We start from the raw sequence: 60,948 nt of genomic DNA, 5'->3' as shown, positions 1-60,948 counted from the left end.
GTATGCATTTTAAAAAAATCAAAATTGGTGAATTTTTGTGTAGGCGTGCGCGTGTCTTTTCATTCACACTTCTGTTTGGACATACATGCCCAGGAGTGGGGTTGCCGGCTCGTGTATTAATAGCAGCTGCGCTTTTAGTTTTCTCAGGAACTCCCATACTGGTGTCCACAGCGGCTGCACCCATTCACACTTAGCTCGAGTCCCTTTTGAGTCTATTTTTGTATACGTCGTTAGGGAAGGTTCCGATTTCTGGTGTTTGCACACAGCTGTGAGCTTTCCGAGTCCCGTTTCTTGAAGAGGCTGTTTCCCTCCACTGTGTATCCCCCCTCCCTTTGTCTAGAGTGGCTGAGCACAGGGCTGCGGGTTTATTTCTGCGCTCTCTATACTGTCCCATCTTTGTCTATTTCTGTTCTGTGCTAGGACCACTACTGTTCTGATGACGGCAGTGTTGCTCTGGGTTGGCCAAAATGTTCGTTTATTTCTGTAACATGGCTCTGGTAGCGCTCACTCGTCTTCATTTGGAACAGTTTTGTGCCGTTGTATGGTGACAGCTGTCTCATCAGTATGCATTTTAAAAAAATCAAAATTGGTGAATTTTTGTGTAGCCATTTTGCCGGGAGCCAGCGTGAGGAACTCCGCCCATGGCAAAGGTCATGAGGAGGGAGGCTTGGCATACGCAAAGCCGTGATCAAGCCTCAGGAAACCCCCTGTTCCTGAGCATCTACCCCAAAACCAGAGTCTGTGTTATGCTCTCACCTACACCTCTGACTTTACGGGGGGTTCTCCCCCATAACCGTTTCTCTACGAGGAGGAGTAAACGTGCAGCTCCAAGGCAATAAAAATTCCTGGGCGTGACAAGAGTGTTTCAGCTTACGGACTCCTCTGAAGGTTATCTAGCCCACCTGTATAGGTACAGCCTCCCAACCTGAGAGGCACGAGATGTTTTAGACTTACTAAAGGCAAATTCTTTTGGGGAGTTAGAAATTATTAGTATAGTGGGTTGGTTAGGAATTATATTGGTGAAGGGTTTTCATTTGTTGTGTCAATAATTGCTGCTAATTCCCTGCTCTGGGTGGGACAAGGATGTCTCAGGTCAAACCTCTCTGCTGACAGACTAGCTTGTGTGACAGGATTATCCATACGCCTGCCACATGATTGTTTACTACCCCTCAACCATAAACAGCACAGAGAGTTTTGGAGTATTTTGAGAGTCTTAATTAGCATAAGGCTTTTTCTTGTTGAGTCAATGATTGCCGCCAGGCCTCCATATCCTTAGGCACCTGGGAATATATTAATCAATGTATTTGGAATATAGAAAAGGAAATATAGTAGTTTTTGATGTTAGCCATACTAGACTTTTTGAGTTAATGGATTTTCTCTTTTGTAATAGATCACTGTACTGTTTTAAATCACTGTGTCCTTGCTACGTAAAAATGTAACTTTATCACTATCTTAAGACTAAATAGATCTTAAGGGGAGCATTGGTGAAAGGATTTTCACTTGTTGGGCTGATGTTTGCTGCTAAATCTCCATATTCCCTGCCCTTATAATGAATATAACTAGCATATAGGAGAAATAAGTATTAACCTTTAAGACTAATCATGTTAACCTTGGGTTAAATACATTCCTTTCTTGATTGTAACTCACTACACCCTCACCCTATAGGAATGTAACTTTATTTGGAGGGTGGTGTCTGGTTGAAGAAAAAAATACCCTTGGAAGAAATAAGTTTTTTGGTTATCAGAAAGAAAGGATCATAAAATGTCAGCAGGTCTCACTCATGGCCAGAAGATGATGTACCTTTTTTATACATTTATGTGAAGCACCTGATTTTGATAAAGGTCAGGACTGCTGACCCCCGCGTGACTGTGTATTCATCCCTATGTGTAACAAAAGGTATATAAGCTAACCCAAAAATAAAGAAATCGGATCAGTTTCCGGAAAGACTGATTCCCCCATGTCGCTTCTTTCTTGCCCTCGTTTTTCTGGCTGAATTCCCATCTGGAGCATGGATGCTCTTCCACGTAATCCAAGTTATTCAGCCTCTTTTTCTCCACTAATCTTCCTACTGCACTTTCCATTTCTAATCTCTCTATATCTGTGATTAAATATGTATTTTTCCAAAGACGCCGACTCCATCCCCTCACCTTCGAATCACCCTGGATCCACCGGGGCTGGACCCCGGCACCATTTCAGTATTGAAGACAGGAGGGGAAGTAAGCCACATTTTCAGCATCTTGAAAGTGAAGTGAAAGTGAAGGTAAAAATACAGCTGAAGCTCACGGAGAGCTTTGTGCAGTATACGGACAAAGTGCTGTGACTGAAGGTGTCAGAGGCGGTTTGTGAAGCTTCCTGCTGGAGATTTCTCGCTGCATGATGCTCCAGGGTTGGGAAGATCAGATGAAGTTGACAGCAATCAGATCGAGACATTGAGAACAATCGGTTTATGCCATGTGGGAGATAGCAGATATACTCCAAGTGTCCTAATCAAGTGTCTTGAATATTCATTGGAAGGACTGAAGCTGAAGCTGAAACTCCAATACTTTGGCCGCCTGATGCGAAGAACTGACTCACTGGAAAAGACCCTGATGCTGGGAAAGATGGAAAGTGGGAGGAGAAGGGGACGACAGAGGATGAGATGGTTGGATGGCATCATTGACTCAATGGACATGAGTTTGAGTAAACTCCGGGAGGTGGTGACGGACAGGGGGGCCTGGCGTGCTGCAGTCCATGGGGTCAACAAAGAGTTGGACACGACTGAGCGATTGAGCTGAACTGATCCTAATCAAGCCTTGAAAAGCATCTGCACAAGCTTGGTCATCTTCATCACTTTGATGTTTGGGTTCCACATAAGTTAAGCGAGAAAAAAACAAACCAACCTTTTTGACCGTATTTCTGCACGCGATTTTCTACTGAAACTCGATGAAGTGGGGAGTGAGAGAGTGATGGGAACGGTCTAGAGTTAGTGGCTGCACAACGCTGGGAGGACCCTAAAACTGCTGAGCTGTGCACTTTTTAGGGGGGTGTGTACTATCTTACTCATGTTTAAATTGCACCTTCAGACACTGAACTTAAATACTCGCTGGCCGTATGTTCAGATTGTTGAAATAAAGATGGACAGGCAGCTTCAAGGGGGCAGGGTATTGCACTGGGCCCAGTGTAGTAAACAGAGCCTCACCAGGGCTGGAACAGCTGCACGCCTCATACATCCACTGGCGGTGAGTGCAAGGACAAGCCGAGCACCTGAAGGAAAAGCCTGCTCAGGACTGAACAGAGCCCTTGGCTGCTGTCAGACCTTCAGACTTGGACAAACCGTGGCGTCTGTCCATGTACAAAAAGCCCCGGATTCAGGGCAGGTGGGAGCTCAGCATAGATATGACGAGCTCGGCTCTGGCCGGTTAGGACTGGGGGGCAGGTCTGCAGCGAGCGCGGCTGGCTGGAGGTGGGGCGCGTGCAACTCCAGTCTGGGGTCCGTGGCCACAAGAGCGTCCAGTCTAGAGATGGAACGCTGAATGCTTCCTGCAGAGTCCCCCACCCCCCTAGTTCCCAGACAAGTTCCTGGGACGCTCTTCTCAAACGCGAATTGAGTTCACCCCCTTCAAACGGGTAAACCCCCTGGTGTGTGGGAAAGAATGTGGCCTTGCCCGAGGGAGGCGCCCCACATCGTCCGTGGCAGGCGCGCCTGGTGGGGAAAGTCCGGCAATGTGAGCCGGGGCCGGGTCGAGGGTCGCGCCGTGTCCCGTGTCAGTTTTATGAGGGTGCACCTGTCAGCTCCCCTGGGTGGACGAGCAGGCGTGAGGGGGCCTCCCCTGGCCCCTCACCCCATGCTCACGGCCATCAGCTCATCAGCACGGGCCCCATCCTGACACGGAGGCCGAGACGCCCCATGGGCCGCCGTCAGCCATTACGGAGCCCCAGGGAACACTCTGGACGCCAGGGCTTCTGGGAGCTGCTCTCTGTAGTCGGTCTTTCATCCCCTTAAACAGCTTTTCCAGAGAAAAAGCTTTGAATTTTGATGGAGTCCGATTTATTGATTTTTTCCTTTTATAGAATATGCTCTTGGAGCCACGTTTAAGAGGTTCTTCACCAAGCCTTAGCTCTTGAGTATTTTTCCTGTGTTTTTCCCAAGTGTCCCAGTCTTACAGTTTCAGAGCTTTACAGGCTGTGATTCATCTGGAGTTCAGTTTTGCATCCCGTGCAAGGTTTAGCTGGTTTTCCCCACGGGTGACGTGCTGTGAGCTTCGGACCATCATGACTCGGCGTTGTCCATGCTGTGAAACGATCACCACCCCCCGTCACGTGCGCTGACGTTTTTGTGACGAGAATGTTAAGGTCTGCTCTCCCGGTGGCTCCACACATGCAGGTTTCTGAACCAGGCACCGGGCCGTGCGTGACCTCCCCAGGACTGACTTCGTAAAGGCCTTCCTGGCCTCCCGGCCCTCCACCCACGCTGCTCGCCACACATGCTGGCCCTGGTTCCCAGTGTGCTCTCCGCATCTGCGGACTTGGGTTTTCACTGTTTGTTCTCGATTCCACACGTTCAGGTCATGGGCAAAATCAGGGCAAGTCAGGTGGAACGCACGCTCCCTCACAGGGTGAGAGATGGGTCAGGGTCAGGCTCAAGGCCAGTTTCAAGGTAAAGACCTGGTCTGAGGTTAAGGATGAAGTCAACCTAAATTTAGGACAAGACGTGGGCACAGTGAGTGAGTGACAGTCATTTCAAGGCCGAGGGTGTCAGGGTCAGCATCGGCGCAACAGATCTTGGCTGTTTCTCAAAGGAACCGCCTCTTTGTTGGAACTGAGATGAACGTAGACACACCACTGTCAGGAGCCGCCTTAGGCATTACTGACAAAATAGAGGCATGGCCCTAAACCCCCTCCCTTTGTTCCATAGGCATGGACCCAGAATGGAGTTAGGCTTTGTGATTCTGACTTGTGTTTTCCTTTCCTCAGCTGAGTTGACTGAAGAGAATATTAAGGTGCTTATTGTTTTTGAGAGGAGCAGGAGAAGGCATAAAGCCTTCTGCAGCTGTGCTCAGAGAATAATTCATAAAGTTAATCACTGACATCTGTTCAAGGACTTTTACAAAAAAGTGTTCCAGGGTGAGCACGCAGGCTGCAGCTTGAGGCCATGGGAGGGATTCTATCTGAAGCTTATTTGTGAGAAAAGTGTTTATGGGAAAGGAGTTTGCTGAATTTAGGGCCTAGGAATAATTAAAATAGTTAGAAACTAAAGATTTAAGGATTGCTGTAATGTTACAATATTCTACTATAGCTTATAGAAATTAGGGACTTTAGAGATATTATTAGCTAGAAGCCCTTTCTAAGAAATAGTGAGCTTAGGATACTAGGGGCAAACAGGACTTAGAAAGATAAGAAAGAAACTGAGGAATGTGGTACGCAGCCCAGACATTAGCATGAGTTACAGTGTATTCACAAGGACACATGAGAAAAAGTAGATAAGAGAATCGCTGAGGCAGAAACTCTTTTTGAGGGGCAACAATGATCTTTGGAGAAAAATAAATCGGGGTCAATGGGAACTAAAAATGTCAAACCTCTGACCTAATGCCTTTGTAAAAGTATAAAAGAGAATCATAAGCTTGAAATAAACAGGCAGTCCAAGAAAAATGAGAGGCTGCCTGAGTTTCTCGCCGACACCGCTCAGCCCGTCAGGTTGAATCCCCGGCTGCCGGAGGTGGACTCCGGCACACCCCCACACACGCGTCTCAGTTCACATTCTTCCTGGAAACAGAGCAAATTCAAAGGATCTAAGGAGGAGGACGGTAAGAATTTGCATCAGTGCAAACCCTGCAAACCCCATTCTCTTCAAAAGCACATCTTACGCCTTGTTGGAGCAAACTTGGTGTCTCAAGAGCACGTGCAGTCTTGGTAGGAATATGGGGAAGACACTGCGCCAGTGGAGTTGAGTCTCCACCCGCTTCTTACTGAGGAGAAACCAAGTCTAGGCAAGCGCAGCTGTGTGTACAGGACACAGGAAGACGATGCTGGGCGAACGTTGAGATGGATTAGCCCCAGGTTGGAGAGTTGTCACAGTGGGTAGGGGCTCAGTGTGATTTAAAGTCGGAATATAACAGGGTCAGATTCAAGGTCATTTCAAGGGGCCCATGCTTAGATGATTTGTCAGTAAGGAAATGAAACTGAGATGTGAGTCAGGGTCAAAGTCAAATCTGACTTAAAATTGGCTGGCTGCGATTAGGTTCAGGGCCACGAAGTTACATCTGAGCTCATTCCAGAGTACGGCTGGCCTGTGTAGGAGCGTGCGGAGTGAGCCGTACTGTAAGCGCAGCCTACCGCCAAACGTCATCTGAGTAAAGAGACTTTCTCTATGGTTCTTCAAAGTTAGTTTCCAAAGATAATTTTAACAACTTCATTGAAGAGACTTTGCACCCAATACATTTTAGTTATTTAAAGTAAGTTGGTAGGTTTATAGAGCTATGCCGTCACCGTGGCCCAGTCTGACAATGCCTTCATCACTCCAGACATCTCCCCTGAGCCTGTCTGAAGCCAGGCCCCCGCCCCACCCCATGCAGCGCCAGGTCACAGCAGGTCTGACTTCTGTTTGGACGTTTCTGAACACTGTGCGTGCAGTCGCACGGCGTGTCACTCTGCGCCGGCCTCTGCTGAGGCTGCGGTCTGTCTGCGCTGCCCGCCCGCCTCTTGGCTCTGTGGCCACTGCACGGGCTCACCAGACCCGTGTGTCCATCTGCCAGCCGAGTTGCTCCTATCAGGTCAGTCGCTCAGTTGCATCCAACTCTTTGCTTCCATATTGCAGCTGTTATGAACGACGCTGCCAAGAGCGCTGACAGGAGGGTTTGAGCAGGTACGATTTTATTTCTCTTGGATTCACAGGAGTGAAGTTGTTGGGTCATATGCTAAGCTTACGTGTAGCTTCTTAAGAAACTGGCAGGTTTTTCCAGCCGGGATTGTACTATTTTTGTTCCCACCAGCACTGTGGGGAGGTTCCGTTTTCTTGAAGTCCTCGTAAGGCTTGGCATGGTCTTTTTTGCATTATAGTGACTGGTCCACGTGTAGTGAAATTCCTCTGCGTGTTTATTAAATATTTATTGGGCTACATCGGGTCTGCTTGGTGGCGTGCGGGCTCAGCAGCCGCAGCACGTGGGTACTTCCCTGGATGCATGTAGGGTCTCAACTCCCAGAAGAGGCACTGAGCCCGAGTCCCCGATACTGGATGGCAGATTCCTCAACCAGGGAAGTCAGGTCCCCCCATCGTGGTTTCAATTGGCATTTTCCTAGTGACTAACAATTTTGAGAACGTTTCCTTCTAATTCTTAGAAGACAGTTTGAATGTCTCCTTTGATAAACTGTTTAATTCTAGTCTTTTGCCCATTTCAAGTTTGTTTTCTGATTATGTTATTACTTTTCATGTTGTAGACGCAAGGTCTCCGAAAGATACATGATCTGCAAATAGCTTCTCCTACTTTTGGCTTACCTTTGCACTCTGTCTAAAGGTGACTTTAATACTTGCATGGTGATAGCACTATTAAATATTTAAAAAACAAGGTGGGTCACTGTAACGATAGTCACTGGTTTCAGGAGGTGGTTGAGGTCAGAGGTCCAAGTCCATGTCCCCACCTTGTTCACGGTCAGGACCAGAGGGCAACACCCTGGTCTGTGAATCACGCGCCACTCGGGGTCCACTCACCGCCGCCCAGCACCAGGGGAGGCCGCCGGGCCCCCCACGCCCAGCCCACGAGGCAGGGCCGGAGCGCGGGGAGCCATGTGCCCCTGACGGGGGAGCTGTGGTGGTCCTGAGCGTCCAGGGGGTGAGCCCAGAGCGGCCGGAGGAAGCAACCCGCCAGGGACCTGAGGAGTGGGGCGTGTAGAGCCCCAGGCGCAGTCTGCCAGCCTCCGCCCTCCCACCGGCCACCACGTGGCCGTTTCCTAACACTGATCCTCACGGCGCCTGCTGTCCCAGCATGGCTCATCCGTGCGGAATGCGGGCCATGCTGCCAAACCCTCCTGTCAAGAGTCAGAAACCCAGAATCACGCAAGGGCTGCGTGTCAGCGACCACGTGGGTTAAACCACCGCAAACCCAAAGGCCGCTCACGCTCGCTGCTCACGGCCCCGCCTCTGCAGGGACAGCGCTCTCCAGCCGGGGTCCCCTCCTCCCCCCTCAACTGTGATCAGAAACACAGACGGCATACACCAGGGGCCGGTGCTGAGCGGCTGGACAGAGGAGGCCCGTGGACTGTGCCGGCAGCTGCTGCTCGAGAGAAAGCGCTGTGAGGGCGACCAGCTACACAGCTGCCCCTGAGCCCAGGCCTGGAGGAAAAGATGGGGCGAAGACAGACGGTCTTTGTTCTTGGTACATTTTATTGGCATCACGTTCGTCTCTACAGAAGAACTTGGCCCACACCCGGGGACACGGGCCCTCCGAGGGGAGCTCTGTGAAGCAGGCTACAGTGTGTGGGGGGGGCCGCCAGGAAGCGGGGGCTCGGGGGCTACACTGGGGAGTCGGGGCCGGGGAAGGTGTGCTCACCGAGGACGCCACACCCCGAGAGGAGCGCCGTCTAGAGCAAAGGTACCGTCGCTAGCACAGGTCTGGGAGGGCCTCCTCTCCCTCTTGGACGTGGATGCGAATCTAACAGGGGAGTTTTAAAAGTGTGGAGCAGGAAAGAAAAAAAGGGAAAATGAGAGTCTTAATTTGTGAAACAGCTGTTTCTCCATTGCACACACCAAAGTATTACGCAAATCGCCTCTTGGAAAATTTAGATGCAGAGGGAACTGGACAGTCTCCCCTGGAGAGATGCAAAGCTTCTTGGCTCTGAAGTCTTTGATAAAAGGCGCACATGACTCTCGGGTCTACTGTACAGAAGGCTCCTGCTGGACTTCTCACCCCTTGAGATGCTGAACACGCCGCGGTCCAGACCGGGTTCAGCCCTCTGCCTCTAGGCCTGCGTCACAGGACTTAAACACATAACCCGAGAATTTCTTACGCTGATTCATACATTTTAATTGGTTGCATATATTAACATGTACTATAAGATTCTTTTCTACGAAGCATTACATAATAAATGGATACTGTAAAAAGATCTGATTAGTTAAAAGTAACAAGCATTAACAGATACATACAAAACTCAGCCTGATCAGACTGGGTGTGAGCCTGTGATGGAGCGCAGGGCACCAGCCTTCCCACGTGGTGGCCTTCACAGGAGGGGGTGGGTAAAAAGACCACAAGACGGTTAAAAAAATCAGAACTAATTAGACACAGATTAACTGTAAACAGTTCTCTCTCCAGTGGACAAAAGGAAGAAGCTTCCAGCGCAGACTCCACCCAGGCGGGTGTGCGCCTCCGGCCTTGCTGCTGCCGTGGAGCCCACGGGGCGGGCGGTGGGTCTGTGGGGCGTGTGCGGGGGTCGGCGGTGTGCTGGGCTCCCCAGGCAGCTGGGCGAGAGATGACTGTCTGTGGGAGGAGGGGCTCGTGGAAGAAGGCCTGCACGTGTGTTCTCGGTCGCGGAGGACTGTGTGCTCTGCTCTCTGCCTCTTCAGCAGCTGCAGCTCTCGGCCGAGGCCTTGGGGCGGTCGTTCTTGTCCAGTTTGATGGGCTCAGGGAACTCGTTGTACAGCTCCACTTCCGTTTCCTGGGCAGGGAGAGAGGCGGTGACCGCGGGCCCAGGGTGGCTGCACGTCCTGCGGTGTAGGGGGGCGGGCCCCACAGCAGAGGGGCCAGGCGGGCAACGAGGGACGCTGCGGGGCAGGGGCAGGAGGGATAGGCTGACGCCCTCCACCCGCACGTGCCCGCTCGGGGAGCTTCTGCCAGTGCCTGACGAAGACAGGGTCTGGGGCCCCAGCCCTCACAGACCCCGCGAACTCGCCCTGCGTGCCCCTCTCTGGACCCAGGTCTGTTGTCTCTTCCAGGCCTTCAGGAGAGCTTGCCCCCAAGGCTGCACATGCCGGGACCGCCCAGGACAACTCCCTCAGTGTGAGGCCCACAGGACAGGGCCTGGGGTCACTTCATGGGGACTTGGGCTGAATTAGCGTGTTTCCAGCGAGGGGCAGCTCCCTGCTTCCTAGGGAAGAGAAGTCACCTGTGCCTTAGACGCGGAGCACCCGCGGGTCGAGGCCCTCTGGGGAAACCACTCCGGTCACAAGAGCTATGCAAGCAGCCACGCCCAGGACTACCTGTAGTCTAAGGCGGTCTCGCTCCCTGAGGGCTGAGCAGGTGCCCCTGCGGCCTGGTCTGCTCACAGGCCCGAGCCATCAGGCCCTTCCCGGCCCTGGAGGCGAGCCGGCTCAAGCAGCAGCAGCCTGTCCCACCCGCTGCTCCAAGCCCTGACCAGCGCTCATCCGCTTTCTGTCTTAACGGAGGCCTCGGTGAGATCGGACCTGTGGCCCCGAAACCGACAGGAAATAAGTGTGTCCTTGAGCCACGCGGCCTGTGGGCGCTGTCCGGGGCCCGGTGCTGGCTGACACAGTTAGAACCTCAGGAAGGTTTATTTTTTGGGGGGGTAGGTAGTGGGGAGAGGACGGAGGAGGAAAAAGTTGCACCTGGAGTGAAAGTCTTAGTTCAAACGGATAATGAACCAAACAGAGCCAAGAGGAAAGCCACGACTAGCGAGGGGAGCACGCGGGCTGCAGGCGGGGCCCGGCGCAGGGAGAGCGCGACACGGGGGAGCGGGCTCCACAGAGGGAACACACGCCCACCGGCAGGTTCTTCACTGTGGCCAGAGGGGCTGAGAAGGCCCACCACACACAGCTCAGCCCCACCTCTGCGCACGGCCGAGGCCCGGGCGAGGGCTGCGGGGGCCCCTCTGCAGACCATGGGCGCTGCGGCAGGGACACCACCGCGGTGCCGCGACTGAGGGTCACCACTGTCCCCAGGGACAGCCAGGGGCCCCCTTACCAGTCGGACAGTCTTCCTCCCGCGACTCGAGCTCTAGGGGCAGGAGTGTTCAGGGAGGAAAGCACTGCCCTGCCGCTGTGGGGTCAGAGGAGCCCTCACCCAGCACCGGCCAACAGGATGCCGCTGGTATGTGGTAGGGAGGGGGAACATCTGAACAAACACCACAGAGAAAACGCAGGAGAACCTTACCTAAGGAAGCCGACTCCTAGAGCCTTTTGGGCTAACCTCTATGAGGATCGTTTAGGATAATTCCAAAAGTTGGTGCACCTCACTGAATCTTCACAAACGCCCTGAAAGTGGGCAATCTCATTGTACAGCTCAGATAGGATTTAAAAACCAGACCAGATCCCAAGACGGGCAGCAGAGCTGGGCCTCAAACTCAGGTGTATCTTCTAACAGGAGGAGCACGGCGAGCAGGGCAGCCCCACACGAGGCGGCCTCGGTGCGTGCCCCCATGGAGCTGACTTACAGATGGCCGGACAGGGCCGCTCTCAAAGGCCCGCCACCACCTCTGGCTACACAGAAAGCCCGCGGGGAGAGAAGGTGCGGGGAGAGAAGGTGCGGGCCGAGGCGGCCAGGCCAGGGCTCCGTCCCCGGAGGTGCCGATGGCGGCGGACACCCACCTGCTTGAGCGCGTTCCGGGCGATCGTCTGGAAGGCCTGCTCCACGTTGATGGCCTCCTTGGCGCTGGTCTCAAAGTAGGGGATGTTGTTTTTGCTGTAGCACCAGGCCTGAGCCCGCTTGGTGGCCACCTGAAGGGGAGGCAGGGCGCAGGTGCCAGGAAGAGCAGGCATCCCAGCGGAAGAACCCCCGGGACCCCCGCCGGCCACCACCCACCAGCCCCGCACCAGCTAAGCTCAGTACAGTGGGGCTTTCCCCTCTCAGCCCCCGACCCCGAGCTGTATCTGAAGGCAGCTTGTGAAGGGAGGCGGCAGCCAGCTCGGGAGGAAGTGCCTCCCCTCCGGCCCAGGACAGGTCTCCAGCCCCTCCTGTGACCGCTCAGTGCACCTGCCTGGGCCCCTGGCCTGATCACACACCCAGGCCCCAGAGCCCCCAACCCAGCCACGTCCTGTTTCCTGACTCCCCACCCGAGCCTGTTTTCAGGAACAAGAGAAGAACCAATTCACTTAGGAAAGAGCTGACTGGTCAAAAATAAACTCAGCTATGAGTGAGTGAGTGAGTGAGTGAAGTCGGTCAGTCGTGTCTGACTCTGCAACCCCATAGACTGTAGCCCACCAGGCTCCTCCGTCCATGGGATTTTCCAGGCAAGAGTACTGGAGTGGGGTGCCATTTCCTTCTCCAGAGGACCTGCCCGACCCAGGGATTGAACCGGGGTCTCCCGCATTGTAAGCAGACGCTTTACCGCCTGAAGATGGCGCTCCTGTGCACCCCCAGAGCCACGAGGCGCTCAGCACAGACCCTCCATGTGCACAGGGTACCTCAGAACAGGCGGCCCAGGCGAGAGAGCAGGGCGCTAGGCAGGCCCTCTGGGGCCCCACGGCCAGGAGACTGAGGTCCCACGGGGCCCAGAGGTCAATCCCGGACTGGAGCCAGGAGGGCTGGCAGGGGACCACTCCATGGGGCGCTCTGACCCCGCACACCCGCCCTGCTCTGCTCCCAGGGAGCCGGGCCCCACCCAAGGATGGCCAGGCGCCCCCTTGTTAGTTGTACCCTTCCCTTGCAGGGGTCACAGGCAGACAGAAAGATGGGGTGATCCTCGGGGCACACAGTTCTTTACCAGTCAAATCTGAACACTGGCACTGCCCCCTTTGAAAGGCAGCCCCCCACCAAGGACCCCGCCATCACCAGCACACACCTGTCTGTTTTCGAGGTCAATCTTGTTTCCCAGCACGACGAAGGGGAAGTTCTCGGGGTCCCGGGGACTGGCCTGGATGAGAAATTCGTCTCTCCAGCTGTCAAGGGTCTTGAACGTGTTGGGGGCGGTCACGTCGAACACCAGGACACAGCAGTCGGCGCCTCTGTAGAAGGCCACGCCCAGGGACTGGAACCGCTCCTGTCCCGCCGTGTCCCAGATCTGCCCAAGACACACCATCACTCCTGGGGGCGCAGCCCAGGACGGGGGGTGCAAGGGACGCCAGGGCCACCCCGAGACGAGCACCTCAGGACTCGGGGAGTGCGCGGAGCACGCTGACCGACAGCAGCTGGGTGCACACACCCGAAGCCCGGAGACGCTCAAAACTGTGGGTCCTGATCCAGGGGGAGGCCACACAGGGAGGTGTGTACAGAAAAGCTGCTCCGTGAACCTAGGCTCCGCGCTCGGGGGCTCCCCGCAGCAGGCGTCTGCTCAGGGCACGCTTACTTTTGTTTGGCCACACCGTGAGGCTGGCAGGATTGGAGTTCCCCAGCCAGGGACCGAACCTGGGTCCTCAGCAGTGAAAGCACAGATCCTAACTGCCAGGCCAGCCCGGAACTCCCAAACTGTACGTTTGTTTACGTATATGTATCTTACTGTATATAACATTTACTTTTAAAAAAAAACCTTTTTATCATATCTCAAGAAACAAAGCACTGTGTGAAGAGGGGGAGGGGAAGGAGAGGGCGAGAGAAATGAAGGGAAAAGCTGAGGACTCAGCACGGAGGGCAGGTGCTGACCAACAACGCACAGCAGCACTCAGCTCTCAGAGCTTCCCATCATGCTCTGCCCCGCCGGGCAGGGATGCAGAGTGCACCTCCTGGATGCCCCAGACCCCGGCAGGGCCCGGGTCGCCGGGAGGGGCGGCCAGTGTTCCCAGGATAGGCCCCAGGGCCGGGGCAGAAGGCACGCAGTTACCTCCAGCTGACAGCAGTCGCCACCTGCTGGGCCCTCTGTCTGTCTGTCTGTCTGTCTGTCTGTCTGCAGGAAAGCACTCAGCTTCAGGAAGCATGAGACGCTGAACCATCCTCACAACCCAAGTAAAAGCTACATCCACAGCACCGGCCGGGACTCCAGGGCTGGGCTTTAGATCAACATGGAGTGTAGGCTGAGCCACCCGTCTCCTCTAACGAACCAGCCTCTGCAGGAAGCGGCCCAGACTCCATGCAGCCGGCCTGGCCTCCTGAGACCCACAGCGCTTGCGGAACACGCCAACCTACCGGGGCCACACGGACGCCCGGTCAGGGAGGACGGCCTCCTGCACAAACTGGACGAATGTCGGCCCGGAGGGAGTGAGCCCACACGAGGACAGCCCAGTGGCACAGGGCTGCGCTGGGGGGCTCCCGTTTCTGTCACTCCAGCAAGCTGCAATCGCATCGCGGACCTGCGCCACTGCCTACAGTGCGCCTCTGAGGCGCTCTGCACCGAGTCGAGGGAGGCGCGCCCTCCTCCTCACAGCCGGGCGCCTCAGGGGCAGAGCAGGCGGCCCGGACAACAAGCCGCAGCCGCCGGGCCCGCTGCAGCCTCGAGCAGCCTCGCCGCCGCGCTTCCTGGCCATTCTTGCTCCTCTCCCTGGTTCCAAGTTTATCTCGAAAAGGGTTTTCTTTCAAGACGGTTTTTCCAGTCTTCTTAATTTATCCCTCTTGGAATGTGGGCTTCCCTGAATCCGTGGATTGGTACCATATCCACCGTGAAAACTTCCTAGCAAATAAATACGCATCTTGACCTTCCTGCTCTTCTGAGACGATGAAAAGCCTGCTTCCGACTTTCCCATCACCCCGCCTCCTTTCAGCCCGCATCTGCTGTATCCCACCTGCTCAACACTCTCTGACTTGTCATTCTGGGTTACCGTGTTCCGTTTTCAGCAGCCCTACTGACCCACGCCACCTGCTTAGCTTCTCCACAGACAGACGAGATGGCTTGATGTCTTTCAATACAAAAACCACTCTGAACTGCCAGGGAGGTTTCCACTGGTCTTCACCGTGTTGCCTCCTGGGAATCATCTCTCTTTTTTCGGCATGCTGCTGAAGGCCCATAAAAATAGGGACGGATTCCTCAAGACCTGGAATGAGGATGCCTTTGTCCGGAGATGGCGTTTCCATTTACTTCCGTCTTTTCAGCTGGCTGCAGGAGCCTGAGCACCAGCCTTCTGTTCCAGCCCGAGGACCACACACTTTCTCTCGCACAGTTTCCAGACTCTGCTCGGTGCCCTGGGTTCTCGGTGGGTGCACTGACTTCAGGAAACTCTTAAGATCTGAGCTTGTGGGGCTTCATCAGACTGGCACCCAGCCTGCAGGGGCTGGGCCTCCCTTCTGCAAGCCCTTGTGGTTATGAGAACCACCGCTGTCCGTCTGCTCCTGCTCCGGCACGCGGGGGTCTTCAGGCAGCATCTGAGCCCAGGACCTGGATGCAGCGCTCGGCCACAAGGCCGAGAGCTCACCTGTCCACCTGCTGTTCCTGCCCCCGCCTCCTCTCGCCAAGTGCTCTGAGGATCCTGGTCTCTGCATTCCGGTTTTCTCTGAGGTGATCTGCTCAGCTCATCCTGAAGCTCACCGCTCCCTCTGCTGAGCTTAACCTGGGCTTTGCCTGTGCAACCCGTCTCCATTTTCTCGGCTTCCCACACCCCGCCTCCCAGGGGCCCTCTTCGCCACAGTCTCCACCCCTCGTGCAGAAGCCTCCGGTCTCTGTGAGCACTTTCTGTGGCCGCTTCCTCCAGGGCTCACCTTCTGTTCGCAAGTTGTGCGTCTCCTGACAGGTCTCATCTTTGTCCTCGCCGGGAGTGGCAGAGGGTTATGTCAGATCAGACAGAGCTCTCCGTGCTGGGCGCAGCAGAGAGGCACACAGCGGGACGGGGTGTCCCCCACGGGGGCAGGGCAGCAGAGCCCCAGCCTGCACCCCACGGGCCAGCTGCGCGCCTTCCAGGCACTGAGGCCTGGGGTCCCGTTCCCACAACCTCCAAGGCCCCAGGAGCCCTGTGTGTCTGTGTGCCCAACGGGGTCGGTTTTGGAGCCCACCCTGTGCAGGCCGCCTCTCATGCTGATGGCGGGCGGGACGCCAGGCCCTGCTGTGCGTCCCCACACCGCCGCGGCAGGGCCCCAGCTCCCGCCAGCTCCCGCTCCTCCCCGCTGCCGTCCGAGGTCTTTCCTCTCCAGCGGGGCTCATTCAAGCTCTAGTTGTGCGCGGCCTGAGGCCTGCAGCGCCGCGTCTCTTTCGGCTGTGCCGCCTGCAGTTTTATATGTTTACACCCCCCGAGCTCAGCCACCATCCAGTGCTTACAATTCTGCCACCTGGAGAGCACCCCACACCCCACCACCTGTTTACCGTACAACTGGAGGTCTGCACCGTGGAACGTGCCCACCCCCGCCCGCCGCTGTGTCTGACGCGGTGGGGTGGGAGCCACGTTGGCCTCACCTGGACGAGTGCATGGCCCCAGGAGCACGGGACACGCCCCCGCCACAGCCTGAAACGCCCAGAAGTCTCAGCAAGCTGGGTGTCAGCCAGGACCACACAGCATGGTCTCCCCAAGACAGCACTCAGGGCAGAGAACAAGGCTCAACTGCTGTGGAGGCAGGGCTTCTGAACACAACGCCTGGGCTGAAAGCTGGTGCTGCAGGATGCTAGAAGCTGGGGCGGAGGGCCTGGCCAGCAGGGCCCCGAGTGAGCGCACACGAGGCTGGTGGGAGCTCAGTTCCTCCCCAGCGATCAAGCCCAGGCCCCCGCAGTGGACGTGTGGTCGGAACCATTGGACCTCCAGGGAAGCCCCAGAACGTGAAGCCTCTTAAGGAGCCAAGTGAAGGAACCATGTTTTTCCCAAGTGTTGAAAGGGAAGCCCCTGAAATCAGATTAAGCTGCTACATGAAGAAGCCAGACTGGCTAAACAGAAGCACAACTTACAGGGCCGTGAAGCGCACAAGACTAGAAGCCAAGAAGACCACTAGAACGGCTGCCGCGAGAGCCCAGGAGAGAGGCAAGGATTCTTCAGCCTCAGCACAGGCAAGGGTGCTGGGAAAGGGGCGACGTGGACGTTTTGGAGACACAAGACAGGAACCGGAAGCTGCCAACTTTATAGCAAAAAACTGAACAACAGCAAAACCCAGGGAGGCCAGTTAAATTCGAACTTTGGGAAAACAAGGGAAACTGCTGGTGTGCCTCGCGGTGCTGAGGACGCCCCCCGGTGTCCCGTGCTGCGTCCAGCAGGCCGCTGGAGGCGAGCTGCCCGTGAGCACGGCCGTGAGGTCTGACAGGGAGGGCGGCGCCAGCACAGAGGCGGGGCGGGGGCGGGGCTCACCTGCATGGTCACGAGCCTGTCGTCCACCATCACCTCCTTCGTCAGGAAGTCCGCGCCTATCGTGGCTTTGTACTGGTTACTGAACTTCTTGTTCACGTACTGGTTCATGAGCGAGGTCTTCCCGACTCTGAAATGAGAGAAGAACCACCAGTCAGGCCGGTCGGCGTCGCACACCGACTCTGACGCGTGCCGTCTGGAAGGACTGTCTGTCTCGCAGGAGAACAAGGTCCGCCCCTCCCAGTGCGGGGGAAGCCTCCAGTTCACCCAGTGGCGATGCGCGCCCACCAGGGACGGGCGTGGGCTACCGGCGGGGGTCAGGTCCGGAGAAGCACTCCTGAGCACTGGTACAGCTGGTAGAGCCTAGCGTTTCCATTTCTCTCCTTCCAAAAAGGGGGCTGGCAAATGCTCTCCTTCTAAAGGAAGCCCCAGCAGTAAGATCCCTGCACTTGTCCCGAAGCGTCTCTGCCGTCTTGGGTCTCTCCGTTTAGTGGTGGTTATTCGGTCCAACAGAGCAGTGGCCAGAGGCACCCACTGGCTCCCGGCAGACATTCACGCCAGCCAGCCTGCTGATGCTTTAGTCGCTAAGTCGTGCCCGACTCTTGCAACCCCGTGGACTGCAGCCCGACAAGCTCCTCTGTCCGTGGCATTTTCCAGGCAAGAATTACTAGAGTGGATAGCCATTTCCTTCTCCAGGGGATCTTCCCGACCCAGGAACTGAACCCGGGTCTCCTGCATTGCAGGCAGATTCTTTACCGACTGAGCTGTGAAGGAAGCCCAAACCAAGTTTAAAATCTGAAGCAGAAAAAGCACCAATATTCCGCCAAATCGGAATCCACCAAAGCAGGCTCCCCAGAGGGGTGTTTCAGTAAGAGAACTCAGCAAGAGACCGGGGTGACTCTTCGGGTGACGAGGCAGCAGGACAGGCCGGCAGCACCTTCCTTTCCACAAAGGCAAACACTCGCTTCACCCACAGAGGACCTGGGAGGACAGCCCAGGGCAGTGCTCCCCACCCGGCCATCTGGGCCCGGATCTCCAGCGCAAGACGACAGGAAGTCTGTCTTCAGGCAAGTCCAGGAAACGGGCCGAAAAGCAGCACTTTCAATCCTGACAGTGGAGCAGAGGAACCGAGAGGGTGAGCGCGGGAGGCGGGCCAGGGAGAGCAGAGATGGACGGAGCGTGTGTGTGGATGTGCGGATGCGGCCAGCGCGGGCCCGCAGCTTGGGGTGGACGAGCACTAAAAGGCTTCTCAGCGGATTAAGGAAGCCAGCCAGGGTAGGAAAACCACTGCCTTTTAAAAAACCTTTGGACAGGAGGCACACTTGCATTATTACATGATTTTGAAAAGCACGTCGCCTCTGGTCTGAGCTTTCAAGGGTCACTTCAGATGCCAAGTCTGAAAACCTCACCTGCACCCCGAGTCTTCCCAGTGACCACAGAGCTAGTCAGTTACCTGGTCACGGGAGACCCAGGCCCAGCCGGAGGCGGGTGCAGGCGCGCCTCCCTTGCAGGCGCTCCGCAGACTGCCTTCCGCTTTGTTTTCTCTCTCTGCAGACCGCACGTCTGTGGCGGCCCCGTGTCAAGCTAGTCACGGGCGCCACTTTTCCAACGACGTCTGCTCCCTTCACGTCTGTGTCACATCTTGATAATTCTTGCAGTAGTTACAACTCTCCCGTCACCACTCTGCTGTGATCTGCGACCGGTGATCTCTGATGTCACTACTGCAAAAACATGAAGCCTCACCGAAGGGTCAGTGGACGGGTAGCATTTTCCGGCAGTAAATTGTCTTTAAATTGCAGTATGTACGATGCTCTTTAGACAAACGGTTACTGCACACCAAGCGGCGACGGTACGGTGCGAACGTGACTGTCCTGTGCCCACGGAAACCAGAACGCTCCCGCGGCTCACCTCACTGCGATGCTGACGCCGCGGAGGTGGTGTGTAAGCGCCTGCAGCGTCTCGGAGCTCTGCCTGCGCCAAGTGTGCCCCAAACCTCCAGCGTGGGCACGGCATGTTGCCCACAGCAGCAAACCTCCATGAAAACTCTCCTCCCTCCTCTCACCAGGGAGGAAAGAGGAGCCGAATGAAATTATCACTGAGTTCAAACAGCCACCATTTTCTCCAAATTGGGGACAAAGGGCCCCACGCCAGGGAGACCCGGCCCCGCAGCAGGGAGAGCTGGCCCCACGGAGAGCAGCGCTAGAGTGCCACCAGGGTGTCCGCTCACATGCGGGGACACTCACCCAGAGTCTCCCAAGATGATCACCTTCAGCAGCACTTTCTTCCTCGAGGTCATCCTTCAACCTGGAAGGAAGGAGAAGGCATATGGGCGGCACGGAACTGCCGAGGGGAACCCCTCTCTCGGCACACGCACAGACACGGCCCGGGAGCTCCACGCCCCAGCCTTCCGGCCGGCTCCCCGCTGCACCCAGGGCCTGGACGGAGTGCAGGCTCAGCACGGGACCCGGGCCAGGAGCGTGCCAGGGGGCACCGGAGGAGCCTGCAAGAGGCGCGGCCGCCGGGACGCCGGGGCAGCGTGGGCGAGCCTGAGCGCTGCTCACGCAGGCCTCCTCAGCGCAAGCCCTTTGTCCGGCGTGGAGCAGCCCGCCTCTCCCCACCACTGTCTACCCCTGATGCCGCCTGTCCGTCTTCAGAGCACGGACCCTGCACGCAGCTGGAGACGGCGGACAACCTCACAGCTGGCCCTCGGCACCCGCGCTCCTGCCTCTGCGGCTCAACCACGTGGGCTGTGCAGTCTTCGTTCTTTAAAAAACCCTCACAGGCGTCCCTGGTGGGCCGGCGATTAGGAATCCGCCGGCCAATGGTGGGGGCACAGTTTCCATCCCTGGCCCAGGAAGATCCTACGTGTGGTGGAGCAACTGAGCCCTGAGCCACAACCCGGGAGTCGCGACCACCACGCCCAGAGCCGAGCTCCGCCCTGGGGAAGAGCCTGTGCAGCAACGAGGCCTGGCACAGCAGGAGCTCCGCCAGGGGAAGAGCCTGTGCGGCGACGAGGCCCAGCACAGCCAGAAACCCTCCTGCCAGCGGACACGCGGACTTGACATCTTATGTCATCTCTCTTATATCTCATATTATATCTCTCGTTATATTCATCTCTCTCTCCCTTTGCCTAACGATTTCCATCGAGACCATTTTATTCTCTGCCCCTAGTCTCCAGTAGAGAGCTATCAAACATTGGCAGCAACAGCGTTTGACTTTGCAGCTTGAGACCATCTTTCCCCAGAAAGCCCTTCAGGAAGTCTTTTGGAGCCTGGACCAGACAGCATGAAGAGGCCCTGCTGGTGCTCAACCCCCTGCCTCAGCCTGACCCCGGGTCACTTTCCTATGGGCACAGGCCTCGTGGTCCTCACGAGTGCCTCAGAGGCCTTCAGGGGGAGAGCGGTGGCAGGAGGGCAGCAGTCCTGAGCCTGGGCCGGTGTCAGGGCCGCACTTGAGGACCTCGAGGAGCACCCCTCGGCGCTGACCCCACGGGAGGGCTGGGGCTGCCGCCGCCTCCAGAGGCAGCAGCGTCCTCAGCAAGGACCCCACGCCTTCCGGGGACCCCCAGCCCTGGCCCCTCCTCAGGAGGCCGGGTGGAGACGACCAGGAACCAGCAGGGGTGGCGTCCGCCTCCCACAGTCAGCAAAGCGGGGACCTCGGGGCTTACACGGGACCCAGCGGGGAGGGCGTGGGCTCAGGAGAGCCTGGTGTTCTTCCAGTCTGGGCTGAAAGATGCTCCAGGTGGGGCCTGAGAAAAGCTGCCTCGAGCCTCTTCTCCACCTGCCTGGCTTCCTGAAGGCTGAGGCTGACGGCACTGCCGGCCACAGGGCCGTGACTCAAGAAGGGGATTCCTGGCCCACACTCCCCAGCGCTGTGACCTCGGATGCGCCGGCCAAGCCCTCTGCTGGGAGAAGGAGAACAGCTTTTAGGTCGGAAGAAGGGTGTCAGGCCTGGATGAGAAAAACACTCAGGACAGTGAAGAGAGCCCAGGCAGTGGTCAGTGAATGCCGGTGTGCTGGTTCCAAAGTGCGCCGAGTGCAGAGCCGAGCACACAGTGGAGTTTAGAAGGCAGCGGGCACAGCGGAACTCAGAGCTGGCCCCCGCGCGCCCCGTTTCCAGATGCTCGCTGCCAGCTGTTCCTCACGAAAGGCAACGGCAAGGGCTAGAGCAGCTAGTGCGCAGGGCAGGGTCAGAGGGAGGGCCCGTGCCCCTGAAAGCGGGGCTCTCCGCAGCGCTGCTCAGCGTGGGGATGGGAGGCAAACCAGAGGCAGCGAGCAGGCCCCACAGCCGAGCCCAGGGCAGGCTGGCTCAGCCCCCAGTGCCTTCTACGCAGCGCCCACTCGCACTAGTCAGGAGCGGGACCAGACAAGTCACGCCAGGCCTGCTTCCTGTAGCGTTTTCTCTGTCACGTGCAGGGCTGGCGTTGGCTTTTCCTACCTGCAGTGAGAAGTTCAGCCCCAGCATCTCCAATCACCCATGAGACCGCCAGCCCCACCGGCCTCCCGAGGGACTGCCTTAACCAAAGTCGAAGCGTCTCACCTCGAGGTCTGGGGCTGAATAGGGGCCGAGATCAGAGTGTGGTGGCTGGGACACGCTTCAAATGCAAAGGGCAGATTAAGAAAAGAGGTGAAAAGAAGATGACTTTGCAAAGAAATACACCGATTCTCAGAGTTCAGTAAGTTTCACTTTGCACCAAGCGCCCTTTCCTAACATCAGAAAGACGACGTAAGAAGCACGCCCACCCTCGCTGCCCCCACGACAGCTCAGGCTCACCTCCTCTTGGTTCTGCTCAGAGATGGCAGGCGGCCCCGAGTGCCTTCCTCCCTGCACACCCCATCACAGGCCTGGGGACCCACCTGAGGCGCGTCCGGGAGGCCCCTCCGAGCTCGTGTGGCCCTGCACACAGGCGGGAACCGTCTCCCCCGTGGCGCCGGTCAGCCACTGTCTCAGTGTCTGAGATTTTTCTGGCTGCACTAAGCATTTAAACAGCCGCTCACCTTCCGTCTGACATATCGAAACTCTAGGGAAAACAGTGCCCGAGAGGACACCTCTGAGCTTCCACCTGTGGGGTCCTTTTCTGGGACACTGGAATGCTCGCTGGGTAGAGGTCTTGTAGGCGCTCAGACTCCTGAGACCCGTGCCAGCCACACGGAGCTGAGGACCACGGCCAGTCCACACAGCGGGCAGCCCAGGCACAGGGAGGCGGCCTGGCCTCAACACCCCGACTCTGAGAGCCCTCACTCCTGGGGGCTCCCCACAAGAGACACACCCAGCACAGGAGCCGCTGTGCTCCCTGAAGCCCAAGGCTGGGGGCCCATCGGGTGCACCCAGCCCCTCCCCACCCATCAGATGCCATCACGCAGCCGGACACGTGACCGCAAGCAAGCTTCCCACAACAGAGGCGCCTGCATGTGCCTGCAACAGGGTTCCCAGGCAAAGGGGTAGGAAGTCAGTGAGAGGTCGAATTCTCACTCAGGGGAAACGTTTCTGTCCATCTTAACCAAGATGTTTAAGAACGGGATTACTGAGACTAAGAATGGGATTATCTGTTTAAGAATGGGATTATTGAGTCGAAAATATAAAAGCACTTTTATGACTTTTGCTAATTCACTTTCCTGAAGGATTTTCCAAATATAACTGCAGCCACCGTTGCAATAGTTAACAGATACAGGATCTAAATGAAAAAAATTTTACTGAGACAAAGAAAATCAGGATAAATGAAGAGACATCTCCTACAGGAAGCCTTAAAGTAAAGATAAAAAGTTCTTCCCTGTTTAAATAATTGCAAGGATTTGGGGGGAATGGGATGAAGCCATTCTATCTTTCTTAGTAATAAATGAACAAGAATCCCTCGCAATCCTTTCAAAAGAGCAGTGACAGGGAACTGGCCTAACCGTCTTGGAAAGTATGCTACAGAAACAGTATCAGCATGACGGGCTGGAATTCCAGCGTTACAGAGCTCAGCAGTACAAGGCTGACCCCCCACTCAGTGGTGAGAGCCAGGTTAACACCCCTACAGCTCGCCTTCCCAAACAGACTCCCCAGCAGAGCGGAGGTGCAAACTCAAGGAAGAGACAAATCAGGTCTCTCCTGGAGGATAGGTCACAAACGACTTTCTTTCTTCATATTCACTTACTGTCATCTTTCCAGGGCAAACGACCTTCAAACTCAAAGGCTATCTCTATTTTGGAGGAAAACGTTCACTGCTGACTTTCCAGTCAGTTCTCCTTGCAAGAGCATTCCTGTCCTGCAGGACACGCGCCCCCCGCGCGGCGCCTGTCAACAGGCGAGGCGGGGTCGCAGCCTGGGCCGGCCCAGAGGGCGCCACCGGCTTCACACTGGCAACCGCGAAGAGCTACGCGTTTGTACGTCATGTTCTCTGGGATCGGAGCGTGGGACACTTGTTTCTAGAAAAGAGCGAAGGAAAAAACAAAACCAAAGCAACCCTGGAGCACGGCTCTGCCGCAAGGAGCAGCGCCTCCAGAACCCTCACCGCGGCACCTGCTTTCTCTGACCCTCTCCCAGCACCGTCTCCACGGACTTCTGCAGACACAAACTGCTCTGAAAATCCCTACAGGGTCAAATGTCCCCAGGGCCTGGGACCGGGCGCTGAGGGAACACCCACCAGCCCAGGAGTCCCTCCCAGAGCCTTTCTAGAAGGGGTATTCGCAGCACATTCCCTTCCTTCTGTCCTCAAACCCAGCCTGCTCAGCACACATCACCGTTCCACACGCCGCGTGCACTCCTTCCCCCAGGGACACTGCTTCTCAGGTGGGAAATCAAAAGCTAGACTCCCCCCCACACACCTGGAGTCACTGCTCTCCTCATCTTTGAAGCTGAGCAGCCAACTGGCCGTAAAAGCAGAGGCAATAAGGAAGCCGCAAGCAGGCACAACCATCAGGAAAGCATCGTGGCCCAGCCCAGACTGTGGGCTGGGCAGGGCCAGTGAGGACAGCAACGGACTGCTGGAGAAGGTGGGCGGGGGCGCGGGGACACGGGGCCAGGGAGGGGAGGAGCAGGAAGCCGGGCCACCCCCATCTCTGCCGTCAGCCCGAGGGTGGCCCCTCAACCAAGGCACTTCCCCCGTGCCGGCCACGCGGGGGCACAGCCTGCGCTGAGTCCTCGGGGTTTACGCAACCTGAAACCCGGGGGGTCCACTGATCATGCAGCCTGCGTGCTCCACGCAAGCCTTCGGCTGTGATGGTGTCAGCCAACAGGGTGCTGCTCTGTGTCCCATTTACAGCACCCCAGGGGAAGCGCAGCAGGCAAGAGCCCCAGAACTTCGAGAGGATACTGGGAGGCCCGAGAAGACGCAGGAGACACACCAGCGAAACAAGCACATGCCGAGCTGCGCGGCACCCCAAGGGCGGTGGCCTCAGCTGCGGAGCGAGACAAGCTCTGCTCCGGGAGATGGCTGAGCAGGACTGGAGGAGGTAAAGGGCACCGGATGTCCCAGGCAGGACGGCCCGCTGACCCGTCAAGGGCAGTGGCCTCTGCTGCGGAGCGAGACAAGCTCTGCTCCGGGAGATGGCTGAGCAGGACTGGAAGGAGGCAAAGGGCGCCGGATGTCCCAGGCAGGACGGCCTGCTGACCCGCCAACACTGCCCCCAGCACGCCCCGTCCCTCCCAGTGCCCCTTCAAGGGGGTGCCTGCCACTCCACACTGCCCCCCAGGTGCCTTGCGCACGTGAGGACGGGAGACAGTCCCAGATACGGGCCTGGGAGTGCAGGTCCAGGGACGGCCCCAGTGCCTCCTCCTAGGCTTGGCCCACAGCGACGTGCCAAGCTCCCCACACAAGCAAGGTCAGCACTCTCTGAGATGAGGACTTCTAAACCCCCGCCTACCGCTCACCAGGAAAGGCCTGGCTGGCATTCTCACCAGGGCACACTCCCTGGAGCTGCCACAGCATCGACTTACATCATGGGGGAGCTATCGTTGTCAGGCGGGGCCTGTCTGGTGTGGGGCGGAGCCTCTAGCTGTGGTGCACAGACTCTCTAGCAGTGGTGTAGGCTGAGTTTTTGCACCACGTGGGATCTCAGTTGCCCAAGCAGAAGCTGAAGCTGCACCCGCTGCCCTGAAGGACGGATTCTTAGCCACTGGACCACTGGGGAAGTCCCTCTGAGGGGATTTCCAACAGTGTGAAACACGTACCTAGTCAACCAGCATTCCTAGTATTATCACTTCACCTTCCAAATCTCATCACCCCAGCCTCTCACACTAGCTCGCTGACTCACACAAGTGTGTCCAAGGTCCTAGTCAAACATCTAAGACAAATCACAGCTTCATTTACGTGCATGCTGAAGTCACACTGTACAAGCCAGGACTGCGTCGACACCAGCAAACGCTGCGGTGGAGGTGTGGCACTGGAGGAAGACGCCTGCTCAGCGCCAGGGAAGGGAAAGCACAGCTGATGCGTGGGCGCTCGGTGACTACCCACTCCTGCTTTCGCCTCCGTCTACTATTCTGCGGTAACAGTTTAGGCCCATGAGTGCGAGAAGCATGGCTCCCCGCTCTTGAGATCCTAACCCAGGCTGATCAGATGACCTCAGACTAAGGCACCCTACGTCCTGACACCCTCCTCCATGCCTCATACTTAACCACGTCCACCCACGAGTCCCTGTCTCTCTCAGGAACGCTGGTCACTAACCGCGACCTAGGGTAGAAGCACACCCACTTTGGCTCAGACACCTGCTGAGGGTCAAGTAAAGCGTCAGTTACTGGGTTGGACGCTGGGGTTGACCTATTCCCTGGTGGTCCAGTGGTTAAGACTTCATGCTTTCAATGCAGGGGGGCCAGGTTCCATCTCTGGTCAGGGAACCAGATCCCACATGCTGCCACTAACGCCTGCCTGCACAGCCAAAGAAACAAGAAGGCCACCGTGATTGTCTACGCTGAACAAAGCACTCTGTTTTGTAGCTTCCGAGTGGTCACCTGGAAGCCCCAGTGGCCAGATGCAGCTGGCTACTTCACACCTCCTCGCTGGACAAGGGGCTTGGCGTGATCCTATACACGGAGAGGCCACGTGCAGAATGAGCCCAAGCACCTGATACTCATAATGGGCCCTTAGGAGTCACTTCACCCCATCCTGTGCTGGGAGAGGCACCCCGGGGGCACCCACAGCCCGCCCGGCTCCCGCCTGCACCCCCAGAGACCACGAACTACCTCCTGCGCAGGGAACTGCTCTCAGCCTGCAGCAAGACCGGACACGCCCACCCCCCCCAGCACCGGTCAACACCTCCACTCAACTCCTGCCCACGCAGGCTGCCTTCTGGAGCCTCAGCTTCCCGGCTGCCGCCCTCTGCCTGGCTCAGACTCACTGCGCCTCTTACACCACCTGCCTCATACACGCATTGTCCGTTAGTGAAATACGGTGATGCCCTAAGAACGCGGAGAATTTTACAAATGTGTAAGAGCTCCCTCAGCATGGAAGTCCTTAACTGCACAGGACGGTACCACCAGCCTCAGCAGTCATCCCAAATATCCAGGAAGTATACTGCCGCTGGGCTAAGCTTCACGACCATGCCAACCCTCTGCTGGTCCAGGCCACGCATTCCCCGTGCGGGCGTTACTAACCATGGTCTGCGGCCCTCCAGAAGCTGAGCATAAGGACACAGTACATCCACAGTATTAAAATTTCACTGAGGCAGGGGAGACAGTTGGGGAGGCGAGGCTGGATCTGCAAAGGCCTGGGGGGGCAGAAGGGAGATGTGATAATGAAAAGTGGCGGGGGAAGGCGGGTCTAAACCGGGCGGTCCTCTACAGCACCCAGCTGCTCAGCCACACCGGCCGCAGGCTCGCACCTGCCCCGCTGGCCTGTGCAGGCAGCGAACACTTGCGTCTCCACAGCCGGTGAGTTCTGCGGTGTGCGGCCGGTCTCAACAACCCTGGAGGATCTAACCAGCACTGGCCGGTGGTCCTCACACACCTCCAGTCTCAGTGGGTGGCCATTCATTGCTATCTAGCCCATCGTCTTTCCCTCTTGAAAACACAGTAAACGCTAGCTCTTCAACAGCAACTTTAGGCACCAGCGCACACGTGGGCTCCTCATCAGACTATCACAGGAGCATGCTGGCTGCACCCTAACCACTTCAAAATACTTGCAGCCACTGGTCCTGGCTGGCCAGGAGTGTCCACACAGCACCCCAGGTCCCCTGTACCCCCGAGCTGCCTGTCTGAAAGCCAACAGCACTGTGGACGACACCAGCAGCACGAAGGACCCGACAGACCGCACTGGCCCGGAGCAGGCGGCCCGGGGAAGGTCAGACTAGGGAGCGTCGCCCAGATCTCAGAGCCTCCCAGGACGAGGGGTGGACGTCCGCTCCTGACAGAGCCGCGTGTCCCAGCAGACCCTCTGCGTGCGCGTGCCTGTGTGAGGCGCTCACAGGTACTTTTTCCTCAAGGGCTCTTGCAGGAACCACGGTGACTGAGGCGTGCCCCAAGGCTAGACCGACTCCTAAGCAGTCCTTCCCGACCACTTCCGAGTCAAGACGCCAACATTTAAAAACAGTCCAGTCAGCTAAGTGACAGTCTGTCCCCACACGTGCCGATCTTTAAGGGCCCAGAGCGCCCAGAGCACAGAACGCAGGACATCACGCGTGTGGCCAGGCTACACGCTGGCAAGCTGCCACCACCGGCCACGGGCCGGCGACCCGGAGCTCCCACAGGGAGGCCCAGGGCACGCGGCGCCCCACCTCCACCAGGACAGCGTCCAGAGAGGAAGGGCACGGTCCACCGGCCAAGAGGAAGAGTAGGGACCGGGGCAGACAGACCCCGCCAGCACCCACGGGGGCGCCGAGCCGGGAGAGCGCCCCTCCTCAGGGGAGGGCTCTCGGTGGCTGCTGGGACCCTGGAAGGCTCCGAGGGCCCCTCCGTCCTGACGCGGCTCCAGCTCAGGACTGGCTTGTCTCTCCCACACCGTGAACTTCAGTTCCCCGTGCCCACTGTCACACCACCCCGACCCCGCCACCGCTTCAGGGAGCAAGACCACAGGACTACACGCCTGCGGGCACACGGGGTTTACCGCTGTGGCGTGAAGGGGGCCACTACCTCCTGGGAAAAACAGGTTAGGGCAGCAACTCTCGCCCAACGTCTGGGGTCACAGGCTCCGAACCTCGAGCACTGCCTGCGTGCAAGTCAGATACCAGGGATACGGGAGTCCCGGGAGCCCCACGCTTGGTCCCAGGGCCACTGTCCTCAGAAAAGACCTCTGGGGCAAAGACCACGTTTCCTATCAAGTCATCAAAGTACATTAAACCAAATACGTAACCACCGGGGCTTTAATTCACAAAGCCTCCTCACCAAAACATTTTTAAACAAGTGTTCAAAAATTTCAGTATTAAACGAAAAAGTAACCCAATTTAGCATTATGAACTCACATCCTGTAAGGAGACTTACAGCTAAAAGGGCGTGGGATGCCTCCTGTGCGGAACAGTGCCCAGATCCCGGAGCACCCTGGGGCTCGCACTCCAGGCCGTCACTGTCCCTGACCAGCTGAACGTGCAGAAACGATGGCAGAACAAATGACTCTCAGACACACAAATGGATTCGAGCAGGACAAGCCCCTCGCATGGAAAGGCCAGGTTTGTGACCAGCTGCAGGGTCCTTACAACACTGTTGACCTCCATGTATATCTGCTCTTTGTTCATTTCATAAGACAGTCATGATAGTACCTTCCCTTGAAACTGCCTTTAACTATGCCCATCACCTAGGGACTTCCCTAGTGGTCCACTGGATAAGACTCCAAGCTTCCACTGCAAGGGGCACAGGTTCAATCCCTGGTCAGAGAACTAAGACCTCCCACAAGCCACACGACCAAAAACAACAAAAAACCCCCCAATGTCCACCCCCAACAAGGCTACTCTGATGCCTGTCTCTGAAGAGTAATTCTATTAAAGTACTAACCACAGTTGTCCTCTGGCTGCTAAGCCATATCTCACTCTCTGTGAACCCACAGACTGCGGCATGCCAGGCCTCCCTGCCCTTCACCATCTCCCAAAGTTCGCTCAGACTCATGTCCATTGAGTCGGTGATGCCATCCAACCATCTCATCCTCTGTCGTCCCCTTCTCCTCCCGCCTCCAACCTTTCCCAGCATCAGGGTCTTTTCCAATGAGTTGGCTCTTTGCATCAGGTGGCCAAAGTACTGGAGCTTCAGCTTCAGCATCAGTCCTTCTAAAGAATATTCAGGGTTGATCTCCTTTGGGATTGACTGGTTTGATCTCCTTGCTGTCCAAGGGACTCTCAAGAGTCTCCTCCAGCACAATTCAAACACATCAATTCTTCAGCACTCAGCCTTCTTCATGGTCCAACTCTCACATCCATACATGACTGCTGGAAAAACCATAGTTCTGACTAGACGGACCTTTGTTGGCAAAGTGATGTCTTGGCTTTCTAACATGCTCTCCGGCTTTGTCGTCTTTCCTTCCAAGGAGTCAGCATCCTTCAGCCTCACGACTGTGTCTCCGTCTGCAGCGATACTGGAGCCCAGAAGGAAAGTCTCTCGCTCCTTCCACCTCCTTGCCTTCTATTTGCCATCGAGTGACAGGACTCGATGCCATGGTCTTAGTACTTTGAATGCTGAGTTCCAAGCCAGCCTTTGGCTTTCATCAAGAGGCTCTCTAGTTCCTCTTCACTTTCTGCCATTAGAATGGTGTCCCCTGCATATCTGAGGTTGGTATTTCTCCTGGCAGTCTTGATTCCACCACGTGAAATATCCAGCCTGGCATTTCACATGATTACTCTGCAAAGGTGACAATATACAGTCTTGACATATTTCTTTTTCAATTTGGAACCAGACCGTTGTTTCATGTCCGGTTCTAACAGTTGCTTCTTGACCCACATACAGGAGTCTCAGGAGACAGGTGAGGTGATCTGGTATTCCTCTCTCTCTAAGAATCTTCCACAGTTTGTTGTGATCGGCACAGTCAAAGGCTTTACCATAGGCTTTCTCTATGATCCAACGAATGTTTGCAATTTGATCTCTGGTTCCTCTGCCTTTTCTAAATCCTGCTTGTACATCTGGAAGTTCCTGGTTCCCCTACTGCTGAAGGCTAGCTTAAAGGATCTTGAGCACTACCGCGCTAGCATGTGAAGTTAGTGCAACTGTACAACAGTTTCAACGTCCTTCGGCACTGTCATCCTTCGGCACTGTCATTCTTTGGGATTGAAATGAAAACTGACGTTTTGCAGTTCCATGGCCACTGCTGAGTTTTCCAAATTTGTAACATTTTTATGTTGAGTGCAACACTTTAACAGCATCATCTGTAAGGATTTTAAACAGTTCAGCTGGAATTCCATCACCTCCACTAGCTTTGTTGGTAGTGATGCTCCCTAAAGCTCACCTGACTTGACCCTCCAGGATGTCTGGCTCGAGGTGAGGGGCCACACCACGGCAGTTATCCTGCAGAGGCTTCTGTGTGTTCCTGCCGCCTCTTCCTTACCTCTCCTGCTTCTGCCAGGCCCACACCGTCTCGGCCCTTTACTGTGCTTCTTCTTCCATGGAACACTCCCTCGCTGGCTCCAGTCTCCCTGAAGAGGCGTCCAGCCTCCCTCGTCTGCTGTTATCCTCTCCTTCTCCACACTGCTCACTGAAGAAGGCTCTCCTTGCTATTCTCTGGACTCTGCACTCAGTTACGTATGCCCCAGTTAGGACTCTCCAGAGAAACAGAACCACGGATCCAAGGATAAAGGAACAGAGCCTACTGCTTCTGCTGGCGCCGTGTAAGAGCCTGTGTTTTCCCAATTAAAGTGAGATTTCAAAAGTGTTGTTAAAAATAAACTTCACATACATGAGATTCACGTTTCTATAAGGATGTATAAGACCATAGAATGCACACGTGTGAGATGTAGCATTTAGACTAGTGAGGAAGTTCTCACAAGATCACGGAGGCCGAGATGCCCCGCGATCGGCAGTCTGAAGGCCTGGGAACCAGGCAAGCTGGTGTCAGATCTCAGCTGAGCAGGCGACTGGGAGTCCCCCTCGGCGTCCCCCAGGCCCGGACGAGAGCAGCCTGCCCTGCTCAGCCCTCACGCCCAGCTGTGCGCCCCACCCAGAGACACAGCACAGACACCCTGGAAGCAAGCGTTAGCTAACCCTTGGGGGCCGCTGCCAGCCAGGCTGACACACAGCACTCACCAGCACACCAGGCAGGCGTGAAAGCCCCGCAGAGCTCAGGGCTCAGGCGAGAGTTCAGCTCCTCTGGCTGAGGAGGAAGTCCTCCATTACAAAGGTTACCATCCGAAGGTTATTACTCAAGTGCAGCTCTACAGGGATTCAGACACAGTGCGTGCAAGACCTGGCAAACCACAGACCCACCTGCCTCACAAGATCACTGACGGCCAGCTTGCTGCAGGTAGCATTTAGGAAAACCACTGCTAAATACTAACTCAAGGTGGAAACGTACCAGTGACCCACTAGAAGGGAGAAGAGCCGAATGTCCCGTCGCCAGGTCAGGTGTGGGCGCTTCGCCGCAGGTCCATGCAGCACTGCGTGGCACACGCCACGTGCAGACCACGGTTCTCCTCAGGCGGGAGCGCCGCTCCAGAGCAGAGCTCGCAGCTTCCCCGGCCGGCGCCGTGACCACCCGGGATGGAAACACGAAATCACATCTCGAGGTCAGAGATCTGCCAGCCCAGATGCCATCTGGCTCTTATTTGGGAGGAAGAGCGTGTCTGGAGCGAGGACACCCGCCTCAGTGTGCGCGCCTGTCAGAGCTTCACGCGCGGAGCGGCCGCCGGGACTGTTTCCGGGACCTTTCCCCCAGGGCCGACAGGAACCCTGCGCGGATCACGCAGCAGCCCCTGCTCGCCTGCCCCGGCCCTGGGCTCCGTCTTGGAACTGGCCTCCTGCAAACAGCGCTCGTGCACCAGGTCCTACAGAATCTGTCCTTTCCTGCCTGGCTTATCTCACTTGGCATGTTTTCAAGGCCCGTCCACCTCGCAGCCCACTGGAACTTCATTCCTGTACATGGTGAATAATACACCCCCGTATCTATTCACCAACGGATGGGCACACAGGGTCTTTCTCCCCGTTGACTGCTGTGAGTAATTCTGCCATAGCCCATAGTGTCTGACTATCTGCTGGAGATGCTGATTTCAAATCTGACGGGTAGATGCACCTCGGTGCCAGGACACACGGTAATTTTCTGTAATCTGCACACTGCTCTCCATGCAAGTCCAGCATTTCACACTCCTACCAGCAATACACAAGGGTCCCAATTTCCGTAATTCTCACCAACACGTATTTTTTTTTTAAATACAGAGCCAGGCTTCTGTGGTGGCTCAGTGGTGAAAATCCACCTGCCAATGCAAGAGCCACAGGCTTGATCCCTGGTCCAGAAGATCCCGCATGCTTTGCAGCAACTAAGCCCCCGCGCCACAACCGCAGAGCCTGTACCTTAGAGCACGCAGACCGCAGCTGCTGCAGCTCGAGCGCCCCAAAGCCCAGCTCTGCAACCAGAGAGGCCACTGCAGTGAGCCCACACGCGGCAACCAGCGAGGTGCCCCCGCCCGCCACAGCGAGAGGAGCCCTTGCTCACCACAACTAGAGACAGCCTGAGCAGCAACGAAGACCCAGCACAGCCGTAAATAAACAGATAATAAGGTTACTTCAGGCAAGGGAAAAAAAGAGCCACCGTAATCCAAGTAAAGCATGTATCACCATTCTGAATTCCCCTAATAACTAGTGGTGCTGAGTATTTATTTTCTGTGTGGATCAGCCACTTCCACATCTTTTTTGGAGAAATGTCTACTCTGATCCTGAACCATCTATAATCAAATTGCTTGTTTGCTATTGAGTTGTTCAAACTTTAAATATGTCTTCTGAATATCAGCCTTACCAAATGTACAATTGGTTGGTATCTTCCCCATTCTGCAGGTTGTCTTTTTGCTCCCCTGACACTACGCTCGGAAACACAAACGGTCTAGTTTGGATGAAGCCGAGTCTACCTGTCTCCTCTGCTGCTGCAGGCGCTCTTGGTATCACAGCCGTGGCCTCGCCGGGTCCAGCACCAGGGGCCTCGCCCTGTCTGCTTCTCCGAGCCCCACAGCTCTAAGCCTCCCTCTTTTCTGCAGCTCTGAGCAGCATGTGGGGTCTTGGTTCCCTGAGCAGGGGTCCAATCCTCGTCTCCCGCAGTGGAAGCATGGAGTCTGACACCCCGGGACCACCAGGGAAGTCCCTCACTTTTTTCCTTTAACCTCTTCAGATTGAGGTCTTTGAGACTGCAATACAGGACACACCACCATAAAACTCCCAGGAGAGAATGCAGACAAAACGTTCTCTGACATCAGTCATTCCAGTGCTTTCTTATCTCAGGCCAGTCTCCCACAGCAGCAGAAGTAACAACTGAACTAAGGAAACGGGAACTAAGCAAACGTACAAGCTTTTGCACAGAAAAGGAAAACATAAACAAAGGGGGGAAATCTACAGAATGGGAGAAAATATTTGCAAATGGTATGACTGACAAGGGTCTAACTTCCAAAATACACAAGCAGCTCACACGTCTCAGTAGCAACAACACAACACAACACACAAACGGCCGCAGAGCAGCCAAGCCCACATGCCCTACTGAGCGCGCGCCTCACAACGAAAAGGCCCGGCGCGACGAAAGCAACACCCCACGCCACAAGTAAGATCTGACACAGCCAAATAGACTTAAAAAAAAAAACCACACGGGCAAAACCTAAATAGACATTTCTCCAAAGAAATACAGGTAGCCAACAGGCACATAAAAATATGCTCAATATCGCTAAGTTTTCAAGAAACGCAACTCAAAACTACAATGAGGTACCACCTCACACTGGTCAGAATGGCCATCATTAACAAGTCTGCAAATAATAAATGTTGGAGAGGGTGTGGAGAAAAGGGAGCCCTCCACATGCTTGGTAGGAGTTTATCAACAAGCCGCTGCAGCCACTAGGAAAGCTCCTCAAAAACTAAAACTCGAGTTGTCACATGATCCAGCAGTCCCGCTCCCGGGCGGATATCCGCACAGACTCTAATTCAGAAAGACACGCAGCCCAGGGCCCACGGCCGCGCCGCCCCGGCAGGCCGCCGCGGGGAGCACGCAGACGGCCCGCGGCGCGGGGCCCGCAGCAGCCGCGGCGCACATGCGCACTGGAGCACGACAGCGGCGCGGGAGACAGCGCCCCCGTGCGGCCACGCGGGCGACGCCGAGCGAGCCGCCGCGAGACGCCCCGGCTGCCGCGCACACGGGGAACCCGGAACAGGAGACCCGCAAACCGGGGTAGCAGAGACTCGCGGACAGAGGACACTGAGGCGTCTCTGCGGCCCCGAGAGGAAGGGAGGCGGGCGGTGGACTGGGAGGGTAGGGTGAGCAGAGGCCAACCGGTGCCCAAGGCACGGGCGACAAGGCCCGACTGCGCATACAGCGAGCGCCCATTCAACGCCCCACGGCGGACCGCCCCGGCAAGAGCAGGAAAAAGGAGGCAACGTGCCGCGGAGTCACCTGCTCCGCGGAAGTCAGAACAACACGGGGAATCAACGATTCGCCAATGAAAAGAAGCGTCAGGTCTCCCATTTAACCTTGCGTATGACGACAGGTCCAGGTCCAAATCCGTCTGCAGGCAGGCATTTCCCAGCACCGCCATCAGTCACGGAAGGCACGGCTTTCACCGCCGAACGCGCTCGGCCTCTTTGCCAAAGGTCAGTTCACCTTGCATGTGAAGGTTAACGTCTGGGCTTTCCAGTCTGTTCCGCTGGTTTACCCGTGTTTCCTATTCTAGTATCACACTGTTCTGATTACCACAGAGCTTTGCAGTTTAAAAATCTCAAAGTGGGAGACCTCCAACTTACGAGCTCTCAAAATTACTTTGACTATTGAGGGTCCCATGGCTTTCAGGACAGGTTTTTCTATTTCCGCAAAAAAAAAAAAAAAAGTCATTGGGAAGTTTGACAAGGATTGCATTGAATCTGTACATGGTTTCCCAACAATATTAATTTTTCTAATTCATAAATGAGCTGTCTTTCCACTTACATCTTTAACCTCTCTCAGCAACGTTTATGGTCTTTCGTTTAGAAGGCTTTTTCATTTACCAACTTAAAATAGATTCCTAGGTATTTCATTCCTTTTGGTGCTACTGTGCACGGAACTGTTTCCTAAATTTCTTTTTCAGATGGTATCCTGAAATTTGTTGACTTAGTTTATTAGCTTTAAGAGATTTTAGTCTTTTAATTTCGGGGTATGAACTCTGTAAGGTACTCCACGTATAAGATCACGTATCTCTTTCCTGTCCAGTTTGGATGTCTTTTCTTTTTCTTGCTGAACTGCTCTGGCTGGAACTTCCAAGACTGTTTTGAAGAGAAGTGGTAAAGTGGGCACCCCTGCCTTGTTCCTGATCCTGAAAGACAAAGCGTGTCCTTCGCCTCTGTGCATGACGTTCTCTGTGCGCGTGCCATATGCGACCCTCGTTATGTGGAAACAATTTCCTCCTGTTCCCAGGATTTCTAGTGTTTTCATCCTGAAAGGCTGCTGTCTTCTGCATCAGTTGAGATTATGTTTTCCCCTCTCATTCTGTTAACGTGGTCTATTAACGATCGCTATTTGGCTGTGGAACCAACCTAACATTCCAAGGAATAAATCCAACCAAGGAATAAATCCCACTTGGGGCATGGTACATAAACCCTTTTAACAGACTGCCGAATTAAAGTTTTACAGGTATTTGTTAAGGACTTTTGCACCACTGTTCATAAGAGATACTGACTGATACTTACCTTTCTTTTTGTAGTGTTTGTCTGACTTTAGTATAAGAGCCATGCTGGCCTCCTTGGTGGCTCAGAAGGTAAACAATCTGCCTGCAATACAGGAGACCCGGATTCAAGTTCTGGGTCAGGAAGATCCCCTGGAGAAGACAATAGCTACCACTCCAGTATCCTCGCCTAGAGAATCCCATGGGCAGAGGAGCCTGAAGGGCAACAGTCCACGGGGTCGCAAAGAGCTGGCCACGACCGAGCCCCTAACACTCTCACTTCACTGTCAGTCCTGGCCTCATGGAATGGGCTCAGCACTGTTTTCCCCTCGAGACTACAGATTCGGGATGGACATGTGCACAGGGCTAGATTCACAACGGACAACCGACAGGATCTACAGCAGAACACAGGGGGCCTGCTCAGCGTCACGCGGCAGCCCGGCCGGGGGCGTTTGAAGGGATGCATGAATACGTGTGGCTGAGGCCCTTCGCCGTTCACCTGAAACCATCTCAACCTTGTTAACAGGCTGTACCCCAGTACAAAATAAAAAGTTGGAAGAAAAAGCAGCAACGTTCTCCCCTCTTCAATATCTGGGAAGAATTTGCGAACTGGTGTTAGTCCTTTACCCGTCAGAACTCACCAGTGAGGCCGTTAGACCCCGGGCTCCTCTCTGTCTGGAAGCTTTCGGTAACCGACTCCATGGCCTAGCTTGACGACAGTACGAGCCCTACTCTCTATCTCGTCTGGCGGTCTGTGCATTTCCAGGAATCTGTTTCACCCAGGCTATGCAATTCATTCCCGTACAAGTGTTCCGAGTTAGAATCCTTTTATTCGTAAAAATGGTTAGTTACATCTCCACTTTCTTTTCTGACTTTAGTGATATGAACCTTTAAAAAATTCTCAGTTAATCTAAAGGGTTTTCTGCTCTAACCTGGACGATTTCCTTCCCTTTTAAGCTTTGAGTTTAAACTGTTCTTTTTCTAGTTCCTCAGGAAGTGAAGTTAGGTTGTTGATCTGAGATCTTTTTACTGCCAGCACTTACGGCTGTACTTTGCCCCTCAGTACTTCTGTGCCGAGTCCTGTGCGCTCTACTATGTTGTGTTTGCAGGGTCATCGTTCCCAGACCAGGGACTGAACCTAGGCTTCCAGCAGCGAACGCACTGAGTCCTAACCACTGCCAGAGTCCCATCCCTAAACAGTTTAAGATTTCTCTTGTGATTGCTCCTTTGGCCCGGCAGTTCCGTAAGAATGTGCTGCTTGCCATCTATGGTATCTGTGGCTTGTCTAGTTTTCCGCTGGTTACTGACTTCTAACTCTCTCATTGTGGTCCGAGAGGTACTTTGGGGACTTCCCTGGCGATCGGTGGCTAAGATGTTGCTTTCCAGCACAGCGGGTGCACGTTGCACCCCTGGTTGGGGAGCAAATATCCCACATGCCTCAAGGCCAAGAAATCAAACATAAAACAGAAACAATAACTGTCACAAATTCAATAAAAACTTCAAAAGTGGTCGACATCACAAGAAAGAAAGGTACTTCGTATGACAACCTACTCTTTAAAACCTCCTGAGACTTACTACGGCTCCACATGTATTCTACCGCGGAGAACGAGCGTGTCCACTTGAGCAGAACGTGTGTGCTGGTGGCGGGGGCAGAGACCCGTGCCTGCTGGACGCGGCCCGTTGACTGAGTCACTCACGTCCTCCTCGCTCACGGATCTGCTGTCGGGCTCCATCCACTGTCAGCGTCAGCATCAAACTCCTCTCCCCTCAGCTCTGTTCATTTGTGCCTCAAGAATTCTGACGGCTGTGGAACGGTGTGCAAACGCTTGTCACTGCTTGGCCTTCTTGCTGTACCGCATCTTCTCATATGCTCTGTCTTGTCAAGTTTTTGCCTTGAAGGTTACTTCATCTCAGAGGAGTGCAGCTGCCGTCTCTTTTGGTTACGACCTGCATGAGTCCTCTGCACACCGTTTCACACCGAACATCTCTCTCTCTCTGGCTCCAGAGTCAGTCTCTTGTGGAGGGCAAGTAAAGGGCTCATGTGTTTCTATCCAAACCGCCACCTGCCGTGTGCCTGGCGAGTCTGATGCACGCACAGGTGAAGAGTCACTAACAGGGAGGCACTCGCTTCAGTCCTCTCCCTGCTTGCTCTTCACACGCCTCGTCGCTTCTTGGTCACGCATTTCCTGCACGGCCATCTTTTGTTATTGATTGATTCTTTATAGCAAAACACTTTTAATTCCCTTCTCATTTCCTTTCGAGTGTATCTCATGGCTAGCTTCTTCCTTGTAGCCACGGAATTACAGTTAGCACCCTACAGCGGCAGCAGCTTACCGGGCCAATTCACACCAGCTCAACTTCAGTAACATACAAAACTGTTCCCGTGCAACTCGGAGCCCACGCCCTCTCACTCACGGACGCCACCAAATCACATCTCTGTGCACCGCGTCCTCCCAGAAGATGGACAGCTGGGTTAGTCCCTGAAATCGAGTGGAGACAATAAGGTGAGTTACAGCAGCGCCAGCTTTTCTGACCGTCTGTGTGTCTCCCTTACCAGATCTTTACTTCTTCACAGGGCTCTGGGTCACTGTCCAGCGCTGTCCAGTCTGAAGGAACCGCCTCACTACAGGCAGGTCTGTGGTAAAGAGCTTGCTCGGCTCTGGCTTCTCTGGAAGCTCTCAGCTTCTCTCTCAGTTCTGAAGGACAGTGTTCCCCATGACAGGTTTCCTGGTTGACAGCTTTCCCCTCTAGATTCTGAACACAGGAACACAGCCTTCAAGGTTTCTGACGAGAAATCACCAATAATCTTTGATTTTCAGCTCACTGTTTTTCTCAAGATACTGTTCACTTCATCACCATCGAACAGCTAGCTTTGTTAACGGGTCATCCTGTCGGCGTAGCAGCTGGCACAAGCAGAGCACCGCAGACGCTGCAGGGCTGGCTCCGACCAGCGCCAGACAGCGCGGCTGCACGAGACCGAGCCACGCGGACTTCCCGGTGCACCTAAGTTACGCGTGCACCACCCTCTCGTCTATTCAGTGTGCAGCAGTGTTATGGCTAAGAAAATGTACGTGCCTTTATTTCAAAATACTTCATCACTAAAATCACCAAGCACCCCGGAGCCTCCAGGGAGTTGTGATCTTTCCTCAACAGTAACATCAAACATCACTGACCACAGATCACCATAACACATACAACTAAGTTCGAAATATTTTGAGAATTACCAAAATGTGACAGACATCTGACCTGAGCCAACGCTGTGGAAAAAACGGTACTGACAGACTCGCTCGACACGGGGTTGCCACAAACCTCCAATCTGTAGAAACGCGCTACTTGCCAGGTGCGATGAAGCAAAGTGTGTTAAAATGAGGTAGGCAGGCAGCGCTGTCAGCGCAGTTACTAACGGTCAGCACAGCCAGCAGGCGCCCGCGGCACAGGGCCGCGCCGAGGCCTCCCTGCTGACGAGGAGGCGCCCGTGGACTACGCCGAGCCCCTCAAGATCGTGGGCCCACGCAGCTTCACCAGGGCGGCGCTGGCCCGGCTGGCCGTCCAGGACATTAAGGAACAGCAGCAGAGCTCCTCCACCTCCAAGGCGCTTTTCCATGAAGGCCATGCCATGAAGGTTTGGGGGATTTAAAAATCACTATACTTATTTTGGCACATGGGTTTAGTTGCTCTGTGGCCTGTGGGATTTCCCTGGATCAGGGATCGAACCCAAGTCTCCTGCGTCGGCAGGCAGACTCTTCGCCGCCGAGCCACCAGGGAAGCTCTACTTTCATTTCAGGTAAAGTGCAGGTGGCTCTCCACGCTGCCCGCCTCTGCCGCGCAGCGCAGCGGTTCAGCCGCACACGCAGGTTCCTTCTCGTGCTCTTCTCCACGACGGCCCATCACAGGATGCTGAAGACAGTTCTCCGTGCGGTACAGAGGACGCCGTTCCCTCACCCGCCCTCTGGACGACAGCCTGAGTCTGCTCCCCGCAAAGCCCACAGCTCCCGCGCTCCGGCGACCACAAATCTGCGAGTCTGTTTCTCTTTCGCAGTTTCTTCTGCTCTGCTCTGACGACACCGTCTCCTCCGTCCTGGGAGCCTCAGGCCTGGGCTGGATCGCGGCTGCCTCTGGTCGCCCTCGTCAGCCCAAGCTGGGCCGGGAGAGTTCAGCCCATTCACACTCAGGCTGCGCTCAGCCCATCAGGCCTTCCTGCCCTCACAGGGAGTCGCTCTGGCTTGCTGGTTCACGCGGCTCCTAACCCTCCGTAAGCTCCCCTTTCGGCTCCTGTACCCTTCTGTCTCAGAACTGTCTGCTTCTCTAGAATTCCTTTTTCTTGATGCCCTCGTTTGGTTCAGACACCTATCCCCAATTCCCGCCGCTTCTGTGCCGCGCCCTCCGCTGGCTCCTCGAGCACAGCGACACTCTTAGGCCGGCGTCCTCACGCCGCCGCCTCCCCTGGGAGGGCCACACGCTGCCGCTTCTCAGTTCAGCTCAGCCGCTCAGTCATGTCCGACTTTCTGCGACCCCATGGACTGCAGCACGCCAGGCCTCCCTGTCCATCACCAACTCCCGGAGCTTATTCAAACTCAAGTCCATCGAATCGGTGATGCCATCCAACCGCCTTATCCTCTGTCGTCCCCTCCTCCTCCCGCCTTCGATCTTTCCCTGCATCAGGGTCTTTTCCAAGGAGTCAGGTCTTCACATCAGGTGGCCAAAGTACTGCAGTTTCAGCTTCAGCGTCAGTCCTTCCAATGAACGTTCAGGGCTGATTTCCTTTGGGATGGCCTGGCTGGATCGCCTTGCGTTTCTTCCTGGGCTTCTCTGTATGGTCCGTAATTTTCTGTTGATGAGAGTCTCGCTGTGGTGTTCTGGAGATCTGTCTCCCTCCCTCCGGGGCTGCTGCCTGCTGGGAGCCAGAAGTGTTCACCCTGAGCACACCACTCGCCAAACCAGCTGCTGTCCCCTCGCAAGGCCTCATCCAGCTGCCAATTCCAGCCATTCTTTCGCTCTGCTGGCCTGGTTGAGGGGCTGCGCCCAGATTTCCCGTCCCGTCACTTTGCACAGCGTCACTGTGGTCTGCGGTCTTTAAATATCAGTGATTCTGTCCCATTTCTAGACCTTGATCAAACTCATCCAAGCCCCTGAATCACTGCTAACTGTCAGCAGAAAATGCCAGGTACACGCATGCCCTTCCAGCCAGAAGGTACGGCAAGGTTTCTAGTGCTGGGAAACCATCAGGATGGCCATCCTTCTTCAGTGTGGCTCCTTCAGCAGAACTGTCGTGACCACAGAGAAAGACGAAGGCAGAGACGCATCACGATCCGTGGCTCCTGGCTTCATGCACTGCTCAGAACACTGGAGGCGGACCTAGTGTGAAGAGGGGCGCGACACAGAGGCCACCTCTCCAGTCCCGTTTCTAGGACAGCTTTCTAGGGCCCGAGGCTGCAGCTGAAATCAGTACCTCCAACTCTGCATCCTAGTCCTAACCACTTAGGAACCTGAGTATTTGCTACAAAATTCCGCTTCTTTTGTCCTGAACATCTTTCTGGAAATACACATAAGAAAACACAACAGTCTCTGCAGGGTAAGTATTCAGCCCTCCTATCAGCAACCTTCTCTCTCTAAAGCACGCTTTTTCTGCAGCAGTTACCTTGTATCAATGAGTAACCCACAGGCTATAATGATCGGAAAACTGATGTGGTAACAGCCAGCAAAACCCATCCAACAAGTCCTTCCTCCAGTAACAACAGCCAAATGGCATTAACAACTAACCATCTGTCACCCTGAGTGTGACGTGAGCACCGCCAAGCAGCGGGGGAAGTGAGAGCTCCTCTGTCACCAGAGGCAGGGACGGCCAGGCCCGAGGCACGCCAGCACCGCCCAGCACCGCCGCTTCCTCCTTGGCTCCGCAGCAGTGAGCCTGCTTCCTCTCAGGACTGCTGTCGGGCCCTGCCTCCCCACCCACCCCCCACCTCCCAAACAAGTCAAACAGGCTTCACTGCTTTCAGAGCTTTGACCTGACCAGGCTGGGTCGCATCACAGCCCCGCTGTTCCAGCTGCAGAGCCTTTCGGCCACAGGGATTGCCGCGATCTCAACATGTAGACGTGGATCGGCTGTGGCGACTAACTGTGGTTAGGGCGAACACGAGGCCACCACCAAACTGCTCTCAGCCCCATCACGGCACTTCTACCTGGGCTCTCGAATAACCACGCAGCTGAAAAGCGCAGCCCCCCAAGCCCGCCCCACGCTGCCTGCGCGCTGCACTCAGCCCCAGCTCGCCAGACCACCCTCTTCCAGGCCGACCACCACTTCACACTCAGTGAGGTTCAGAACCCAGGCAGCCTGCTTCCAGACTCGACCACAACAACACGCACGGAGGGTCTCAGGTTCCCTTCTCTCCTCCCCTCCAAGACACACACTCAAAACACATAAATATGCCAGGCAGAGTCACATGGACTATTAATGAACATTCTAAAGTGTAGTTAGGTTTTTTTTAAGGGTACAAATTCGGCTTTCACGCTGTTGAGCTGATGCCTACAAACTGTCCTTTTGGTAGTGAAAAGAAGCCATCAGAGGGTACACCATGGTCTCCAGGTGGACAGACTGAGGGACATAGACTTGTTTCCAGAGCTTCCTTCTGGGCCGATACAGGACACCCCTCTGGGACTCCTGGGCACCGCCCCAGCACGGCCACACCTTTTCCAGACCTGACCGCACCCCACCCCAGAGGACCCCTCACCAGGCCTCTGCACTGGGCTAACGTGGGCCACCAGGCTTCCCCCTCCGCTCCCTAGAGACTGCGGGCACCTGTGAGTCTGGAGAGCAGACAGGAGTTCACGTGCACCGACTTGTCAACAAGCAAGAGAAAGAGGGAAGAACTGGTTGACTAGTGCACTTTTTCCTGTCAAAAAGGAACCTTGTTACAAACTCAGACTTAAAAAATCACGAAAATAAAGAGTGGCCCCAATGGTCTACTCTTTATCTGTGAAAATTAATTCGTAAGAAGCAGCATGTTTTTTCAATGCACTGAACCCTATATGCCACCCCTGGACAAACAATAAATGAAGAAAGCATTCTAGAAACCCACACGGAGTGCAGATCCTGAGGTAGCTGTGTCTGCGCAGACGCTGCAGGAGACCAGAGGCGGCAGAGCGTGAGGAACACCACGAACGCACGGGAGCCCGGCTGCCGGCCTTCCAGGCCATCTCGCAGGCGACTGGGACGCACACTGGGATGCAGCCTCGTGCACGGGGGCTCAGAAGCCAGGGGCTCTCCTGTCCGCACAGCAGGCACGCGACACTGGGGCTCAGGAGCCAGGGGCTCTCCTGTCTGCACAGCAGGCACGCGACACGGGGGTCGGGCCTTCCCTCCCTCCACCAGGCCATCTCAGCAAAGGGCATCCCCTCAACCCAAGGAAAGACTGTCAGACAAACCGACCAAAGACAGGACGAGCGGCAGGAGAAGCACCGATTAGATCAGAAGCGGACGCGCCTCTGGGCACAGCTTCAGCAGAGCTCTTCGAAGACAGGCCGCTCCGGGCTTATCAAACGGCATCACGAAGCAGCGAAGCCAGCAGGACAGTGGCCAGGCCCTGGAGACAAAGGCTGGGACCGGGTGTCTAGAGAGACGCGTGGGGGGGCTGGGGGGGCCAGTGTGCGCGATGAGAAGCCACTAGCTGGGGAAGAAAGGAAGACAGCGCAGTGAGATGCTGGGTAAGCATGCGCGAAGAAAGAGCTGTCTGACATCACGTTGCACAGAACTCTCAAACGTGCTAAGCACCAGGGGAAAAACCAGCACAGGAGAGGAGAAGGCCAAAGTATAACACAGAATCCAGAACACAAAACAAATCAACAGGCCTGACTACCTAAACCTTCTCCAACCAGGCCATCCTAAAGGAGATCAGCCCTGGGTGTTCACTGGAAGGACTGATGCTGAACCTGAAACTCCAGTACTTTGGCCACCTCATGTGAAGAGCTGACTCACTGGAAAAGACTCTGATGCTGGGAGGAATTGGAGGCAGGAGGAGAAGGGGACAACAGAGGACGAGATGGCTGGATGGCAACACCAACTCGATGGACGTGAGTCTGAGTGAACTCTGGGAGTTGGTGACGGACAGGGAGGCCTGGTGTGCTGTGGTTCATAGGGTCGCAGAGAGTCGGACACGACTGAGCGACTGAACTGAACACTACAAAAACACAGCGTCAACCAAACCAAGCCAAGTGAAACAAGCCTGGAACACTGCAGCGTGAGAAACGGGCACCTTCTTCCTGTAAGCCAAGTAACAAAATAGCTAATCCCCCTTTTACAAAATTTAATCCATTAATCAATGAAATGTAAATGTTAAACAAGGCACCTTTAAAACTTTCCCCAGTAGTTACACTGGCAACCACTAAGAAAAGTGACACCTATATAAATAGAATCTTCCAACTACAAACAGCTGAGTCCACAACCTTCCTGGGGGCAGGATAACAACAAGCATCAGATCCGAAGGATGCACAATCACAGGATCTTTGGGACACGATCACAGAAGTGGACAGAGACCGAACGACTCTGTTACGGAGAAGAGGCGGAAAGAACCGCGATGTCCAGAGGACGGTTACACTTTGGTGTGGGTGGTGTGACACGGTCAGCAGAGTGCACCCACCAGGGAAGGTGCCGCGTGCGCAGGGGGCGGTTTCTGCAAGCAGCTGCGGAGCGTGTGCTGGCGAGCCCTTCTGGAGGAGAGGTGTACGTCTGGAAGCGCAGGCACCCAGTGATCCAGAAGGGGGACAGAGAACCCTCCCCGAGGCTCCTATGCCACGTCTGTGGTTTAGAAACAAGCCATTTGGGAAGACCTCCCCATCCAGCAGGACGGGAACGAGCAGGGCTCCACAGGGGGCCCGGGTTTTCAAATGGCTGGAAGGGTCTTTTGCACTTCAGCAACGTCATCTTGCAAAAGCCACCACAGGTGAGCAGGAGCCCGAGAGGCAAACCGCGAAGGAGCCTGTGCACAGTCGGGGCCCCGTCCGTGGGAGACACGCTCCGAGACTCCAGTGGATGCCTGACACCACGGAGGAGCCGGACCCCTCGCCCAGTGGCCCTTCCTGTGCCTCTAGTCTGATCACGTCTACGTTGGGCACAGGATGCTACCAACAGATTGTACTGAGCGCACGTGAGTGAGGCCTCGCTCAGGACGTCTGGCTGCACCGTGCCCTCCGCCCCCCTGTGTGAGGGGAGAGGCCAGCTGCCTGCCTGATGTGGGGAAGGGAGGTGGGCGGCGCGGGCCCTGCGCCCCGACCCACGCTCGGACCCTACGGCAGGACCGCCGCGAAGTGAGCTGGGCAGGGGGCCGCTGCGGGGTCCAGGCCTGGGGTCTGAGACCTCAGGTGGGGAGGGGCTGGACGGCGTGAGGCTCCATCACAGCGCTCCCAGCAGCAAGCCTTGTCAAATGACCAACGGTTTACTTCTGGAAGCGTCCGTCTAGTATTCTTGGACCGTGGCTGACCGAAGGTAACTGAAACAGCAAAAAGTGACACGGGGAATAAAGAGGGGACGCGGAGCTCTCATTTTGCAGCTGTGGAGACCGAAGCTCAGCAACGCTCTTCAGAGCCGCCCTGCGGCCCTGCTTAAGGAGCCTCTACAACGCCCCTGGCTCCGGTCCACTGATTCCAAGCAAGCTGAGGGATTCACAGGCATGTGCTGCTTTCCAGCCAAGGAGCAGGAGGCGGGGCGGGGGCGGGGGCGGGGGGGGGGGGGCATGGGGGTGAGGGTAGGGCCGGGGTGGGAGTGTGCATCAAAAGCCACTTGGGGAATGTATCTTAGTTGCTTCCTTCACGTGGCTGCCTTCTGGGGGAACCAGAGACGAGTCTAGGGTCTGGGGCTCCCGGGAGCCGGGTGGTAGTCCAGGCTCTCCCTGCCAGGGCCCGCAGCCAGTCCCTGCTCAGGGGACTCAGGCCCCGCAAGCTGCACCGCGCTCCCCTCCCGAGAGGCTCACTGGTTTAAACAAGCAGTCTAGGGTCTCCGTTAAGAGCCTCCGAGAGCAGGTGCAGCACCCACAAGGCCTGTGAGAGACACACGTCTAACGGCCACTCGAGGGTCAGCGAGAGGTGAGACTAAGGGGGACGCAGCCAGGAAAGCTGAGGAAGCGAGGCTGCGGGAGCCGGGCGAGGCCGCTGGGAGCCGGGCGAGGCGGGAGGCGCAGACAAGCGTGGACGAGGGACGCGGTGGGGCCTGGACCGAAGGCAGCAAGAGCGAAGCCCGCTCACGGCAGGCAGGTCCGGCAGGCGGGACGCGGTCGGCGCCAGGACACAGCCGGGAAGCCGCTGGAGACCGCCGTGCGGGGCCAGGACCACAGGGGCACTCGACAAGGACGGGGTGGGCCCACCACTCCCTGCCCCCCAACGCTGTGCTCAGCGCACTGCCAGGCACCCGCGCGGGTTCAGCCCTCCTGCCCGAGGGGACGGAGGGACTCCAAGCAAGGGTGCCAGGTGCCCAACGGCCAGCGGGCCGGGACGGGAAACCACACACCAGGCACCTCGCCGAAGCCAGAGGGTCGACCTCCCCCGCAGCCGAGCACCCTCCGCCGGGACCCCCGGCAGCGCCCCCCACAGCAGCGGGAGGCTGACGCAGACCCCCGGGAGAGCCACAGCGAGCACCCACGCCCACAGAAAGCGAATGCGAGGCAGTCTGCAGTCACTGGGAGACGGTGTGTTACTCCCGAGTAAGAACAGCCAGTTCAGTCAGAGCTGCATGAAATCCACCACCCAGAAATTTACATTTCAGAAGAAACAGACCTGTCAAAGCATCCCTCTTTCCAAAACACTTTTAAATAAACACCAAGGCCAAGTGACCAAATGAAGTCCCTCAGTCGTGTCCGACTCTTTGTGACCCCATGGACTGTAGCCTACCAGGCTCCTCCATCCATGGGATTTTCCAGCCGAGAGTACTCGAGTGGATTGCCATTTCCTTCTCCAGAGGACCTTCCCAACCCAGGGATCGAACCCAGGTCTCCTGCATTGTAGGCAGACGCCTTACTGTCTGAGCCACAAGGGAAGTCCTTAAATAAACACACCATATCACTAAAATTCACCGAGCCTGTGCTTCCGTAGGCGGTGTTCTCGTCTCAGCACTGTTGGGGTTAAAGACACGTGTGCCCACCTACAACACACAGCGCTGGCCTGTGATACTGAGCGTGATCTTTCAGGCGGGTCTCTCCTCTGGAAACAGACGCTGACAACTCAGATGTTGCTGCAACGTGAACGCTAAACTCTCCAAAATGTAGAGAGACTGTGTATATATAGATACATACACATACTTTTTTCCAAGGTGCCACATTCACGTGGAGTCATTTTTCACAGAGTCAAGCTCCCTGGAAAGCAATTCTTGTCACAAGGACTTTGCAGCCCAGATCAACAGACTCTTTAAGGGATGCGCCCGCTGTTCTCAAGGCAGGTGCCAAACTGAGAGCTAAAAGTCCTTCTTAAGAGACCAGAACGACAGTGCCCCCTTTTTTTCTTTTTGGTAAGGCAGACTGGAAAACAGAGAAAGCTACACACACTATTTTTCAATACTTTGAACATCTGACATCAGCTTTAGAGTATCTCAGACATCCATCTGATAAAACGGCACCCATTAACCATTCAGAAGAGCCCACATGGCGGGCTGGCTGAAGAGGACCAAACCACCTGCTCTCTGTCTTCAGTCAGCACCCCCACACCAGCCCCCGATTTTAATCTGTGCTGCAGGCGCTTCTGACGAAATGTGTCCCTGAAGGCTGAAGCATGCCCTCTGCATTTCAGTCCTAGCCCCACTCATCTCTTAGTGTGTCTTTAGGTAAACACGGAGAAGGCAATGGCACCCCACTCCAGTACTCTTGCCTGGAAAATCCCATGGACGGAGGAGCCTGGTGGGCTGCAGCCCATGGGGTCTATAAGAGTCGGACACGACTGAGTGACTTCTCTTTCACTTTTCACTTTCATGCACTGGAGAAGAAAATGGCAACCCACTCCAGTGTTCTTACCTGGAGAATCCCAGGAACGGGGGAGCCTGGTGGGCTGCCATCTATGGGGTCACACAGAATTGGACATGACTGAAGCGACTTAGCAGCAGTACCATCAAAGGCACTCCTCGTGGATGACTGAGACACCATCCTCCCTACCCACCAGGGCTGTGCAGGTCAGGGGAAAGGACTATGGCTGAGCCTAGCACTTCAACACAACCCTTCACCGTGTGTGGGGCTCGTCCGCTCCCCACCCGGCTCTGCGCCACCCGGATGGCCACTCCCGAGTCCCAGTGCCACAGCCCCTCACCTGCCCCACCCCCCCACCCCCCGACCCCCGTTCCCTCTAGTGCCCTCCAGGGGCTCTCCCAGATCCCCCTGCGAGGCACTCTCCTGGACGTCTCCGCAGCACCCTCTGACCCAGCCACCGGCCTCTTCTAATGTTTCTGGGACTGGCATCTGTCTCGTTTCTACAACGACTCGGAAGCCTCCAGCGCTTTTCATTTGATTGTCCCCGCAGCTGCCAGCCGCGCTTTGTTGTAGCAGACAATAAAACCGCGTCGAGTGAACACAGGACGCGCGACTTATCATTCAGGGAGGCTATCCGTATTCATCCCTGGCCCAGAAGCAAAACTTACATGCTACAAATAGCAACCCAGTGTACAAAGTTAGAACCGGAGATATTACCAAGCTGCTGAGCAGTATTTCAAGGCTCATCCTGGAGCCGTGACTCACCCCTGCCCTCAAGGTGGGTGTGGGGGAGGGGAGGGGCAGCACTGCCCCAGCGACCCCAGGTCTACAGCCAGCACTTGGCCCGAAAACTGCGGGCCCAACACCAGGACCGTCTAAACGCTCAGTCAGAACACGCCATGCGGGCCAATTCCGCGCATACACACGCGGGAACCCAGTGTTTTAAGGACACGCATGTCAGGCCAACGAAGAGCCCTCCCATGGCCACCTCCACACGCAGGGGTGGCGCTCTGAGGCAGCTCCACCCCCAGGAGCGAGTCAGGGGATAACTGCAGAAGCCCCCACGGGCCAGTACGGAGGGCTGCCTGCTCCCCTGCTGAAGCCACTCTGCTCTTCTATCCCCAGTGGATTCAAGAAGCATTCACAAGAGGCACTCTCAAATTCTGACGCAATTTGTTTCAAAAACAACCTCCCCACCCGCTCAAGGACAGCCCATGCTAGTACTGGACAGGGGTGCAATGCCAGGACCCCAGGGGCAAAACGAAGGGAAGTCAGCAAAGACGCGGAGCATCTGGCGCCCTGACACACGGCTGGCGGGCGCAGAAGCGGGGGGACTGTGGGAACCGAGCGGGTCCACCACAGCGCCGCACGCACGGGCACGGCTGAACCGGGCCCCCCACGCTCCAGTCCTAACCCCGCCGCCTCAAAACGTCAAACCGCGACCGCAGCGGGGCACGGAGCCCTTACGGGGGAGGGCAGTCAGGCGAGGCCCTGCAGGCCCAACGGACCTAACTGGGGTCCTGAGAAGAGGGGTTAGGACGCAGACCCCTACAGAGGAAAGACAGGGTGAGCGAACAGGGACAAGACGGCCCCCACAGGCCACGGGAAGGGCCTCCACCAGCACCTCGCACTTGGACTTCCAGGCTCCGAAGTTAAGAGACGACAATGGTACAGGGGCCCAGCAACCTCCAGATACGCAGGCTAGAGCCCAGGCTTTCCGCTCCTCAGGACAGACGTAACCGAAACGTGCACACACGTCCATCAGCAGACAGGCCCAGGACTGCTCACGCGGAGGTTTTCTTGGGCACTCCTCTCGCCATGCGGGGCCTCAGCCCCCTGGCCAGGGATGGAGCCCGGGCCGCCTGCAGCGGCAGTGTGGGGTCTTAACCACGGGAGCGCCAGGGGGCTCCCAGGACAGCACTGCTTCTAACAGCCACACACTACAAGCTACCCAGACGCTCATCAGGAAGGCAATAAACACATCAGGGTGTATCGCGGGAAGAAGCACTAGCGGGCAATGAAAAGGGAGTCAGGACTGCCCCCAGCAGAAAGCCCGCCGGCAACACGGACTCAGACAGAGACAGGAGGGCACCCGGTGCGGGACTGACACAGACCCGGCCGGGGCCGGGCCACAGCGCCCAGACAGGAAGAGAGAGCCGGCAGGCGCGGGCGGCAACGCCCGCTAGCAGGCGCAGCGGCCTTCCGAGTCCACGGGAACGCTCCCAGCTTCTCTCTCATTTGCACACGCTTCATACATCCCGCTGCAAATCCGGAGTTCAGTAAAATACAGAAATGACAGCTGTTAACACCTTACTGGCACACTGGCACCACAGCAAGCCAACCTCACCAGCCAACCGAACTCACAGGGCCTGCCCTTGCTGCCGTTCCACAGTCAGAGCGCACAGCTTGTCTCCTGACCCCAGCTCCCCTCCCACCTGTCAGAGGGGCCAACCGACACCACATTACTTTCTCACACCAACTCTTTAAAACTCAATCTCATTAAAGGAAGGCATTAAAATATGCGTTCATGAAAATAAAATTACCAATTAACACTCTGGTCTTCCTCTGGATAGTGAATTACATTTTTTTTCTTTTTTACTTCTGTATTTTCCTAGCTTTTTTTTTTTTTTTAAAGTGACTAGTTTAATAATCAGCAAAAGAAAAATGTCACTTTAAATAAAAAGTAGAACTTCCCTGGTGGCTCAGACGGTACAAGAATCTGCCTGCAATGCAGGAGACCCGGGTCTGATCCCTGGGTCCTGAAGATCCCCTGGAAAAGGGCATGGCAACCCACTCCAGTATTCTTGCCTGAAAATCCCATGGACAGAGGAGGCTGGCAGACTACAGTCCACAGGGTTGCCAAGAGTCAGACACGATTGAGCAACAAGCACTTTTCACTGGAGGAAGGATAACGTTTTTAGAAGGAGTCGAAAGCTGAGGGCTTCAGAGCAATCGTGAATAATCCAAAAGCCAGGCTGAGGTGTCAGAGCCTCAGTGTGTTCCGAGAGAGCCCGGCCAGCAATCAGGTGGCCGGGCCTCCTGAGCCCGCGGGACAGCCGCGAGCAGCGGCTGAAAGCCTGTGGAACTGGAAACACTCCCCAGACACTAAGGAAATGACACTGCAAGACGAGACTCGTGTAGCACAGTTTCTACGAAAAGGCTCCTCGGCCCCAAGCATCCACAGCAAGGCACAGGTCAGGGGATTTCAGCAAGTCTCCCAACCTGCAGGCTGCCCGGGCAACCCTGAGTGATTTCCGGGGCCCCCGGCCGGGTAAGTGCCCACAGAACTGTCAGCAGCCTGACTAAAAACCGCATGTAAAGGGCACCGACTTTCCCAAAGTTCTGTGCTGTTATGATCAGGCTTCTAAAAGGTTAATTCATAGTAGCTTTGTTGTGTACTCGCAAACAACTCAAATGGAAATCAATTTTAAAAAATTAAAATTGCAGACAAGAATGGGAAACCAATGGTGTCCGCAGGGTAATGTTCCAAAGACTCCCTAGCAGAGCTGGGTCGGGCCAGGAAGGCCAGTAGCAAGCAGAAAGCCGCTCACACCTGACAGGGTGGGGAGACCACGGAAGGCGGCTCGAGGCATCCGGCGGCAGGTCCACACGCAAGCCTCGCCAGGCCCCCAGCCCCTCACAGGCCTCCTCGGAGCTGCTCTGCCGGACAGCGAGCAGTCCAGCGCAGCCAGGAAACGGACGAGGGACTCAGACTGCTCTCCTCGGCAGCGATGACATCACCAAAACAGAGCAGCCGGGCGAGGCCTGCGATCCCTGCACCAGACGCTGCATCTCCAGGCAGGGCTCCGCCAGGACTGCGTGTCGCCCCTGGAACCAACTGCCGAGCTCGCTTCCTCCCCCACAGGCATTCTGCAAGTAGCGATTCTTAAATTTGTTTTTGAAATCACAGCCTGGAGTACTGAGATTGAAACTAGTGGGAGGCGGCGCTGAAGAGCCTGCTCTGATTTCCCCACTGCACGGCTCTCACCTTTGACTCACAAGCCACACTGACCACAGCCACCATTAAGAAGCTTTAAAACATGAATGCGAACTATTTTTGTATTTAATGCCGTACATGGGAAGGGAAAAAAACAGAAAACAGAGGGAAGAGACGAGAGCCAATAACTGAAGACATCAGCACACTGCAGCAAACTGCAGACAGCATCCCCAAGTTCCGAGGCGGCATCCCCGGGCGTGCCTCATCACACGCAGGAGCGGACGCTGGCATGCAACGGCGACCCTACACGGGAGACGCAAGGCAACAGAAAGCCAGGAGCTGCCAAGTGGGATGGGGAGCAGGGAGCTGACTTCCAGACGCCATCAGCGCCGGGGGAACCCCCACCTGGGCCTGGCTCAGGGCTCCTCCTGACTGCCCCAGGAACACGCTGCCTGTACAGCTCCCAGTCCAGCGACTGGTCCAGCTCTCCTCAGTCCCACGTGAACTACTAGGTGGAGAACGAGACGACTCCAGACAGGAGTCATGACAAATACTTAGGTCCCATTTCGGAGAACAGTTCGTGAAACGATAGTCCCGCGCGGGGGATCTGGGTTCGCCACACCCTCGCACAGAAACGCCGACGCCAAGTCAAAGGGCAAGCATATACCTCGCGCAGGTCCCTTTGGAAACTTACTAACAGCTGATCAAATAACCAAACCCCCTTTTGTTTTTTCTTTCTTTGGTGGTAGGGTAAGAAATTGGATCCAAAGCCACACTTTACTATAAAGCAATGGTCTCTGATTACGGGGTTTGTTGGGGGGGGGGGGGGGTGGCTTAGACTTGTTTGGCACCAAAAAATATTTTTGCCTCAGGAGATTGCTTACAATTACCTGGAAAAATGTACCGATAAAGCTATTTTTAGAGTGTCCACTACATCCCACTCCCCCTTCTGCGTGTTCACTCATTTAACCCTACAGCAAACGCAAACGCCCCTGTGAACCAAGCGGAGACAGAGGGCTGGTGGAGACGGGGTGGCGGGAGTCAGCTGGGGCGACCCTGGCGCATTAAACCTGTGCTGGCAGCCGGAGCAGCTGCCTCGGCCCCACAAGAGTATCTCTGCTCAGAGCCTCCAGCAGCTAAGGCCTGTCCTGGAAGGTTCTCTCGACACAAACTCCACGTGGAGTGAACGACAAATGCCCCAGGGCAAAGAAGAGCAAGTTTAGAGCCGAACGTTACTCTCCAAACACATGACCAGCTAGAAGCTGCGACATCAGCTTCTACACATCCTCTTCAAAACCAAACCAAACCAGGTGCTGCTGTGGAAAGTAACAAAGCCTTCAAGTCAGGGCAGGACCCCATGCTGTCCAGACTGCCACAGATGCCCTTGCTGAGATGAAAAATAACTCTCCCTTATGAAAAATCTCAACGTCCACAGTACCACCATGCCGTGCCACGAGAGAATTCCCAGCCATGATCACTCACCAGTTTTAAAGTCCTTGAGGACAGCAACCAGACCTCTCTCCCTGAGTCAATACTCAGCCATGCCTGACACTCGGTAGATACTGAAAACATCTGATGAATGGATGAAAAGCCACTCGTCACCACCACTCTGCTCCAAACACAAACAATAGTTATGGCTACCACGCAGATTACTCATTTCAATATATCAGACCGGGTAACAAAAAAAAAAGAAAGAAATCAGACTACAACAAGGTAGGAGGCACCAACTTCTAGCCTGGACAGGACCTTCAGGGGAAGTACTCAGGACTCACTTTCCAGCTCTGAAGACTCAAAACTGAACAAACTCTCCTAAGTCTGAAGAGAGAAGTGCACTAACAGGAGGCTTCATTAATCCATGGATGAGAAGTCATGCGGGGAATCAGCTGCTTCAGTCACAAGGAAGAGACAAGAGCCTGTTCTTTTGGAATCTAAAGAGAAGATACAATATTTCCAACAGTAAAGAACCAACTGGCCCGACACCCATGCACTAAGGCTTCAGCAAAGGTCCACACACAAGATTGCCAGCCAACTCACCTGACTCGAGACCAAGGTGACAAAAATTTTCAAACCTCAACTAACAACTCTACTAGAATTTTAGAGGTCCCAACTGACTGGCCCGACACTACAAAAAAAAGGGGGGGGGGGCATTATAACTCACAACTGAAAACGGAATATGTTGTGGTTTTAAGGGAGAACTAATGCTACCAGAAAAGGTTTCCAGCGTCACATCCCCAGAAAGAAAAGACGCGGAGAGAGGCAGATACGGGGGGCAAGAGACAGATGACAAGCTTCAGGGACCCGCTCTCCGGTCCGCGACCTTGGACCAGTGCCTTAACCTCTCCCATCTTCGACTTCGCTATCTACCAGTGGATACGGCGATGTACTTGAGAAGGCTGTGCTAAGAATCAAATACAACAATCGGTGCAGAGATCTTGCCACGCCGCCCGACAGACAGTAAGCATCCCAGTGTCCGCTGTCTTTATTCTCAATCGCCCAGTTTCGCGAACCATTTCTCGCCGGGAAGCTCGGGCTCAACGTACAGGCGGGCCCCGCCGCGGTCCAGACCTAACACGGCGCAGCACCCGGCAGCGGTTCGCCCCCGGCAACTTCGCAAACTTCTTCCAGGCTTCCCCGCGACGCGTGTAAGAGAAAAAGCTCCGCGTCCCGCGAGCCCGCGGCCCCCGGGGGAGCTGGGGGCACGTGACCTGCTCTCCGCCGGCTCCCGGCGTCGGGGATTCTCGGCCGGCCTGCCGCTAGGCGCACGGGACTGGGGGCACGCGGCTCGGCCTGGCATCCGGGCGGGGTGGGCGGCGCCCCCGCGGCCGGCCGGCTGGCCACCGCCCGGGCGCGCAGGCCGGGCCGCTCCGGCCGGCCGGCCCGCGAGGAGGGCGTGCGCGGCGCCGACCCGAGTGGCGGCCGGCCGCGGTCACACCCGGCCACCCCTCGGCTGGCCTGCCGCCGGGCCCGAGGGCGCGAGGGCCCCCGCGGGGCCGGGCCGGGCCTGCCCGAGACGAGGACGGCTCGCGCCGGCGACCGAGGCCAGGGAGGGGGATGGGGCCGGGCCGCCGCTTACCGCGGCCGCTCCGCTGGGCTCCGGGCCGGGCGCGTCGCGAGGGCTCCGCCGGGGAGGAGACGGGGGGGGTGACCGGCGCGCGGGGAGGTCCAAGCTGCGGCTCCTGCGGGCTCCCGGGCCTGTCCAAGCCTCCAACGCCGCCGCCGCCGCCGCCTCGGGCTTTATGGCCAAGACTCCGGCTCCGCTCCCACTTCCGCCACCGCCGCCGCCCCGAACGGAAGTACCTGTCACGAGACGCTCGACGTCAGGGCTGTGGGGGCGGAGCCCCACCGCAGCCGTGCGTCACGTTCCGCCGTCTCCGGCCCCGGCCCGAGTCACGTGGTACAAACATGTCTGCCCCCAGTAGCTGCGGCCATCTTGGAGGCCCCGCCGGGAGCAGGGCGGCGCCATGCTGGACCCACCCACCGAAGCCCCAGCCCCTAAGCAGCTCCTCATCAAAAAGAGCGAAGAAATGGAACCCCGAGAGCTCCGCGGAGGGTGTGGCACCCCACCCAGCTCTAGCTCCACGTGCACACCGTAGGAGCTGCTCAGAACTCCGGCTCCGTCTTCAACAACGTGCCCCTCTCAGAGCCTTTTCCTGCGTTGGTTTCTGCAAACTTCATTCTTTTGGTTGCCGGATACAATAACTATGGAATCATTCTTGATTACTGTAGTGGGCTGAATAGTGACGCCCCAAAAGGTATGTCCACATCGTGGAACCTGTGGGTGTGATCTGGTTTGGAAAAAAGTGTATTTGAAGGTGTAATTAAGGATCTGGAGATGAGACCCTCCTGGATTACCTTCTTTTAAGAGATAAACCAAGAGGAAAAGGCCACGTGGAGATGGAGTGGCCACAGTCCAAAGGATGCCAGCAGCAAGGGGTGGGGGCTGGTGCTGAGTATCACTTTTGTATTTCAGAGAATCTATTTCAGTTGTTCTAAGCCACCAGCAGTTCCAGGACACTAAAGCTCTCTCTCGGACCCCTCATCCACAGCCTTTGAAAGATACCCGGAATGGGACCCCTTACACTCTCTGCCACCACCACCTGCTCTGAACCACCATCCTTTCTCACCTGGATTATGGCAACAACTTGGCTTCCTGCTCCCACCCCATTCCCTATCTAGCATCAACACAGCAGTCAGAATAACCTGTCATTCTCCTGCTCAAACTATTCCCATAGGTCAGAATAGAAGCTAAAGGCTTTACAACCAGAAGGTCCTATCCTGGGCCTTCTCCGGGGGCCCAGTGGTTGGGACTCCCCACTTGTGATGCAGGGGCCTAGGTTTGCTCCTTGGTGACAAAACTAAGAATCCCACATGCCAGAGCTAAGACTTTGTGGGCAACCAAAGATTCTGCAATAACGATCAAAGATCCTGCATGCTGTAATTTGGGCCTGGCACAGCCAAATAAGTAAATTTTTTTTTTTTAAGTGTGACGAGGAGAAACACAGCAATGGCAGGGGGTAGGGAGTGGCCCCAGCCTCCCTGTCTCCCAAAATCAGGCCGCTTCCTTGTCTACCTGGTTTGATGCTGAGATTCCAATGCCTAGAACAGTGCCTGAGTCGTGACAGGTACTCAGTGAGTATTCACTGAGCGACTGATAACTCCATTCCTCTGCCATCTCCCTAATTCTCTCATTTCACACTAGGAGCTCCCACCACTCCCTTGAGACTAGTCCAGCAAGATTATATTAGTAAACACGCAGTCATGGTGCTGTATTTCAGAAGGTAACCCTACCTGCTTTAACAGTAGGCCTCCAAGGAGTCAGATTTCAAACAAGACAGAATTAGGTGGCTCTCCTGCACACGCAGACGTGGGCGACCCCGTAGCCACACTGTTCACAAGGGGCTTGTCACTGTGTAGAGAGCTGGGAGCAGGGGAGGAGCTCCATGGAGATGGCACACCCGCTTCTTGAACGCCTGGGCGCAGGAGTGACACACACCACCTCTGCTCACATTCCTCTGGCGAGAGTTAGTTGTGCTGCACACCTGGATACAAGGGGACCTGCAAAACGGGGCGACAGGCGAGGCACCCGCTGTGCGCTCCAGAAGAGGGAGGCGCTCCTGGCCACGAGCTGTCTGCCCTGCCGCAGACACAGCGTGGAGAACACTGGACGCCAAGGACTGCGGGTGGTGCAGGAGAAACTCATGAGGTTGCCCAGGAGATGGAGTAGCCAAGGAGGGCTTCCCAGAGGAGGTGGTACCGAGGTGACTCAGGAGGGATGAATAAGAACCTGCTGGGCCAAGAGGAAGGTGACTACCCTGGAGGGACGGCTGTGTGCAAAGGCTCAGAGAAAAGAGAGCATGTCATAACTCGTTCCAGAAATTGCTGACTGGTTGGTGTTCCTGGAGAACAGAGTTGGAGGGAAGGAAGCAGGAGCCGAGAGGAAACTCATGCGCAAAGGCCGGCTGGTGGTGTGTCCCGAGTGCCTTTGATCCCGAGGTTGATGGAGCCTTTTCCTGTTTTCCTGCTATTGACAGTCCAGATCCACAATTGAGGGTGAAGAGTGTGGAGGAGCTGACATTTAGGAGGACTGGGACACCGGCTAAGACGGGTGAGACCCGGCCCTGGTCGGCGCAGGCGGAAGCGGCAGGACTGGCCCCGCCACCCGGCTCACCTCCTCCCCCACCGCACCGCAGAGAGGGGAGAGAGAGAGTTCACGGGGCCACAGGGCCGCTGGGCATCACTGGGCTGCCCGCCACCCCGGTTACCCAAGTGAGGGGCTCTGTGAGACTTATCGCTGGGGTGAGGGGAACAGGACCCAGGGGACTCTCCTTTCCTGGGGAATCTCCGAGTGGATCCTGCCCTCCACCCCCTGGCAGGGGCAGGAGAGGACTCTGAGAGGAGAGGGGGCGACAGGCTGGCTGCTTGCACACCCACCTGGCCTGGGCGAGGCCGCCCTGTAGGCTTTTCCTGGAGTCAAGAGGTCGGTCCAAAGGGGAGCAGCTTAAGCCACTGTATCAGCGCGTCACTGCAAAACAAAACACCCCCAAGCCTAAGTGCCGACAACCTGCGCTCATCTCTTATCTCCTGACTCCCATGGACCAGGAGGTCAGACAGTGGGTCGTGAGCGTCACCCCTGTATCCTCTATGCTGCCTGGGCCACGGCAGAGGGACTTGGCTGAGGGACGAGCGGAGGGTTCGCCTGGGGCTGGCTCACACAACGGTGACCGGTGCTGACACGCACGCTTCTCTCCACTCGGCCTTTCCACAGGGCTGCTCACATCCACACAACGTGGCAGCTGGCTTCCGCCTGAGCAAACCACCCAAAAGGCCAAGGTGATGCTGCAGTCTCTGACACGTCCCCCGTCATCTTCTCCACAGAGCTCGGGCTCACGCGGGGTAGCTCTGACTCACTGCGCGAGGACCACGGAAGGCCGCGCACCCCTGGCGGGACAATCGTGGGCTGTCATGGAGGCTGCGGACCGCGGCTCTCTTGCTGGCCCTGCGGCTGGAAGGGCTGGCCGGGGACGGGCACACGAGGAGGAGGAGCTGGAGGGGCTGAGGAGCTCTAGCCTGGCCAGCCCTACCCTCCCGTGGACCCAAGCGAGGGGAAGGCCCACGGGGCTCCGTGGGCAGCTTGCCCATGGCCCGTATGCAGCGCAGGCAGCTCGCCCGTGGCCCATGTGCAGTGCAGGCCCCGCAGGTGTTGGGGCTCCCAGGGCACAACCTGAAGGGTCTGTTCAAAAGACGCCCTTCCCCCACGGCCCTCAGCTGTCACCTTTGCCAGAAGTCAGATGACTGGAGATTCATGGGTCTGTTTCTAGACCATCCTGTTCCACGGATTTGTCTGCCCGACTTTAGGCCAACACCACACTGGATTAATTACCGTACTTACATGGGAGGTCCTGAGATCTGGCGGGTAGGTTCTCCAACTTTCTCCTCCTCCCGTTCTGGAAGGCCTTTGCGATCGTTGGCCCTTTGCATTTCTATATAAATTTTAGACTCAGCTTGTCAATTTCCACATAAAAATTCTGCTATAGACTGGAATCATGGCATTTATGATCCACTTGGGGAGAATTTTATTGAGTTGTACACTTATGTATTATTTGAATGCTTTTTCATATATGTGTTACACTTCAAAATATTTAATGCCATTAGGAAATCTGCTACCCATGGCACACGTGTGTTAGGTTGCTCAGACGTGTCCAACTCTTTGCAGCCCTATGGATCATACTCCGCCAGAGTTCTCTGCCCACGGGATTCTCCAGGCAAGGGTACTGGAGTGGGTCGCCATGCCCTCCTCCAGGGGATCTTCCTAACCCAGGGATCAAACTCATGGCGTATTTTGTATTTATGTTACAAGACACTGAGATTCTTCAATCGATTACCATTAAGCTTCTTTCAAAACTTCATTTTTTTTCCCGAGGGATCTGTGTTCCCTCAAATTCTATCATTTGCATACCATCTTCATGATTTTTTTGATATATCCCATGCTATCAATACTGCTAGTTATGGAAAAGGAGTTGATTTTTAAAAATTTAAACTTTTTGTGAATAAACCTTTGTATCAGCATTATAAGGGGACGAGTCTCCCTTGCCAAACGGAGAAGATAACTGGCAAGGCGAGCATCACAAAAATAAGATAGTTGACTTATAAGTGGCAGTGGTCTACTGAAAGTCTTGAGCAGGAAGCCTGCTGCTAAGTCACTGCAGTCATGTCCGACTGTGCGACCCCATAGACGGCAGCCCAACAGGCTTCCCTGTCCCTGGGATTCTCCAGGCCAGAACACTGCAGTGGGTTGCCATTTAAGGACGCCTACACTTTCTCTATCCAAAATGCATATCTGCTAGTTCTAGAGAAATGCGACATGCGCATTGCCAGCATCCTGAGAATTTCCCCCTGAGGTGATCAGGAAGACTGGGAAACTGCTGGAGAAGGAGTGACTCGGTCGCTTTTGGTTTTCTGGAGCTGACTGTAGGCCCACATGCAGGTGTGAGAAGCAGTCCCGAGAGGCAGTGTACACCCTTTACTCGGCATGCCCCACGGCTGCCCCCGCGGGGACGCTGACGCTGGTGTTTGTGCTCCTCAGTCTTAGCTGCACTCCCTCTGCGTGTGTGTGCACGTGTGTGCACACTGCGTGCTATGGAAGTGCATCCGTGCAGGTCTGTGTATCCACCATCACCCAGCTGCGTTTTAACGCCATTCTAACTCGGGAATCCGAGCCGATGGTGCCAGCCCCCACCCCTGCAGGCCACCTGCCTGCTGTGTCTCAGCTGTGGTGTGGCCCACTCCTGCACTGCCCCCCGGAGACCTCACCCACACGTGACCCGCGGTGCCTCCCTGCACTGCCCCCCTCCCCACCCCGGGTCACAGCAACCTCACGAGGCAGGGAAGCAGGATCTTACCCGTCCCTGAAAGAAGAGGACTCTGAGCGCTAATGAACAGCGCCGACTGTTAATGCCCATCATCTCAACGGTTAGACGTTCCTCCCCCTCTGAATGCACTGGTGAGCACCCTAAAAGGCCAGGTCTCTAATCTATTCTTGGGAGAAACAAGGCAAATAGAACACAGACAGTTATGGAAAACTTTCAAAATGACCCGCCGCAGGCATTCCCCACTTTTTAAACGGTCACTTTATACCACTCCAATTTTAAGAAAGCCCTACGTTAGTACCTGTTTTTACTAACCGAAAGAAATCCAAAGAGGATTTTCACTTTTATAAGAAAAAGGCAGAAAGTGGAAATAGCATTTCCCGTGAGTTCTGCTGCAAGCTGTTAGAGGCAGCGCAAGCTCTGAGCAGCAGGAGCGGCAAGCCGCACCCCACCCCACCCCCGCAGGTCCTTCCCAGGAAGCGCGCTCAGCATCTCAGAGTCGGCCACCAGAGCTGTGAGCTGTGTCTGCGAGCGTCTGATCCTGACTTGTCTGTGCATCGGAGAGCAAGACGTCTCCTAAGGTAACTGCTTTTCCCCTTTACGCCGCTTGGCTCATGAAAGGTCTCTTAGGAACACTTCACTCTCAACCAGTGGGGGAAGCTGTATCAATACTGCATTTTCCTCTTCTGTGTTCTCAAGTGTGAGGCAGTTATCTGGACCATCTCTCTCTGTCCTCGCGTGAAGCCAGGCACCAGGACCCATCTGTCCCCTCCTAGTCCTCTCCTGGGTTCATCCTTCGGTCCATTCCGAACCCCAACCTTCGCGCTCCCTGTGGCATCCCCATTCCCCTGCCGCTTGGGGCTGGGGTCCACCCCGTCTGCCTCCAGTGTCTGCCAGAGGGACCTTTCTTCACTTTCCGTGTTATGGCCAATGCAACTCGATAATTAGACATCGCAATTAA

The 60,948-nt window shown here is 55.9% G+C and overlaps 1 protein-coding gene across 1 annotated transcript; it reads right to left on the bottom strand.

The window, feature by feature from the left end:
• Nucleotides 1-8,338: 8,338 nt before the first annotated feature.
• RAB7A (RAB7A, member RAS oncogene family) lies at nt 8,339-54,898 on the bottom strand. Its single transcript, XM_052636802.1, has 6 exons — nt 54,695-54,898; nt 19,288-19,348; nt 17,048-17,174; nt 12,703-12,921; nt 11,510-11,638; nt 8,339-9,624 (listed from the first exon to the last, which is right to left on the bottom strand). Exons 2-6 carry the CDS (start codon nt 19,338-19,340, stop codon nt 9,529-9,531), a joined length of 624 nt encoding a protein of 207 aa, XP_052492762.1. The 5' UTR covers nt 19,341-19,348; nt 54,695-54,898; the 3' UTR covers nt 8,339-9,528.
• Nucleotides 54,899-60,948: the final 6,050 nt, after the last annotated feature.

Source organism: Budorcas taxicolor, chromosome 1 (assembly GCF_023091745.1).
Source record: "Budorcas taxicolor isolate Tak-1 chromosome 1, Takin1.1, whole genome shotgun sequence".
Lineage (NCBI taxonomy): Eukaryota > Metazoa > Chordata > Mammalia > Artiodactyla > Bovidae > Budorcas > Budorcas taxicolor.
This window is presented reverse-complemented; position numbering and strand designations above follow the sequence as displayed.

Bases quoted from the DNA above. Each gene is read 5' to 3' on its own strand.
- RAB7A (XM_052636802.1), bottom strand. From the start codon at position 19,340: ATGACCTCGAGGAAGAAAGTGCTGCTGAAGGTGATCATCTTGGGAGAC. The intron at 12,922-17,047 runs GTGAGCCCCGCC...TGTCTTGGGCAG, and splicing joins ACAGGCTCGTGACCATGCAG to ATCTGGGACACGGCGGGACA. The intron at 11,639-12,702 runs GTGTGTGCTGGT...CCTCCCCTTCAG, and splicing joins TTGACCTCGAAAACAGACAG to GTGGCCACCAAGCGGGCTCA.